This window comes from Copadichromis virginalis, linkage group LG16, assembly GCF_057382275.1.
Source record: "Copadichromis virginalis isolate Kocher_CV1m ecotype Utaka linkage group LG16, C_Virginalis_male_GT1.1, whole genome shotgun sequence".
In the NCBI taxonomy this organism is placed as follows: Eukaryota; Metazoa; Chordata; class Actinopteri; order Cichliformes; family Cichlidae; genus Copadichromis; species Copadichromis virginalis.
Window position 1 is genome coordinate 24,109,941 of NC_140633.1, and position 62,193 is coordinate 24,172,133.

The 62,193-nt window shown below is 39.4% G+C and overlaps 6 protein-coding genes across 9 annotated transcripts; all 6 read right to left on the reverse strand.

Moving 5' to 3' along the window:
- Positions 1 to 19,298: 19,298 nt before the first annotated feature.
- hoxd3a (homeobox D3a) lies at positions 19,299 to 38,735 on the reverse strand. Of its 4 annotated transcripts, none has more exons than XM_085433957.1 (4): positions 38,469 to 38,735; positions 23,260 to 23,319; positions 21,214 to 21,763; positions 19,299 to 21,022 (listed from the first exon to the last, which is right to left on the reverse strand). In XM_085433957.1, the coding sequence occupies exons 3-4, from the start codon at positions 21,659 to 21,661 to the stop codon at positions 20,271 to 20,273; spliced, it is 1,200 nt and encodes a 399-aa protein (XP_085290083.1). In that variant the 5' UTR covers positions 21,662 to 21,763; positions 23,260 to 23,319; positions 38,469 to 38,735; the 3' UTR covers positions 19,299 to 20,270. The 4 variants fall into 4 exon arrangements, with proteins under 4 accessions (XP_085290083.1, XP_085290080.1, XP_085290082.1 ...); XM_085433954.1 differs by lacking the exon at positions 38,469 to 38,735 and adding an exon at positions 27,167 to 27,521; XM_085433956.1 differs by lacking the exon at positions 38,469 to 38,735 and adding an exon at positions 25,177 to 25,905.
- hoxd4a (homeobox D4a) lies at positions 28,985 to 32,753 on the reverse strand. Its single transcript, XM_085433953.1, has 2 exons — positions 31,367 to 32,753; positions 28,985 to 30,960 (listed from the first exon to the last, which is right to left on the reverse strand). The coding sequence occupies exons 1-2, from the start codon at positions 31,773 to 31,775 to the stop codon at positions 30,662 to 30,664; spliced, it is 708 nt and encodes a 235-aa protein (XP_085290079.1). The 5' UTR covers positions 31,776 to 32,753; the 3' UTR covers positions 28,985 to 30,661.
- A 4,662-nt stretch (positions 38,736 to 43,397) lies between the features above and the next one.
- hoxd9a (homeobox D9a) lies at positions 43,398 to 45,250 on the reverse strand. Its single transcript, XM_085435160.1, has 2 exons — positions 44,620 to 45,250; positions 43,398 to 44,127 (listed from the first exon to the last, which is right to left on the reverse strand). Exons 1-2 carry the CDS (start codon positions 45,182 to 45,184, stop codon positions 43,883 to 43,885), a joined length of 810 nt encoding a protein of 269 aa, XP_085291286.1. The 5' UTR covers positions 45,185 to 45,250; the 3' UTR covers positions 43,398 to 43,882.
- Positions 45,251 to 46,826: 1,576 nt separating this feature from the next.
- On the reverse strand, positions 46,827 to 49,277 carry hoxd10a (homeobox D10a). The gene is made up of 2 exons (XM_085435161.1): positions 48,329 to 49,277; positions 46,827 to 47,564 (listed from the first exon to the last, which is right to left on the reverse strand). Exons 1-2 carry the CDS (start codon positions 49,074 to 49,076, stop codon positions 47,290 to 47,292), a joined length of 1,023 nt encoding a protein of 340 aa, XP_085291287.1. The 5' UTR covers positions 49,077 to 49,277; the 3' UTR covers positions 46,827 to 47,289.
- Positions 49,278 to 50,650: 1,373 nt separating this feature from the next.
- Positions 50,651 to 54,586, reverse strand: hoxd11a (homeobox D11a). Its single transcript, XM_085433958.1, has 2 exons — positions 53,971 to 54,586; positions 50,651 to 53,319 (listed from the first exon to the last, which is right to left on the reverse strand). Exons 1-2 carry the CDS (start codon positions 54,569 to 54,571, stop codon positions 53,084 to 53,086), a joined length of 837 nt encoding a protein of 278 aa, XP_085290084.1. The 5' UTR covers positions 54,572 to 54,586; the 3' UTR covers positions 50,651 to 53,083.
- Positions 54,587 to 58,055: 3,469 nt separating this feature from the next.
- hoxd12a (homeobox D12a) lies at positions 58,056 to 60,559 on the reverse strand. Its single transcript, XM_085435163.1, has 2 exons — positions 60,010 to 60,559; positions 58,056 to 59,541 (listed from the first exon to the last, which is right to left on the reverse strand). The coding sequence occupies exons 1-2, from the start codon at positions 60,557 to 60,559 to the stop codon at positions 59,303 to 59,305; spliced, it is 789 nt and encodes a 262-aa protein (XP_085291289.1). The 3' UTR covers positions 58,056 to 59,302.
- Between the last annotated feature and the right edge of the window lie 1,634 nt (positions 60,560 to 62,193).

Sequence of the window (62,193 nt, forward strand, 5' to 3'; positions counted from 1 at the left end):
GTATGAGCGTGCAGCGTTTAAAGCGTGGAAGTACTGACCTTACTTTGAGTTTGATTCCATAAAAAGTGACAAAAACATTAGTGTCCGCTGTGCGTGGGAAGAAAACTTCTTTTTACAGCGAAAAAAACCCCTAAACTTCCGAGCAAGCACCGAGTAGCTACGACGTAATGGGAAACTCACAGAGACACTCGCGCGGATTCTTCAACTGACCGCAGCACACCTGCACCAGGGTAACCCTCCGCCTACCCTGCTCCTGCTTTACAGGTGAAAATAGAGCAAAAGGACCGCTGAGTCTTTGACTTTATTTATTTTCTGCTGTGTTTTACTTGCATCTGTTTGAAAGAGTGAGTGAAAACACAAAAAATATTTTATTTTATGTGCTGGAATGTGCAGAAAATAGGTTTAAATGTTAAACTAATTTATTCAACTCAGAGAATGTTGCATATAATTAAATGTTTTGCTTGATGCATAAAGTTAAAAGATTAAAACTGATAAAACAAGTTAAAAAAGAGACTTTTCCATTTGATTACATTTTGTATGATGGATTATGTAGAAAAAGTAGAATTGGGCTGAAAGATCTATCGCTTTATCACCTCTTCAGGTTGTAAATCGTGTTTTTAAAAAGTAACTAAGTAACTAAGTAACTAAGTAATTAATTACTTTTGAAAATAAGTAATCAGTAAAGTAACGGGATTACTTTTTGGGGGGAGTAATCAGTAATTAGTTACTGATTACTTTTTTCAAGTAACTTGACCAACACTGGTCAATGACTACCTGAAAACTAGAAGTCGGGGACATCACTAAATGCAGCGTTTCCTCCCTTGAGACACTCTGTGTAGCCTTTTATTGCAGCCACCTGCAACTGCTGTGTGTTTGTGGGTTTTTCTGCATTCAGTTTTGTCTTCAGGTATTGAAATGCATAATATAATATGTTGAGATCAGGTGATTGACTTGATCACTGAGAAACCTCGGGAGCTCTTGACTTGGTCAGAGGGTGTGAGCTTGTTTTTCTTAACCGTGATAATAATTCTGCCCATCGTGCACTTTTTTTCCCCTCTGTGATCTTCCAGACCTTCTCTTACTGAGGTGGCCAGTTCATGCCTTCTTTTTAAAGATGACCCAGACTGTTGACTTGGTCACTCCCAAAGTTTTGGTTATCTGGTTTATTTGGGTTTTTCAGCCTAATGTCAGCCTTCTTTTTATGTATTGGCATCTCATTGGACCCTATATTTATACTGAGAGAATTAGTAAAAACCAAGTTTAACACACATCAGCTCCAGGGTTATCTCTTTAAATTTTCGTGGAATAAAGGTGTCGTGGCCACGTCTCATTTCTTTTGACCCTCTAAACATGCTAACTTTTTGGAAAACCTAGAACTTCTTGATTGTTTAATTTAAAAAAAAAAGTGCAGTGGTGCAAAGAGACAAAACTATAAAAACTCTACTGTTGTCCAAAACCTGATGAACCTTAATATAACTTATAATAATAAAACTGCACAAATCTTTAGAGCTAAGAGCTAAACTGCTGTACTAATATCGGCAGATTAACAAAGAAAAGACATGATGCATACGTAGGTGCAGCGAACCAGATACCAGCTAACGTGAACAGCAATTCACCGAAGGTCTGTCCCCTACAAATTAAAGGAAGAGCACAGAGATATTGAGGTCAGGGTAAGTTTAGCTAATTTATGTTAAAGGCTGCGAGGCGAGGACATTAAAAGGCTAGTTAGGAGAAAGGTAATAGCCCAATATTAGACAAAGGTGGGAATTAAACTCATTATATCACCCTTAATCATCTCTAATGACCCCCACCTGTAATTCGCACCTCATAAAAGTTCTTCCCTTTCTGAATTCATCATCTTGGGTTACAGTGAATTTAAACACAGTAAGTGCAGGTGAGAGTGAGAGTCTTAGTTCATAAACATTTGTAATTAGTTTTCGCGAAATAATTCAATATTGCATTAGAAAAAAATTTATTTTTAAATAAATAAAAAATATATAGTAGGTATGTTTTTATCACTCTGTGGTATCCATGATTGACATGTTTCTGCTCTTTATTTATAACATAACATATTTCAATGTAGATGGAAACAAGTTATGTTATCATGGTGACAATTAATGCCTCTTTTAATGGATCGTTTGTATACTCATTAAAACAAGGAATACACAGAGTTAGCTCTACGCTTCATGAAAAATCTACTATTCCTTATTGCCTTAATCATTAAGTGGTAAAACTCTGGGCTGGAGGGGGTCTTTGTTGCATGTTCTACCCTCTTTTTATACATGTGTTGTGTCTATATCTCTATGAATGGTGTCAAACTCAAATGAAAGCTAAATTATGCTAATCTTTAAAGAAATGATGACCTCTGCATGACCTTTCCAGCCAAGCACACCTTGTGCTTCTGTGCATTCTGAAAATCTTTTTTTTATTTCACCCTGATCTTGTGCTGTCAAATGCTCATCATAATATATTTTGAATGCAAAAACAAAAACAGGTTTTTGGATTCACTGTATATTTGTATAAAACAAAAATATTAAAGCATTCAGTTTAAGCATTCATACCCTTAACAGACCTTTGGCAGTCACAACCACATTAGCCCTTCTTGGGAATGATGTTACATGCACAGCCTGCCTCCAGAGAAGCTGTGTTGGATTCAGGTCCCGAAACTGGCTGGGCCAATAAAAGTCTTTGGCAGAGTTTTTCTGAAGCCACTGCTGTGTGTTCTTGGCCACATACTGTGGGTTGTTGTCTTGCTGAAATGTAAACTTTTGTGCCTGCCAGAGAATTTCAGCACCGCAGACACAGTTACTCAGGATTGCCCTATGTTTTTCAACATCTTTCCTTTGATTCAAACTAGTCTCAAAGTCCCTGTTGCAGAAAAAACACATCCCCACAGCTCTGTGTTTGACTGTAGGGATAGTATTAATGAGGTGATGCTCATTGCTTGGTTTCCTCCACACAAACCAGAGGATTTTGCTTCTTATGGTCTGCAAGTTGTTCAGGTGCCTTCTGGCAAACTCTCAGTGGGCTGTCATCTGCATTTTAGTGACGAATGGCTTCTGTCTGGCCACTCTACCATGAAGGCCTGATCGGGGGAGTGCTGCACCAGTGGTTGTTCTTCTCTAACAGCATGGTGACTATGAACGTCGGATCCCTATATATTTGGACAATGACACAAGTTCTGTAATTTTGTATTAATATGTGACTGAAGTGCTGACCTTTAACCTCAATTCAAAGGGTTTAACAACATGTTTTTATAACTTTGCAGTCAATGACTCTCTAAAGAGTAGAACTCAAACCAAATGCTGTGTTTTCTCACTTAAGATGCTCTTTTAGGCTTTTACCGCACTCATTCTTGGTTGTTGTTGTTTGTTCATTTCTCTGCCTTCAGTTTTATTCTTTTGGGCTGAGACCAGGTATCTGACTTGGCAGCGGAAGGAAATCCCATTTGTTTCCTTCTGGAAACTCTTGGGCTGCTTCAGGTCATTATGCGTTTGCGCCGTGAAGCACCGTCTGATCAGTTTTGCAGAGTGAAGCTCTTAAACTTCAAAATTCCTCCTGCTACCTCTATCAGCAGTCACATCATTAATAAATAAAAATAATTAATCATGGTTTCATTTGCTCCAAAGTTTTGTCTTTCAGAGGCTGTTTTAGATGTTTTCAGCCTGCACAGTCTAATCTCTCCCCCCCCCCCCCCCCCCCCCCCCCCCCCCCCCGTTCCTGAGTGTAACCACCTTGTTGTAAACCCTCTGTATTTACGAGAGCAATCTTTACTTGGTAAAATGTTTTTCTTAACAACAGAAATAATTGTGTTATCATGAACTCTCGTTGTTTGGTGTTGTTGGGCTGGCCAGAGTATTCCTCCTTTATAAGAATGCATCAGATTTTTGATTTGGCTACTTTTAAAGTTTTTGCTTTCATTCTGATTGCTTTATTTTGATTTTGTAGCTTTAAGCTCTCTCTGGACCTCATATTGAGAATCTACCAAATGCAAGTGTAACATTTGGACTTAACTCTACATCCTTTCTATAAAAAATAACAAGGGAAAAGGCCTCACCTGGCCATGAAAGAGCTTGTCGGTCAATAGTCCAATCACCTTTAACTCTCAATTCTTTTGTAAAACCTCTTCAAATAAAACTTGAGGTCCCCCTTCATTTACACCCCGATTGTCTGATTTAAAATCCACTGCAGTGGTGTATAGAGGCACAATTATAAAAATGTGGTCATTGTCCAAAAACTCATGGACCTAGCTCTAGTGTACAAGACAAAAATAAGTTTTTCTCCAACAGGACCTCCTACAAATCATTTCTAATTGTTAACACGTAGTTTAATGAGGCACTTATGTATGTATTCCAGTAAAAGAATCAAAGTGACAGTTGATAGAAGTGTTTTTTTTTTCCAGAGATAAACTGCAAGTCTCATACCGAAATGTCTGATTTTTTAGTACATACATAGGATGTTCTTTTATTTTTATACGAAAACAAAAAAACTCTAAGAAGCAGTTTTGCTTTGTCATAGTCTGTTCTGTGGAAATTAATGAGAAAAATGAACCCATCTTAAGGTGAGTCTGACATATAAGAAAAACTTGGAAGGATGTGAAATCTTTCTTTATGCAATATAAAGGCAAAGCATCAGTCAATAAGGTAAAAAAAAATGTATTTATTCGTTATTTAGTATCACCAGCATACACTGCTCGTGGTTGTGATTTGTCTCTGAAATGCTTCAAGTGTATCAACAAGATGCTTTTTCTGCCTAAAGCCATAAATCTACCACCTGTCAAGCAAGTTGCACACCGAAACTATAAAACTCATTTCAAACTGATCACTTAAGAAGAATATCAGTGTGAGTTTATTACAACCCAAGATGACTCGATTGTACCTTCTGCATACATTTTGATCTAACGCAGAGGCTTGCTTTGTGGAACACTGGACATTTTTCACACCTTTCTTCAATACATCATGCAGTTTGTCCGCATGATAATCTCCGCCACTACACTGCCACCGATTCTGGTTTTGTTTTTGCATCGGGACACATCGCTCAAAGAATCTTTAAACTGCCAGTATCCATAGCAACAGCATGACTTGCAACCTTTTCTGCTCTGGTTAAGATGACTCCCTGAGGTGTGTTTAGATAAACATGAAGCAAAATGAGTTGAGGCCTGCGGGAGTTAAAGAAGTCAGCATCACGAACAAAAAAGTAACGCTAATCCTGGAGGATAGATTGGAAGATGCAGAGGAACTTAAGAAATCATAAATGCAAAGTACAGTTGGTACACCAGTAGAGTGGGGCAACAGGCGGGATAACAGCTTGCATTTTACTCACCCTGTCTGCCCGTAAACGAAATGGGAGAGATTGATAATCTGCCTGAACGCATTCTTTTTTTACACACAGATGCACCAACAGAGCTGTTACTGCTGCTCGGCTAAAATGCTGCTCACACTGTGCACCTTCCGCGTTAACAGTTTCATGTGGGCTGTACACATTTTGGATGCCACAAAATATAACCATTGTTTATTAAAATCATAAAGTCAGTGTTCAACTTGTCTTTATATATCTTCAACTCTTACAAAGTCATACTATATTTCACACTGTGTGTCATTCTTTAGAAAGACAGATGAACACTGTTTTTAAAGGCATGGTAAGGCATGTGTGGCGCACATTCATGTCATCAAAAAGTAAACTCTTTCATGGTGAAGGCATATCTTTAGATAGCAAATATTGCCAGGGACCAAGACAGTGAGAAAATGCAGTGATGTACATTTAATTCATTTAATATTAATGTATTCTTTAATATTTTATTAAAGAGAAAGGAAAAAAGATGAATGAAAATAAAAGTGGTAAAAGATCACATTTGAATATGTCTGTAAGATGCCAGTCATTCAGGTCACTGAAGACTCAAGTACTTGATTTGAACTAGACTTCTTTTTATAGGCTCATGAAGATGTTTCACCTCTCATCTGAGAGGTTTCTTCAGTTCTCAAAGCTGATGAAGTCCATGAGGTATTTAAGACTTAGTGTGGCTGTCACTGTGAGGTGGTCCTGAGAGTCACTGTCCCACCTTGCCAGTTTTGCCAAGTTTAAAATTAAATTAAGAAAAAATAATAATGTACAGAATAAAATAACAAAAAAAGTTACAAATCTGAAATTGAAATTATTCAAGTTAAAGAGAGACGGCACAGAAGAGGATGGAGCACTTGCTAGCATGGCCTCTTCCTCAGTTGCATGCTACTTAAAACAAAAATAATAGCTTACACTTGGGCTGTGATATCAGCCAATAGGAGTGGCTGTTAGAAATGACATAATTCATTGCATGGGCTGTGTAGCTGTACTGAAAACAGGCATCTCTTGGCTTTGAAAGCCTAATTTATTCAGGCAGTGGCATTTCTAAAGATTAACCTGACAGAGGTTCATTTCTGAATGCAAATGTGCAACACAGCTTTAACCTTTCCGCTCTCTAGTGCAAAGTCTGTGTGATCGCAGGAATACGCAACTAGTGCAGCTAATTGTCACCGTTAGTGAGTGGGCGTCATGTGTGCTGCCTCCGGTTGCTTAAACCACACAGAGCATCTCATGTAAAGCGAATGTGTCTGCTGTGTGAGAAGACTGTGAAAAAAATGTCCCAACTGTATTCTCTGAAAATTGTTCACGAGTGAAAACAGCTATATACTATATTTGCTAGTATACCATTTGTTTCAGCAGGCCTAAATGAACACTGTAAAGGCAATGCTATAAAGTACAATGTTTCATTTATGAGCTGCAAGACACAATAGTAAAGAGAGCTGCATTTCATTAAATTTTAATTAAGACAAATGATCTGTGAGAGCATACCGTCTCTTAGGTGGCTGTCCTCATGTGACAACCAGCTGGTTGCAACTGCTGAGGAGAGAGAGGAGACGCAGAGAGAAGGAGGAAACATTGGCGACTAGATAATGAACAATAGACTTGTGAGTTTCTCGCTGAGTTACATACATAGAGTACTGAAACTAAAACAGCAAAAGCTGAGGAGGTTTGAAGAGTTGTGTGAAACAACGTCCTAGTGGCAGGTGATGTGATTTATAATGAGATGGCAGAAATCCGAAAAGGTTAGCAACATGTCATTAATGAAATTTCACAGTGTCACAGTAAAAAGGCATCAACGTGATTGGATAACATCTCATGCAAAACCATGTGGCCATTGATGGATGTTGATGCTGCACTCGTTTTTTGTTTTTTGTATATTCTAAGGGAGAAGGCTCTTTATATACCCCAAAAGCTTGCTGTCCTCACCAGCTAAGTATTTATTTGGTGTATCCTAAATTTGGTGCTAAGTATGTAGCACAGATTCATCAGAGCTTTTTAGCAAAAAACAGATGACTGCTGTCCTGAAGCTGGTTAGACCAGTAAGATAAATGGTAAATGGGCAGATTTACCATTTACTATTTTAACCTAGCACTCAAAGCATTTCTTTACTACATGCCGCATTCACTCAGTCACACACACATTCAAACAAGAGCTTTTTTTTTTAATATACTGAAATACCTTGTCTAAAATTCACACACACCCACACTCCGATGGATGCATCAAGGGCAACTCGGGGTTTGGTATCTTACCCAAGGATATAGTTGCCTGGGATTAAACTACTAAACTTCAGACTTGTAGACAGCTCACTCTACCTCCAGAGCCACAGCTGTGAAGCTAAAAAAAGAAGGGGAAAAGGGCAGCTGGGCTAAATCTAGACTCTCATCCCAGAGCCCACAATTTATTCTGAAGATTTGATCCATTGCTAATAGCGGTCCAAGATATTGCATGGTGGTCTGGTTATGTGTACAAACTCTTCACATTCAACAAGCCCTTGCCCAGAGAAATCTAATGTCAGCACCTCTGAAGAAGAAAATTGTGTAATTTATTTTCCTGTCAGTCAAACCAGACTTGAGAGCTGTCAGTCACCATAAGCAAAAGAGCCACAAACACGCTGCTCTTCTACATGTCATTAGGAGTGGCAGCAGTCACATTTTGAACATTTACAGCACCCGAGCTGTCAGCAAGACATTTTTCATCAGAGGGCTTTACTCAGGGGCTTTTGGACAAAATCCAACCCTTCAACACGCAGCTTCAGGACAAGAGGTCCGAGGATTTTACACCAAGACGGGTCCTAATGACTCGTCTAAGATGCTGCAGCTGTAACAATAAAGAGTCAGGACCGTTTGAACCAATAAAGAAATCTAATGTGTAACACAACTCCAGAAAAAATGTAGTGTTTAACATAATTTCTGCATTTTGTGTTAAAGAAAGAACCCACTTCATATCAGCAAATATTTTTCAAATGGTTATGGTATGTATGCAGGCATTGTGCAGAACAGAGGGAGATTGATGGACTTGTGTAGCCCTGTGCAGTCTCTGCTGCCTGGCCATACTAAGGCGAGCTTTCCCCTGGGCAACCAAGACTATTGGTCGAAGTTCAGATATAACTTCATTTTCTATGTGGATGAAATGCACCTTAAGGGCAGAAGCAGTGGGTGGAGGGGAGGGGAAGAAGGGGTTTAGGAGAAACTGTGTTTTCCATTCACACAGATGCTTGGTGAGAGTCAGAGGCTAAGGCATAAAAGAAATCCATTGTGGCTGTGGAGCCTGACTGCTGACAGAAATTAAATTGTGTCCACTGACTTTTCATATTGCAACCCAAGGTCTATGGCAATAGTGCCAGAGTCTCTGTAGCATTAGTGGTCAGAGATGCCTTTTTGCTTGAACTGGAGCATTTTAAAAATTATTTTATTATGAGAAGCTAATAAAGAAAAACAAATCACAACTGTAACTGTGAAACATCACTTATGGGTAAACTGTATTATATATTTTCTATTAATAATGACTGATAATACAGATTTTCATACCAGCAAAGTTTCTGAAAATATTCATTCGTATTCAAAATGAATGAGAACACAAAACCAGCACACATGTGATTCTAACCTAGTACATAATTTCGGACGATCTCTAGACTTTACTGTGTTTCAGTTTCCCCTTTTCTCATTGTCGGGTCGTTTTTAGTTTGTTTAACTTCCTTGTAGACTGATACATGACTTGTGTACAAGGCTTGTCCACAACAGTCAATACAGGCATCATTTCAAATGAAACTCAAGGACCGGCATTGATTTGCTATTTCCAAACAAATGAAACCTTAGCGAGTGTGTTTAATGAGTACAATGAATGGGCAATAGAAGAAAGGCTAAAAACAGATATGCTGCTGTACTGCACAACTACTCCTTAAGTTGCTGCTGGTATAGAAATTAATATCTCTAACACCTCCCTGTAAATGTTAATGGTAGTGTGAATAATTTAAACATAATGCCTTAAAGAAATATTTTTGAAAAATATCTGTCTGGCATTTTTTGACCAAAAGATTAAGCCTACTTTCAAACCTCTTTGAGAAATACAGGGTTACAGCCCATATTTTGTTATCATAGCTTAGCTGCTTGCCTAGCGCTATCTAAATCCACCTACTAACACTCCAGCATATTCCCAAGATATTCATTCATGTATTTGAAGCTACAAAAACAATAACTACAACATAATTTTAAATATCATATGGTCCTTATAAGGCAAATGAAAACAGTTATACTATAGTAATAGAGACTATAAAAGTAATACAATTATTGTTCTGTATCCATGCAAAAAACAAACAAACTAATTTACAGCTTTTATAAGCTGTAAAAAATATAGAATGCAAAAACTGCAAAAAACAAAATCTTACCTTGTTGCATCAAGATGCTCACAAAATTCCAAGCTCACACTTATTCTTTCAGAGATTGAATCCTCGGAGACAGATACAGCCCTCAAACAAATATCAGATTGACAGATTGATACATGAGGATGCCAGACGTGATGATAGTAGCAATCTGCATGAAACACAGGCCAGAGCAGCAAAGAGAAATAACTTCTTTTTTTTTTTTGATGCATGGATCCCGCTGTTGAGCCTAGTTCACAGAAAGTTCAGCTGAGCAGCAGGCCCTGTCATAGACCTTTTGAATGGATTCATTCTGCACTATCTCTCTGGCAGACTGCGTGTAATGGATGAGGTGCAAGGTTCCAACAAAAAGCACATCTGCATCCACCCGATAAAGTGCTTCACAAAGAAGAGGCATCTTTTTTGTTGCTTTGAGCAAGGACCTGCTTGGAGTTTCCCACACATGGTCCTCATAAACAGTCGAGGTCCACAGTATTACTCTTTTGATACAGCCTGCTGAAAATATCCTAATACAAATTCTCACTGTACTGCAAACAGACTCTCATGCAGACACAATCATTTTCACAGGTGACCAATGCGTTATTTGACAGAATGAAAATGAAAATCTTTTAACAAAAAAAAAAAATCTCTATCAATGGCATCAGTATAAACAATTGTGAGGCCTGTCTGCCGTTGGTCCATTACTGAGCACATATCGTTGCTCTGGGTAGGCAGTATTGTGTAATTGACTGGCTGGCCCTGAGGCGACTGTAGGCATCTCTATGGTCACACCTCAGTACCTCACAGTTGGCAAGGCTGGGCTTGCAACAAATCACACTCCACTGACAGCCGTGCTCGTCTTTCGCTTCTCACGTCCTGTGGAACTGCAGCAGCAGCAACAAAACGCTTGAAAGCCAAGGATAGCACATTTAAATATTTCTCAGCAAAAAAAAAAAAAAGCCCAAGTGTCTCTGCAAATGAGAAAAGACTAGTTCTGGTCAGAGAACTGTAAGCAAACAGTCAGGGCACTTATCCTGCCTGTAACCATAGAAATAGCTGGAAAAACCTCTGCTCGAGCAAATGGGAACGTCTGGCGGGGGGAAATGTATTGTCTGGCCACTCCAGAGAGAGAACAGATGGAGATGTGATCCTGTTGTTGGGCCAGCAGGACACTTGAACAGGCAGATTGCGCATTTACATTTACACCTCAGAACTGGAGTCATTACAAGCCAGTGCTTATTACAGTTGCGTTAATTGGTTCATAGTTCTATTCATACAGCTCCTGTATAGTCCAATGGTACTCATGGCAGACTGTACATGAATTTATAGGTGTACCATTTCAATGCGGGCAATAAACAGACTGAAATTGTAATAACTGAATAAGAAATGTGATGATATTAATCATTACGTACACAGTACACAATCTCCCCCCCCCCCCCCCCCCCCCACAAAAAAAAATAAAAATAAAAAATCAGACAGGGACAGACGAATACTGGGAATTCAGAAAGGTAACAATGGCACTATTTCTGGGGACACAAATGAATTCAGATTATGCCTGGTGGTCAGAGTGCATCCCAAAATCCTCTAGTTTGATTTTATCCCATCTATCATTATTCTCTTTGGCAAACACAATGCCATTGGTTCCCAGAAGAATTATAGGGCTGCACTGCAGAAGACAAACAATTTACTGGCACTTTGCCTCACTGAACAGCACTGTCAGCCTGCCAGGAACCATCCATTTTAAACAATACATGTTTTAGTCACGAGGCTGCACATTTCTTGGACACAATAACTCACACTATTCATAGAACCATTTAAGTTATGCCAACTACTTAAGATAATAGAAGCTATTCAAACACGGGAAGTGTGTAGCCTCATCACACATCTCTGATTTCATTTTATGTTTAACATTCTGATAGACAAATATCACACAGATGTGCAGGAAAAATACCACCGCCTTCCACCTATGCTTTGAACTAGCTCGCGCTTAAGAGGGAAAGAAGATAAGATTCAACTTGGCAGGCTTTTCTGCATTAACTCCCTCTCCTACCAGAGTGTAAATTAAGTGGGGAGCTAGTGCAGTGTGCTGAAGCAGGAATGTGGGCCTGAGGCAGAGCAGAGCATAGCAGCGGGATGCTCGAGGGGAGCCGGAGGCTACATTATGCTGCAGCGGGGCCAGAGAGCTCGGTGTGTGACAGCCCTGCACCCTCGGTGGACACACCAGGACCACTGCCACCGTATTCTCAGGACATTTACATTATTCAAAGATAAATGCATTGTCAATTTTGTGTCTCCCAGCACTAGATATGTGTGCCGCTTCACTCCTCCCGCAGCCAAAGGTGGGCTCACCTCCGCCCGCTGCAAGACACACTACAAATGAAATCAAATGTCTTTCTCGATGGTGCAGAATTACTTAACCCTGCAAGCTGCCTCTGCGCTCTTGGATTTTAGATTGTAATGCAGAGGCCTGTAGGTAAGGAGAACAACAGAAGTAGGAAATGTTCCTAAGACTGGTAATTTCAAAAGGGAGACACTGCAAACTGTCTATAAGATGGCAAGATCTGTAATTTTATTAAATGACTGTCATTTGTTTGTGTCTTGACAGTTTTGGTGTTTTGGCTTGTTTGCTGGGACAAAATCTCCCATCTCAAGGTTGAGGCTTTTATTTGCTTGAATTCTAAGTGAACAGTTAAAAAAATTACAAAAGTTATTGGCATGCATCCATCCTCTGGGTATCATGAAAGCCTGCAGCAGATTTTGGCCCTATCCATCAAGGATATGTTGAGATATTTCAACCACAGTAGTAGTAACATTAGCCAGCTGGTGACACTACAGGAAAAGTCAGGGATCGCTATGCTGAAACTGAGATTCATCCTCCGGGGGAGCATAAAAGTCAGAATCAAATGTGATAATAATTTTTTTTACCCCAAACTAAAAACATCACCTTGATGTGGCACTAAAGAAACAAGAGAACACTAAAGTCCCCCCCCCCAGAGGAATTATTGTCAGTACAAATTGCCAAAGTGATCCAATAGTTGTCTCGATATGTGAGTCTGCTAGATCAAAGTGACCAGCACTGCGATGACTGGAGCCATGGTGTCTGTCATCCTTTCACATGGATCCTCATTGGTTGTTATAGTTGGCTGTTAACTTAATTGTGAACTGTTGCTATAAGTAAACACACCCAGCACTAATCTTATTTTCAATCATTTTATCTTATTTTAAGATACCAAGTTTCCAGCAAAAGAAAGCTGATCTTCTTTAAATGTTTTATTTAAATGGGCTTAACATAAAAAAAATAATAATAATCTATAGTCGACTGTTACATAGTAGATTTTAACTTGAGGTCAGTGAGGTCAGATCAGATGTAGTCCAAACCAAAAGGTGATTTAAAAAAATCTAAAAATTTATGTGAGACTTGGGTTATACTGGTTAGACAAATAAATCTTAGGGCTTTGCCATATGTCTCCAAAGAAAACAGAAATATAAAATGAGACTTTAACGTTTTCCTTTAAATTTGCTGCTGTTATAACAGTGAAACAATTACATTTGACAAAATTAGAAATTTGAAGAAAGTAATCAGTAAGGTCAAATAAGCTTACCTAATGCGTGGCATAGACAGACACAGTGATAGTTTTTAAAGATAACAAAGATTCTTTCAATATTTGATGCCTGATTATGATTAGAAGTATTTGAAATGCACAATCTCTCAAATCAATTCAAGGCATGGTAACAAGACTGTGTTAAACTACACAAATGATCAACCTTATTTCATACTTTATCACAAGAAATAGTGCTGTAATTTTCAAAGGTAATGTGGAAGACATTATGGGATAAATAATTACTTAACTGACAGTTAAAGGTGGTGTTATTATCATTTTATTGCTGCACAGATCTCCAAAAATGACCAAAACCAACAATGAAGTGGTCCAACAAGCATGGATTACTTAAGCACAGGTAGTGGTGGTGTTATAGTTTATTCCTGTCTGTAATAAGAAATGTTAAGTGTTTCAATGCAATGGATGTAGGCACAGTGGTTGATGTGGAGTCTAACCCTTGTACAGTTTCCCCAGCACCAAGTACTGTATTTATTAAAGTGTGCCTGAAACACAAAGTCCTCAACAAATGCACCATTAATCTATGTTTTAAAATGAAACTATTTGTAGTGGTCTTTGGAAAATTACATCTTCGGAGGGAGCAAATTGGCCCGGGGCAGAATGAGTCAGACACAGCAGGAAAGTTGGACAGTTTTGAAAGACCTATTAGCACGCTGTTGGTTTTGGTCCTTTTTGTGGAATTTGTTAATGCGAAGGGAAACGCAAACCAGTGACAGCCTTATCCTTTAAATACACATTTCCATGATTTGAACAACATCACCCATCAGTGTAAATCTTTCAGGTGTCATTCTCCTCTCCTGTAAATATTTCAATCAGGTGTTTGCTTGTGTTCTGCTGTAGGCTTTCCAGCAAAGATGACACTGGCAAATATTCCCAAGAAAATGGCTTCCAGAGTAAAACAGGGCAGGCTGTAGGATTGACCGTTGAAACTTCCTTGGATGAATTGTTAACTTTAATACAGAAACTTATAAATATAGTTATTCATTCAACAATCCATCTCTCATATCTAAAAGTCACAGACTATTTTACTGAAATAATGTGTCTGGGATTACAAATGAAAACCACACAGGATCATTCTTTATCCAGGAGACAGATTAAATTCCAAACCCTGTTACTGTAATAGCCACACTTGTAGCTTGCCATGAATTAGAGCTCTAATTATATTAGGTACTATTTTAAACAAAATAACACATTTCTTATGATCCATAGGTGTAATTTATAGCATAAGCCAGGTTCATTTTCTTGGGCAATCAATTTCGTGGTGTAGCAGAAGACTAATATAATTATGTAAAGTGCTGAGAGCTGAGTATCACAGTCAGCACAGAAGGTTTTTTCGAAGATAAATGAAGATGCAATTTATTCACTCATAATTTCATACAGAAAATACCAAGAAGGAAATCCATAAGAGCATCAGAAAAGGGTACAGGCACTAATACTTTTTGATATAGACTATCAGAGCATTGCAGTCAAAGGCTTGTGTAATGTATGAATTACTTCAGGTTTCCTCACATCAGTGAGCTATCTTTCACACAAGGAAGGAGGAGGAGAGCCTTTTTGGCCAAGCCCTCTAAATCATACCCGGACGAGTGAGTCATTTATAACAGTTACAATTATATCAATATCACTAACACATAAGAGCTGCGATAAATCCACGCACATCAGTTTCTGTGACACAATGCATGATCCATGTGGGGAGGTTCCTCAGCTACTGTTATTCGTTTGGCTGCAGGTTTCTCACGGTTAATGTGTTTCATGACTCAACAGGACACAAGCTCAACACAAGAACCATGAATTAAAGTACCAGCTCTTCTCATTTTAGTATGACATCAATTTTCACTCTTTTTATGGTCAATTTTCATCTACTGCATGCTCTTATTGAAAGAAACACACCGTAGCCCTACTGTTATGCTATGCATAACTTCACTGGAAATCCTTTTCAGTGAGCTGTACAGGCATGTTTTAGGAGTAGGAGCTGCCAGCATGAAAAAACTATTGTCAGTACTTTAGTTGCATCAGATCTGGACTGTGCAAACCAAGAACAAATATCAGTCAGTGGTTTATTAACAGACAGTATCCAGTGCTGTGTTTAGCTCTTTGGTAATGTTTTCACATTTGTTGTTCCGCGGGCATAAACAACTGCAGAACAAAAGTAGTTAAATAAAGTAGTTGTGTAGTTCATTTCCTTTGAGGAGGAGAAGTGCAGACTTTACAGGTTGCAAAATAACACCTACTTACTGTATGACCTTCCTAAGGGGGAAAAAAGTGTCTGCCTGTTTTGCTCATCCAACCACACACAGTTTGGTAGATCCCTGATGACAGCAGAGGCCATAGAAGGAAGGACTTCTGGCAGTGGTGTCCTCTGACATTCACATCCTCTGTCACTGTTTACAGATGGTCAGGGTGTGTGTGAAAGATCATCTTTCCTGCTGCCTGATGCCAAAGGCTTAGCGAACGACTCTATGAGGAAAGAAATTAAATCCTGCCTGTCGGTTTTACAATAAAAATGAGATATGATATTGCATAAAACATGCTCTGGAACAACAGGGTGGTTCTGGAGAGGTGGGAATTTCTGCAGAGCTGTTCCTGTCCTGTATTTTGTGATTAGTTTAGATAAGAGAAGAAAGGAAGTGAATGAATATTAAAAAGAACACACCCGTTCAAGTCAAACTAATCCTTTTATTTGGAGGATCTGGATTTTGTTGACATGAATTAAATTATGCTATTAAACAGTCCATGGAGTAACTGAAAACACTAAGTGTTACATAATGGCACAATCAACCTGAAACTTATGCTTCATCATCTTACAGTAGGCATAACATTACACTGGTTTGTTCTTACACCAGGAAAAAAGCATAAAAAGAATGTGAATAGACAAACAAAAAACAACATTAACGTGAGCTTTTTTTTATTTCCTTTGCTGTGCTTTGTTCTTACTGATTTCAAATTTTGTAAAGCCACAAATCTACAGCAAGACATCCTAATACTTTACAGTTGATTCTCTAATATCAGAACTAGAGCACTTTAGTCACTTTCTTAATTTTAATTTGTGGATTTAATGATAAGACAAACAAAACAGACCTTGCCCCTCATCCCCCTTTTTTAATATCACGCTCGTCAGCCAAAAATCCGTTTCAAACTAAGTACCAGCCCTGCCTTTACGACACATTTTTTAAAGCTGAAACTCATCTCCCAGGTCACTCAGCTGCTTGCTGTGAAGTTCAGTCTTGATCCGATGCTCTGTAATCCACAATCAGGTGCAAACAGAGCAGCCAAGGAGTCCTTTAACAAAAGCATAAAGACATTGAAAGAAACTAGATGTCAGTACAGCTCTAATCTTAAAACAAGGGCTTCTTCTGCAGCTTTTTCCACGACTACAGCTTTCTTTTCTCTTGAACCAGCGCGGGTAACAAACAATGACCCCCCTCCCCATACACACACATCGGGATGGAGATGAACGCTGCTCACTTACACAAAGGAGACATCGCGATATGTTATGCCAATGCCGACGTAGTAACTTTCTTTGAGATCTGATTAAATAATTGTTTCGCGTCTTTCAGTACGAATGAATTTGGGACCCTGCCTGTATAAAGAAAGGGTACCTTTTCTAGTTTACCTCAGACAGTTTGAATGAACAGCTGGATTCCTCCCTTGTTGTACAGCTCCTGATCTTCAGCAGAGACAGCATACATGAACCCCTCACCAAAAAAAATGTTTTTTGCAGGATGTCCTGAATACAGATGAGTTTAAATGCTGTTAGAAGCTCTTGTTCTCATTAAAACAGTAACACTACTTCGCCATGTGTAAATATTACTCTCCACTGAGAAGGCGTGGCCTGTCGGCTTTGTGTCCAATCAGGAGCGCAAAATGCGCTGCACAGCCTGCTCCAACAAATGCTTTCTTGTTTAATTAAATGTACTACTTCTCTTTTTAAGCCATCATTTAAAAATGTATTTAATACACAGTCTATACAGGATAAAGTGCATGTGTAATTTCACCATAACCAGTTGCATGTGCTTAATTGACAATCACTGTAATGATATTTCTCCCCAACCTCACCTTTTCCTCAGTTTGCATGGACAAAATTCAAACCCAGGATTCTGTAAAACACCACCTCTCTGCACAGTTTTCTAACCATGTTTTTTTCTTCTTTGTAGGGTTAGAATGTCTTTTTTTATTTTTTATTTTTTTACTCGGCAGCCGCAGGCAACGGAACTGTGCCGCTGCTATTTCCAGCTGAGGTGTAACTTGCTTTTTTTTCTTTTTCTTTTTTTGTATGCCACAGTGCTGAATTTGATCTCAGCTACACCCGTGGTTAATTTGCAAAATCAGGGGCATTATGACGTGGATAAAATCTAAAACACAATTTGCTCCATTTGTTGCCTCGTAAATTAGATTTTAACTTGCATTATTTCCAAGCTGGAGGATGCAGATTTCCACTTAGCCTCACAAGTTAGCCAAAACAGTGGGGAAACGGTCCTCTACTTATTCAGCTGTGTTTTTGTTTTTAATTTAAATATTTATTTATATGATCATTATTTCACTTACTTGCATGTAAATAATAAAATTGTATTTTCATTGGAACTTAAAATTGCCCGAAAATCCCAGGAAAACAATTAATATTATCTTCCTCGGTGCTAAAGTTGTTGTTTTTATGAGAACTATTTTAAGCTTCATAAATTACATGTGAGGTGCAGAAAGAGGGAGGTGGCGGTGGTGGGGGGAACCCACCCAGGGTTAAAATGGCCGCCATCCACGGAATACTGATGATTTGTGTTGCAGTAGCTCAGAGACAAAATGCAAGATGGATTTGTTTGTGGCACAGCACGGACTGAACGTACAAACGCCGCCGTTAATATAACCGTGAATCACGCTCAGTTCAGCGGCTGATGTTTGTGAAACTTCTGGGGTGGGGGCTCACTCTGAATTAGAGCCACAGTGAATTAAAGCCACTGATGATTTCTGTGACAAGAGTTTCATTTTCCTTCATGCGCTCTTAAATCCAGGGATATATCATCTTGGAAAATGTGAACACAGATTCCAACTGCCACAGCCCCCCCCCCCCCCCTTCCTTTTTTCTTCTTCTCCCCAGCTCCCCCACCACCACCACCACCATTAAAGATTGGCCTGTTCGGTTAGAAATGTGTTACTTGGATTTGGAATGCAAATGCTTTGTTCACGAGGAGGAGGGATCAGCGAGGAGTCTGAAAGCGACGAGTTTTTGATTAATGAGCTTTGAAATGGCTCTCCAGGAGCAATAAAGGATGAACTGCTCTCTCTCTTTCTCCCTCTCTCTCTTAGTCACACACCCCTCTGCATCTTGTCCTGTGTCAAGGAATCGCCGTGTATTTTTCTGTTTTGTCACCAGTCTGCTTTGTCTTACACCGACCATGAAAACAAATGGTCGTGTATGTATATATATATATATATATATATATATATATATATTAAGCGAGACTATATATGCTCAGTCTCGCTGTGCACCAATCAATTAGACAGTAGTCAGTGATTAGGCTTTGGTCTTTGCTGGAAAATTGAGCTTATTTTCTTGTCTCAGCAAGCAGGAGGCTAATCATGTGGCCGTCTCTAAAAAAAAAAAAAAAGAAGAAGATAAGTGACATGTGGAAGATGCAATAAGCCCGTAGACTCACTTCCCTCATACCAATAAAACATCAATAACCTCCAGAGCCTTTTATTCCGCTGAAATGCACTTTGCATTGGAAGCATAGAGCCGTCTGATGAGTTTTAGATATCCTGGTGTCTAATTATTGATTGTCTCTCCCCGTTTAGGCTGTACAGTAAAGCTGTGGGTCAATACGCCTCCTCGGCACAGTTACCTGACAGATTCACTGGCAGCAACAGCAGCAGCTGAATGAGAAATTAAAAATAATGAGAAGCTGCAGGGTAACCAGAGTTCCTGCTGCAGGGTTTGTTGAAAAAGAAAGAAGGGGGGAAAGAAAAGGAAATCAACAAAATGCAATAAAAAACGAAGTTTAAGCACTTTATTTACAAAATGTTGAACACAATAAAATATAACATTTCAATATCATTAGGGTTTCATAAATTTATGGATATCCAACTGAATGGAATAACAATGGAAGACAAATAAAAAATAGCAATGGACTACACAAAATGACATGCTGGTGTGTATAATATTTGATACTTCGATAGTCTACGTTTTGCTTAAGATTTGACACAAGAATAACCATGGACATATAGTGATGTTTATACACTATAAAATGTCCCATTTGTCCCAGATTTACAATTAGAAATGCTCTTTTTTATATACCAACAACACATTGCGAGTCATAGCATTTTCCAAACCCTGTTTTGCCCACACTTCCAAGTGCACTGATCTGTCCAATCTTACAACAAACTCCACACGTATAAATACTCGCATATAAACGATAAATAATGTGCAATACAAAAGTAATTAAATAATAAATAGGCTATATGCTAGTACAAAAGATTATGCAAATCAAAAGAAAAATACAAAACAATAAATAAATTGGGGTGTGCGCGGGGGGAAATGAGAGCCTAACAAACAGACGAAAAACTTCCCTAAAAATCCTTCTCGCTAAGGATGCGCTTCTATTTTTGTGATCTACAAGACTTACCTTCAAGTAATGGCATGAAATACTCAGTCAAAAAGAAAAAAAAAACAATTGCGCATTGCACTTGAGAAAAAACAAGAACAAAAAAAGAACTACTGACAACCGGGCTATCTGCTTCTCCGCATCCCCAAATATTCAAGAGAAATGGACAAAGCTGTATTATTTAGAAAATAATTACACAATAGCATTAATAGTAATATCAATAATACTGTAATAATACACACGACTCGCTTGGAGTGTAGTTATTAGACTAGTGAGGTAATAAAAAAAGAGCGCAACATAATCTTGGCACACACACACGCAAACATACACGCGCACGCACACGCACACACGCGAAACCACATATTACAAATGCGTCAGTTTAGGCGCTTCCTGAATCCTTCCCTGAGACGCTTGGTGAGAGGTGAGGTCTGTGTATGTGGGATGGGGATCACAGGGTCCATGGTGGTGGTTTCCTGGGATCTGTGCGGCACAGCTGTAGTCCACACTGGTGGATGAGGGGTGGGGAAGATGGCCGAGGTTGAACATGGGGCCCGAGGCTGGCATGGAATCAACAAAATTCCCACCCACGTAAACGGGGCTGCTTTGCAAATTGGCGTTGGCAAAGCTGCCGTTGCTCTGCATGCCGTGGTGTTCGTACTCGGAGCCCGGGTATCTCTTCTGTTGTGGGATGCAGCCACCCAAGGGTGCCGTGTACGCGGCCAAGCCGTACATATTTTGCTGGGGTTTGGCAAAGGACGGGGGTGAGGGTGCGTCATAGCTGAGGCTGTTCACATTTTGGAGCTGGCCAGAGTATCCAATGTGATTTGGGCCACTCAGCGGCGGGCTTCTATCCGGGGAATGTCCCAGGGGGGAGTGCGCCAGCCCTTTAGACTTCTGGTCCTTTTTGTATTTCATCCTCCTGTTTTGAAACCAGATCTTTATTTGGCGCTCGGTGAGATTCAACAGATTTGCCATTTCCACCCTCCGAGGACGACAAAGATAGCGGTTAAAGTGAAACTCCTTCTCCAGCTCCACAAGTTGCGCGCTGGTGTAAGCAGTTCTGACCCGTTTGGACGCTGGTCCCGGTGGGCTTTTCTCATCACTCACTTCACCACCTGTGAAGGAATCACAGAATCATCTTAGGGTCTTTTGAACAATGTGAGGAATAATTTATAAATTCCATGCACATCAAGACCCCCCCCCCCCCCCACCCTGATCCCTCCCTACCCAAACACACCTCTACACGCTCACACAACATACACAGTACACAGACACTACACATACACGTCACCATCATGATCACTACCTGCGGTGGCACAGTTGTTTGAGTTCTTCTGCTTTGAGTTCTGTCGGGTCTCCTTCATCCAGGGGAATATCTGCTTGGTGAGGGCTGGTGTGGCACTGCTGGAAGCACTGCTGGATGGGGATTTCTTCTTCTGAGATGCAGAGCTGTTGGAGCTAGGGGAAGATGCAGACAGTGGAGGAGCCTGCTGCTCTGAAATACTAGTCGCTTGGTTGTTGTTGTTATTTTGACTGCTGCTTTGTCGCATGCAGTCTCCGTTCAGGTCACTGTCTTTTAGGGCTGGTGGCCGGACTGCAGCTGTCTGAATGGGACAAACTGAGCCCTGGTAGTCGCTGTCTATATTTGAAGTAGGATAGGACTGGTGTGCGGGCCCATAGTTGTAAGAGTCTGGTTTGGGGTAGGTGTAGCCTCCAAAAAGTCCAGAGTTGTCGTAGTATGTTGCTTTCTGCATTTTGTGGATTCAAAGCCAGTAAGCCAGTGAAGCTTTATCCAGTTGCATGAGTGTTGTTTATTTACGTGATTGGTGTTTCCCACCGCTGCTCCACTCTGTGACCTATAAAAAGAAACATCTCTCACTGTAACGCCACAGAATGTGTGAGATGCAGCGTTTGAAATCCACATTAAACCAAAAGGCACAGCTTGCTTGGCCCAGACTGAAGCTACTGTATAGAGCATTTGGTGCTTTCTAATTAAACAACTAGAGCAATTAAATTAGAAAAGCACCAAATGTCTTCAAACTGTCTATGACAATGCTTCATCTCCAGCTCGTTCGACTCGTTTCTTGGCACAAAACAGTTAAAGTTTAACTTGGACTAAAAGGACCCTCTGGGAGGCTCTGGGAGTCCCTTGCAAATAAGCTGAATCAGCATTTGACACACACGTACACACAATACCCTTTTCAGTAATCACAAGGCCTGACAAAGCCCCTAATGCATTCATTGTTCACGCGCGCACAGGCATTAGGATCGCATGTTGAAGAGCGCAAGAAGCACAACACTGAACTCCCGCACTGTTCATATAAAAATGTAGCCGTGTGAGAGGGTTAGAAAGAGAGAGCGAGAGCGAGAGACAGAGAGAGAGACAGAGAGAGAGGGAGAGAGAGAAAGGGAGGGATAGAGTGAGAGTGAGAGAGAGAGAAAGATGGGTTGGGTTGGGCTGGGTTAAATATGACATTTCACCAGCCTTTACGCACATCTCAAACATTATAATTTGGCTGCTTGGTCGGTTTTCTTCTTAAAGATTTATGTCTAATTATCTTGAATTATCTTTTTTAAACTTTTGGAGGATATTTTTGAAAACCAAAAAATTATTATTAATATTCTCATTATTTTACCAATATGATAAAAAGCATGACAACATTTAAAGTAAGCCGAAACAAAAATATCAAAGGGGCCCTCCTGTACTGTATGTTGGTGGCTTTACGAGGTGCAGCCTGCGCCGTGCATAACAATTGCACCTGTCAGTTTGGACCGCGGCAAAATTTATGACCGCAAATGTTATGGTTGTAAACGGCCTGAGAGAGGGGAATGAAAAGCAAAACACTCCTCAAGACTCACAGCCCCTCAGAAGTGTAAAACTAAGCGTAGGAGGAAGGCAAGGGAAAGAATTTCATAGTCGGCGACTTCTCCCATGAAGAGGCTCGGTTTATAAATGATGCCTCCATTCTGGCTTAGTGCGAGTCTCCAGCTAAACACAGAGGTGGAAAGCACGGAGCTGTTTTGCTGCTTTGAATAAGGCACGGGGATACTGGCGAGGTCTTGAAAAACTCTACTTTTTTTTTTCTTTTTAATTTTCTTATTGTGTGTGCTCTCACTGTTTAATTCCGGCAACGCTGCTAAAAAAGGAAATGGGACTTACTGAAATTGGACTCTGGCCTGCGTAAATAATTACACGTACAGGTTAAGACCATCCTTCATGTCTGTTTTCTTGATTTAAGCCTCCTGTGAAACACTGTGAGCGTAAATATGTAGCCTAATAACAAATCACCATTTCACCTTGTTAGCAGTTGGCTGTGTTGTCCTCTCCCTTCATTAAAAAAACGTTACTCACCGAAATCTGCGCAGATCTGTTTTATACCCCTCAAGCATTCACCACTGCTTCCATCTCGACCTAAAAGACAAAAATAATAACACAAATAAATGTATTGTTATTAGTCTGAGCCCTGCGTTATTTTCGATGCATGTTGTGTTAAAAATGAGTGATACATTTTTAGTTGTAGTATTTTTTTTTAAATTTATATTTATGTGTAAACTCAAGCTAAACTAAACAGTTCTAGATAATTAATTGAAAAATATAGTAGCTTAATAGAACTGAGGCTTTAGTTCCATATTTTCCAGCGTTTTTATTGTATGTCTATTTTTATTTCACTTTTTTTTTTTTTTTTACTTTTTTCTTCTTCTTTTGCTTTCATTTTCTTGAGACTGAAAAGTCTGACATGTGCACTTTTAGTACAAAAGAGTCAGGCCAAATATCTAGCACTCATAAGCGTTTTAGGTGACCTTAGGGTCATTCAGCAGTAAGTCATAGTTTAATGAACAACGAACAGTTTGCCTTAAAGAAGAGCCAAGTCTCGACTAAATTCACAGCAGCTTTTCAGCGCTAAGAGAAACAGGACAAGATGCTCGACCGACGGCAAGGAAACCAGAACTTCAAACCCAGAAATCTTCCAGATAATTATATTTGCAGTGAGTGTAAAAAAAAGAAACAAACAGCTCCTGTTTCATTGCATCTATCCGAGGACTTTAGCTTCATAGTATCACGATTCAACTGTAGGATTTTTTCATGAGGATTTTCTAAAAAGCCGGTCGATAGTCTGCACCTCGAGTGCTTTTGAGCACACTGAGCTACTAGTAGCAGACATGGTTCCCTTTTCACGCGGCTGTGTTTTTCGCCTACGCGTTGTTACGGTAAGTTTGGTCCACACAATGGGTCGGACTCAATCTGGAGTGTTATTATCTCACTTAGTCGTTTCTTCAGCTTAACCTTTGAAAATCTATTAATAAGAGGGAAGTTTGTATAACTGGAAATATATATATATTATTTTTTAAGCTAAGTTTATAATTTTACACAATGTATTCGCTGCTGTTTTGAAACAACGAAAACGAAAACAAAACACAAATTGCGTTTTGTTTGTTTTTTTGCAGAAAATTGTATAGTGCTTACAAATTCCCATTTTGTAGCAAAATGTCTGTATTTTTAGTTTTAGTTTTTTTTTTTTTTTTTAAATCCAGGAGACTGCGCGTAATTATGAGCAGCTCAGGCCTATAATACAAAAGCTGCAGTGCACAAACATTAAATCTTTATCCAAAGTAAAACAGTAAACTGAACGAAAATGGGTGGAAATTATCTCAAATTTGAGTTTATTGCCTTGTGTTCTTAGACCTGCTGCTCATCAGTCCAAAGAGAGAGAAAATATATTTGCATGGAACAAATTAGCCATTAAGGTATCCAAACATTAAAAAAAAACCGCATTTGCATTGTCCTTGTTCACTATTCAGACCTCCTATCCCTTAAAGCATCCACTATAAATTCACCTATAATATAACGTTGCAGGTTAACAAAGCCATACTACTGAACCCACATAAATCAACGGCAAACGCCAGCGAGTGAGGATAAGACAACAAATTAATGTGATTTACGATCCAAGAGTCAAAAAGAAAAGTTCCTCTCCCACTTTTTCCTCCGAGCAGGTTTTCATAAACGTGAAATCAGCTGAAAAGCGCAGGGTAGCTTTGGCTCGATCTGTCGATAATATTTGAACGCAATTTCTCGAGGAAAAAAAACTATAATAATGGTAATAATATGAATCTGCTTTTGAAGAGATAGCTTTGGGCTCCATACCCGCGCGTTTGCCGGTGAGAGCGACGTTAACGAGCATCGCCTCCATGAATGGAATGAATCATATATATTTCCTTGGATTATATTAACCCGTGGTTAAAGGTTGCTTTCTGCCATGCAATTTCTTACCTGTGAATCAATTCATCATAAAGCAGTTCCCTCTCAGTCTCAGTTCCTTTCCACGTTGTCTCAAGAATAAATCCTTCACCCTTTGTCTGTAGACAATGCTGTCCTAAACCTGATCTTGCTGTTTTTCAGACATTTCCATATACCAGTGGAGACAGTATTCCCGAAAGAATGGAAGGACTCGCATTCAACTACCAATAAAAAGCGAACAAGGTATCCTTATTCCTGAAAAAAATCACTGGCAATCAATCACCCAGTGAAATATACAGGAATTCAAAAACGGAGAGGCCTGTAAAGATTTGCAGCTAACATTGGGATTTTGGGGTGTTTCGGAAGCTTTATGATGACAAATAAAGGCGCTGCCTTAAGGTACAAGCATATTTGTTCACGTGATTGTTCCCTTCTTCAAGTAAGCCTTACCTCACCAATCCATTTTGATAAAGGGTGGCGTTTATTTCCTCATCTGAACTGTGTGAATGTGAAAATGTTCCTCTGCCTATTTCTTTTTATCTCCCCATGAGCTGCGAGCTTTGCAGCTCGCCTGCACTTCAGCGTTTAAACCCAAGCAGATATGCTTTTGTTTGGGTGCTCAACGTGCAAATCTAGACATCTTTAACCTCCCCCCCACAAAGGCACTGAAGTGCAATGCATGTGTGCAAAAAATGATCTGTGCATTTTATGTCACAGAAGATTTGAAATTTCCAACATTTATGAAGATTTCTTTTTCTTTGCCTCACTCCCCCTAAAGATAGAAACTAGCGGGGATTTCGCAATAAAACGAATAAAGAGGGCCTCACTCACCACATTTTGCATAATATTGAAACGTTTTAAAACGCGGTTCTGTGTAATTTACAAACAACTGCGCAATGATGTGGGAGTGCATTTTAAAAAATGATTTATGAAATAAATGACGTGTGTGTATTTTCTTGCAACTGGGAAAGGATTGTATTCAAATAAACCACATTATCATCTCGTGTTTGTTGTGTCTGTCTTCCCACACAGCTGAAGCACAAAGAGGCACGGAGCCAGTGTCTTCTTGCATTGTTTTCGGTACTAACCCCACACTATGCCAAATAATGGCACGCTTTAATGCCAGAGAAAATATACCGAAAGGCCAGACTCTAAGATTTCGAACCACAGAGACGGTTCTCGGACCTGGTTGGTTCAGCGGTGGGTAATCTTTGCTAGAGAAGAAGAAGAAGAAGGGATGCCGGACTGGTAGCGTCTCAGCATATGTTCAGAGGGTAATAAAAGTGAAAGATTTACAGTTTTCGCCCGGCCCCCAACAGCCTCGCACCCTTTCAGGGATAACTGAGAATGATTTACAAGGAGGCAGAACTGTCAGCCTGGCCGAACTTCTAGGACTTCTAAGAAATCAAAATTAGATCATCCCCCACTAACAATAAAAACAATAGAAAATTATTGTGCTCTAAAGCGAAAGGGAGAGATAAATAACTAGGAATTTGTCTTATGGTTAAAAATACAACACCAAAAATCGCGATTTCTGCTTCGCAAACAAGACAAGTTAATTTTAATGCTTTCTTTAAACATATTCAATTTACTTCAGATTAAAAGAAACAAAAACAACTTCACATTAAATTAGCAAAAATCCGAATTAGACTCTGAATAAGGAGTCTATGGGCCCAAAAGAGGGAGCAGACTAAGCTGCATGTGTCCGAAAGAGCAGTTATTCAAAGCGAGCATCCATAAATCCTACTTGTCACTGCCATTTACTTTTTTCACATTAGTCCCATCAGTCCATTTCAAGACATTTGCAAACCGCAAAACTGAAAAATTATGCTACTGCTAATATATTTAATTTATTTATTTATTTTAAAAAAAGAAGAAGGCATGCGTACAGCGACTAGCCACAGCCTATACAATTGCGCTCAGAGCGCACACATCAAAGGGAGCAATTTATCAAATATCACGACATTTGATATCGTCATTTACCAGCTGGGGCAACATGAAAAATGTTGAAATATTTACCTACCCAAGCATCCATCGGTTCAGATGTGTTGCTAAAGTGCGGGACTACAGTTGCGCCGGGAATCGGATATTATTTTCTTGGGGGATCTCTTCAGTTTTCAAGTCTGATAGAGTCCTTGCGATTAATGACGACGCCGTGTTTCTAGGGGGACGTGCTGCATTAATTATTTAGACAATCACGTGGTCGAGAATAGAGAGCGGAGTGGTATAGTCTCTGGATTATATCTCTGAATGCAGACAGCGCACTTTAATATATCTTAGGGGGGTTGTCTGGCTCGGAGAGGCTTCTTGCGAAAACAGCTGGAAATCAAATATGGCCGGATGGAGAGCAACGACGTTGTATTCCTGCACTGGGTGCAGTGTCATTGAAAATGGCACTGCCTTTGGCTCCCATTTATTGCTGTTCAGACATGTAGGTCAGTGTGGCTACACACTGCACGTTGTAGTAGGCTGCTCTGACCTGATAACTGCCAAGGAAACTATGATATTGGCATTAGTTCAATTCATGCATTATATATCAGACGCTCAAAACACCCAGGTTTTATATTAAGTAGCTAAAAATAATAATAATAAAAAAGCAACCTTTGGTTAAGTTAGAGCTTGTAATGTATTTTAGGTAGGTTCTCCCCCCTCACCCCCCTTCTAGTCGCTTCTCCCCAGTCCCCCCCCACCCAGCCCCCCTCGCTCTCTCTCCCTCTCTCTCTCTCATCTTCTCCTCAGCATCTATATGGAGATCATTTTTGGCAGGATGGTGGATTGGTAGCATCACTTTGTCTCTGCTTCTCTTCACATCCGTGTGACAAACTTACATTTTATGTATACACAAACGTTTATGCGCGGTGCACGCACGTGCTCAGTGGGCATCAGCCCGTGGTCACTGGGGATGAAAAGTGTTTGGATGCAGGTTGTCTTTACAAATGCATACATATGGTCACTTTGTTTGTATCCGAGCTGATCCTGTAACGTGAAGGGGTCGAAGGTCGGTATTGCTGCGTCTCATCCTCAATAAAGTCTCAGCTTGTGGATCATGGGGGGTTGGGGGTTAATATTAACCATAAGCAGAATATAGGTATGCTTTAATAGCCTAAAGTTCTATACTGTGCTATTGGGTGTTTGTTCCTTCGTTCTAATACAGCTCTAACAAATGTGGCGTGAATTAGTCTTGGAGAAGGACCAACTCCTCTTAACAAGTTTTCCCTGTCAATTTGAGTCTTATGAGGGCACTAGAGATAATTTGTGCTTCCACTGCACCGTAAAGAACCGTCTAAATAACTTTTACGCATTGAATGTGGTTTTTATGGCACAAAAATAATAATAAATAAATTAAATAATCCCCACTAAGAGTTTTTTTTTTCCTAAGGGGAGGTTTTTGCGCAGTGCTTGCTCTCGCTTTGTTACGAACTCATGAGTAAAATGAAACGGCAAAGTAAAAAAAAAAAAACCTCTTCTATTTTATTTTATTTTCTAAATAATAAAAATACACTTGTGTGCTTAAATTTAGGACCTGCCAAGACAACAGGCTGCATTTGTGTATCCACTGGCCATTTGGTCCATTTGTAGATGTTTTGTAAAAGCGGCCTTTAGTTCCATATGGTTCCACACGCTTGTAACTCTTAGGTGAAAAAACACTTGGAGCAAAGCTGTCCTTTGCGTCTAGCGTAAACCAAATGGCACCAAATAACGCAAACAAAAAAAAGTTACTCTAAAATTTCAAGCTATCGGGGAAATAATAAATAACCCCGGGGTCGAAAAAATATATGTATTTCTTCTAAATCAAAATCTATCTTGAGTGCAGGAAATAAACATCCCAGAACACACACAGTCTCCCAAATACTTAAATGCATAATCAGTAGAAATCTTTATTTTTTTTTATTCAATATACTTCTCACATCTCAATGCACCGTACAAGGTAAAAAGCATGTACAAAAATAAAAACGAAAAGATTGCATATAGACATGAGGAGACAAACGCACAAATCAGAACCTTTTCGGGGGCTTCGCCTGGTATAAATACTGTTTAAACACGTGTAAAACGAGGAATTCAGTGGCTCTTACTTTGAATCAGCTTTAGCCTTTTTTCTTTTTCTTTTTTTTTTTGAGGGTGGAACAGTCCTCCAAAGCAAAGCGAACAGCGCCTGGGAGAGAAATGCTGCCTGTCCGGCGGGTCAGGGGTGCTGGGGTCAGTCCTTGCGGCTGAAATGTGTCCCCTGGATGAACCTGCCACTGCTGCTTTGTCGACCTTCGGTTGAAATACCTTTTCAACTCTCTCGTCAAGAAGACTTCAGAAAGGAGACCTCCACATACTGGGAGAGCTTCTTGGCTTTTTGTCCGAGGACAAAGACGGTATAAAACGAGAAATATCTGTCTTGAAACATGACCTGAAAGAGCCCCATGGATAGCTTGGTTGTGAATGAAAAAAAAAAAAAAAATAGAAGATTCCCATGTTAACTAAGACTAAAACTTTGCATAAGGCCATGCTAATAACGCACAAGAGTTCAAACATATTTCGGAATAATAAAGGTTTAACGAATACTTTTAATTTAATTGTGTGCTATACGAAAAAATGTACACGTTTTTAAACAAATAAATAATGACGCAGAAATCGTCTGAAAAATAAAAAATAAAATACTGCTAAATCTCCAGGATTTGATTATTTCCGATTGGAAACATCTAGTATCAATTTGATGCCATGCAAGAACAAATGATCTTTCATAGGAGAGTTTTAAATGGCACAAGAGAGCCTCTGAAAATGTACACTGTTTACAAAGATGTCAGGAAAGATTTATAAGGGCACTCTGAATAGTATGCACACAGGAATGTCTTGTGTTTGGGAAATAACAATTTTAAAATTTCAAAGCTTTTTTTGTACAAAATAAGTTAAAACATACAAGTCACAAAAGATTCAGCGGGGATTTCTGAAAAAGGTTGAGGAGTGTTTGGCGTGCTCTATATGCAAATAATATTTCCTTCAAGTATACATTTATATATATATATATTGTGCGTTTAATGTGAATTTTTCAGTTGGCTAAAATAATTTCTGTGCTGAAAGCTGTAATAACTTTTGTGTATGTGCGTGTAATTTGAAATGATCTCACTGTTTTGTTTTTAAGCAAAGATATTTCATTGTTTAAATCAGCTGAATCCACGTGAGAAGAGCAGAGACACTTTGTTTAAATCCACTGAATCGGCCGAGGCTGTTTGATAAATGTCTCCTCAGAAGGGGCAACGTCGGAAAAAGAGGGAAGGAAAAGTTTATTTCGACGTTTTTTCTGTCTCTTTGAGGAAATTTGAACACAGAAGAGGCTCAGCTTGCAAACCTCTCGGTTTTAAAGACCGATTGATTTTCTCACTCAGACTCGAGGCAACAATGCTGGAGGGTCATGTTTGTTAAATTAAAAACAAAATGGCTAGAAACGACATCAGTCCATGCAAAAGTCAGATGTAACTTTTGTCTTTTTTTATATACAGTTAATCTCTAAGGACAGGACCACTTTCCTTTCTTATAATGCTGTGATATCAGTCAGGTTATCCTTCTGAATGCTCTGCAGATGGTTGGAGACTGGTGCAGATCTCCCCTTGGTGTTGGGTAGTTTGTGATCTTTCTTCCATTTCATCCGTCTGTTTTGAAACCAGATTTTAATCTGCCTTTCGGAGAGACAAAGAGTGTGGGCAATCTCAATCCGCCGCCGCCTGGTCAGATACCTGTTAAAATGAAACTCCTTTTCTAGCTCCAGAACCTGCTGCCGGGTGTAAGCTGTTCTGGACCGCTTGGGTTCAGATCCCGTGTAATCCGGGTTCACTGGGAGAAAGAACACAAAAGAAAAACAAAACGAAACAAACAAAAGTCACTAAATGTGGTCGATGCAGCATGCAGGTAGAACATGTGCAGGACAAGAAAATTAGTTTCTCTGTCAAAGTTCATACTTTAAGGAAATTTAAACGGAACTGTCATCAGGAAACAGTGGATTATTTTAGCTAAATTTAACCAGATTTGCTCTAGATTTCATCCCAATTTCCACCGGCTAGTCTGCGTGTTTGAGGAGCTTTTAGGAGCTCACCTAGCGGCCTATTTCCTGAGCTATAAAAATTTATGACTTGTGTAATTGGCGAGGCCTTTCAAAGACTCCTATAAATAGTATACTGACTGATTTCTGGATTATAGCCCTCAGTAGAGGAAGAAGAGGAAGAAGAAGAGGAAATCTTACCAGTAGTTACGTGAACTTTCTTCATCCAGGGGTAAACTACTGCTGGCTGCTTGGCTTGTATCCCATTTTGGCTCTTTGTGTTTTGCTGCTGTCCACAAGTCCGGGGTCCGGCCACTTGGACCGGAGTCCCCTGCTCAGTCTGTTCGCTAAAATGGCTCGGGTGGCTGGCTCTCTCGTGCCCATGACCCCGTGGTTGCACTGTGGAGTCCTGCACAGTGTTGCAGCTGAAGGGTTGCTCCGTGTAGTTTGACCGTGGGTAGATCCCTGGATGCTGAAAGTCTGTGTCCTGCGATGGACTGTAGTAGTCGGAGCCCTGCTCAGGTATATAGTTATTCTGTGAATATTCCTCGCAGGGAGGAAATTTGGGATCCACATACTTAGAGTTCACCATATACGAACTCATGGCCATTAATTTCTGAAGGTAGAAAATACTAATTTTTCTCGAGTTGTCTTTTTTCCTCCCTCCATAAAGCCCTCCTACTTGGTGTCAACTGAATAAAGTTAGCGAACCATGTGACCAGATCGGCCAATAGAGGTGATGCGGGTCCAAACACTGGTAAACATACAACTAAATGCATTTTTATCTGAGTTAAGATACACAGAAATTAGAACCTGATGGAAAAAACGCAAATATTATCTTGAAACATCGGCGTACGTGTTTGGAAGACAGAAAATGAGGATTTCAAAATAAATAAATAGAAAAATTGGGGGGAAATATGCACAATATTGAACTTACGAAACGTATTAAAAAGAAAACAGAATATTAAAAATGGGGATTGTCTTCTGTGCATGGTGATGTTTCATCAAAGCTGATTCCTGGTTTCTAAAGTCTAACTTAAAAGCATGGTGTTCAACAGAGAAACCAACAAAAGATACAAAAAGCCCCTTGGCATAAAGACAGCGAATAATGAGTGAGGACAATTGATGGACACTGTCTTTGTCAAGAAGGGGTCATCCAAAAGTTACACGAATCTCATCACTTCATCTGCTCCCATCCCTTTGAAAAAAAATCTGTCTCAGGAGCCTATTGGACAGCAGCAGCAGTCTCTGGGAATCAATAATGTAGAGACAGAAACTGCCCACAAGAGAAAAAAGAGCTACAGCTGGAGTGTCTGTGGCTTGGTTTCATTTAGTAAATTCATTTGGTATTTCATGCAAAGCACAGCGAGCCAAACAGGAATAGAGACACCTTCCAATGTTTATTTCCACGTGCAACATTTCATATTAGATTTCCTTTAAGCCTACAGAGTTACAGCACGACCTCTTATGAGGAATGTGGTGTTGTCAGATTTACTCTCACTCATAAACCAACACTGTTAATGTAACAACTGGAAGCACATTAGGCTTCAAATGCCTGATAACGATGGCAGTAAAGTCAATAAATCGAAGTTTTTTCATCGACCATATACTCCCCTAGAATCGAATCTGTGAATCTGGTTTCATCACACAAATTCGGTTCTACAGGGTATATATAGACGACGGGAAGCGATGCTGCCTAATTTTACCCCCTAAACCACATCACGTTTTCTTTGTGCAGCACTCTAGACTAATAAAATTAACAGAGTGGCTCACAATCAGAATAAACCAAAACCATCAAAGAAGCTGAGGTTACATAAGAAAATAAGAGGCAAGTATTAAAAACCCAGGGATAAACACATACTTTTATAAGCTATAATCACTCCGGAGTGCCCTATTTTCTTTGTTTTAGCCACGGCATTTCCTTTTTAATTTATTCCCCTTTTCTACAGTATAAAGTAGGCTTTTTTCGTGGTCTTTTTTGTTGCTTATTTGAAGGAAATCTCGTCAATAGGACACACGAAACCCTCGAAGCCTTGTCAGTTGCTGGTTGACAAGGCTTCCAAAAAAGCAGAAGAAGAAAGACATAAAGAAAAGGAAAAGCAAAAATATTAGGCTACAGGCTACCTCTGCCCTGGGTGCTCCTATCAATCGTAAGAAAATGACAAGCGTAAAGTAAATGAAAAAACAGCTACCAACTGAGGTCAGCCCAGCTTTCAACGCAGAAGATCTTCTTCTCTTCATCAGGCTACAGCCCAAGTTCACAGCAAGACAATACACTTCTTCAAACACCATAAATCCATAAATGACCTTAAACTTTTTAAAACTGTCAGCTCAGATTTAAAGTTAAGCCTCCGTCAAGCAATCGAGCAACGGTATAAACCCCTGAGCACTTGCCAGGTTATACAGGGGTTTCCTACCTCCGCTGTCCAAAAGATGCTACGGGCTGGAGGCCATCGAGGTCAACTCAAATCATTTACAAACTTATCAAAAAGTTCAATTATTTTTACTGCTGCTGACAGCTCAAAGGGTGCAAAAGTTTACCAAGTCGTCAGACCTTAACTAACTGCCATGGAGACCACCTCAAGCCCTACACCGAGCTTCCTCTACAAATTAAATTAGTTAAAGCTGGGCGTGATCAAGACAGATTGGCCAAAACTGAGAGAAACTGAGAGGGTCTAGCAAAAATAATACACTTTTTTTTTTCAAGGACGCTAAATCACCATGCGAGTGAGCTAATTTCATATCAGTGCGTCTATATGGAGAAAAATAACGCTGATGGCGAGAAAATATAGCAAACTCTAAAAATTTTGAGTCAGTATTTAAGCAACGAGACAGTAATTTGAATTTATGACATGTTTCCTTCTTGTCCAAAATGTGACACAATAATTGCATCTCAGCTCTGAAAGGGCTTAAAAAGCAACTGTGCCTCACACACAGAACACGTTTTCTTCTTTAATAAGAAAAATTAAACGGATAAAGAAACAAATTCGTGGCTAATTATTTGACAGGTGATGTAAACGGTTTAGTGTAATATAATAGGGAATATTATTGGCTTGCACCAACCTTGTAAAAGAGGCCTTTAATAAATAAGAATCAAACATAAAACAGTAAAATGTAAAATCAGTGTGACGCTTTGTGCTGGAGCTCCTTTAACGAATATGTAGGCCTGCGTGTAGTATGCATGTGCACATATATATGCTGTGATCTGAGCTGGAAAACTTCCGCTAAAATACGAACAAAAACTCAAAATATTCGTTATGGCCTCAATTAAATGATGAGTGCATTATTTATTTATTTACTCATTTATTATAAATCGTCCTTGCACTTCACGTTTCAGTATTTATTAGACAGCCTGACCTGCCTTTCACCTGACCCTGCCGGTCCTTGTGACGGGTCAAAGCCGAGTTCCCCAACAAAAGAATGATAAAGTCAGCGTTTCCTGGCAGCTCGTGTTAAACCAATGGCCAACTAGTCTCCAGCTCGACTATTTCTTCATTACATTCACAGATATTTGTTTTCGATTTTGTAAACCATCAGCTGTGGATTTGAAAGCTGCAGAAAACACCAGGCCTGCTTATTTTTCACACAACTTAATAAAGGGATTTTTTTTTGGTCTGATAGTAATACAAAATAAACGCTAAATTCCATTTGAAGCTTGGATCAAACATGCAACCATTGCAAGACTAGATTTCTAACAAAGGGTGACAAAATTAATAATTTAAAGGCCTGCAGTTAGAAACGCGCCAGGCCTGGGGTGAATTAAGAAAAAAGAAAATCCACACCATGTAAAGACTTACAACTGATTTTCTTGCGAAATCAGTGCTGTTTAAAAAAAAAAAACATTTCTGTGTGATTGAAACCCAAAGAGAAGATGACGTTATCTAGCAAACGAATTGTGGGTGAAGAAATGTGCAGCTTAACAGTTGGACACAGCAGGAAATTAATGCAATTTAAAATAAAATTCCTTTGATTAAAATCTCAAGTTAACTGCACAAGATCACCATACAGCTTTAAAAAGACCAAACAAAGAAGCAGAACCAAAAGAGGAATAAGAAGAATATGGTGTGGAGCAAATCAGACCAATAACACTTTTAAAAAAAGAGTGAAGGTTAGATCCATAAAAGCTTTTCAAAACAAATCAAACAAGTACTAAACTTGAACACAACTTCATCAGAAGAGCACACTGTCTAAAAGTTACCGAGCATGCACTGCAGCTTTACAGGCAGGAAACAGTTTAGCCTGAGCATTACGCATGTGACATCACACGCCCATACCACGAGCATAATGATAAAACGCAGCTTACCGCGGAAACCGCAACAGATGACACGCAGTCCAACAAACGCATCCATGCTGAAGGGGAAAAGTCAGTCCGGTAGAGTTCCATGTCAATTGAGGCTCTATTCCATCTGGACTGTCTTACTAATACACAATGAGAATTATATTTTGGCTTGTCAAGTCCCAGGCCATAAAACAAAGTTTAATGGCATCACGTGTTTCCTCACAGCCATTCACAACAGGGCGCAGGCCCATAAATAACCCCGAAAGTTGCTCTTACTCAATAATAGCGATTGCACTGATGTGCACTGAGGAAAAGTCGTGGAAATGAGGAAGCAGGGAAGCGGAAGGGATTTTGTAACAGTCACAACAGAAAGTGGTACAAGAGCGAGCCGTGACAGAATAGCATGTTTTATTCCCACCGTGAAAACTGGGGAGAAAAATATGTGCGAGCTTTAAACTTCCATGAACAAACACCAAAGTATCCTGGTCATCTTAAATATTCATTTTAATCATTTTAATATTGAGGTGTGATGGAATCAAAACTACTGAAATCGAGAATTTCAATATTTAAATCTCCTGAAATCTGACGCCTTTTGACCTCTAAAGTGTTAACAAATGAACCACTACGCGTCACTGATTGGTGCCCGAATACATTTTTTTTCTGTCCAGTGAACCTGTCACAATAGGACTGATGTCATTCATTCTTCCGGGCCAATCCCAGAGTGCAATGCCTTTTGGTCCTCCTCCTCCCCCTGCTCTGACCTAACCGGAGAGAGCAGACCATGTTGAGGTTTGGGTGGCTGCCACAGTGCGGCAGGTATAATAAATGTGAGGGCAGCAGATCAGAGGCTTTGAATTTTCTTACATGTATGTCTTCATAAAAGCTTTTCCTTCCTTGCAGATTCAAATTCTTCCTACACATAACCCCTGCTTCTAGTTTTCATGTTTCCTCGAACTGTTTTGAACTTGTAAATAAAGTCGTTTTAATTGAATCATCCTGTTTATCACGAGGACACAGTTTACGATTATTGAATGACTGTTTGCTGGGGAAAGATGACAGACATGAATATTTGGAGGATTTCCAAACCAGCACAAAATGCACCATTGTATAATCTTAATGGCTGATCTCATTTGATAGCAGCCTTTAACGTATCTAGTGCCCATGCGCGCCACATGGGTGACTTTTCTGGCACCAAAACAACTTTTAGAAAGAAAACGAACTGGATCACGTGATTCCCGCCAGCACCAAAGAGCATGCTAGTAAAAGGATTGCTAAATGGGACCAGAGAATCTGACTGTTGGGCAACAGCGCCTTCTGCTGGCATGATAAAGGCCTCTCCACAGTTCCACTGTAATAAATACAAAAAATAAATAAATATATAAAACATACACAAACCAGTTATTTCACCCAATCCTGTGTTGCATCAAACTGTTGATGAAGTTTTGAATGAGGGGAGAGGAGATTTACTGTTGGTATGCAGACCACTGATTTCAAAATTTGCTCAATTACTCCTCTAAATGATTCCCTCCAAAGCAAGTAGCCTAATGCAAGCTAATTCAAAACTAGGTTTAGTCAAGCTCTTTAAACACATTATATGAATTCAGAATAATTACCATAGCATATTTATATCTAAATATTTTCCTCTATTTGTAGAGTGAACATTTAAAAAAGACTATAATGGGAATATCTGTAGTAATAAACTGCAAAGTAGATGTTGAAATTGAAAATGCTGATGTTGTGGTGATGATTCATACTTAACATTGTTAATGAAAGCATCATTTATCTAAGTGGAAACAAAAAAACAATTAAAACTATTAAATAGAAGGCAAATGACAGCACATTTAGGTTCACATGGCTTGGCTTGAGCAAAAAAAATATTTAAAAAAGAAATCTCACAAAATATATTATATGATTATATAAGTCTGTTGCTAAAGGGTCTAGACAGTCTGGATGTCTGAGAGGAGCTGAGTAGGAGTGAAGGGAGGAAATCCATTTATGGAAACTAATAAAAATATTAGTGCAGGGCCTGCGGTCACACATATACTAAATAATTACGTGCATTACAAAAAACGCTTAAAACGTGTGATCTTTTTTTTTTTTTGCACTGTCAAAATGTAAAAGATCATGACTGAGTCCTATGTAATTCTCTCAGGCTTCTGCTTGTGCCTGCATGTCTTTCAGGGTCCATTTTGCCGCATTGCAGTAAGGCTGTAAATACTTTCGCAGCTGCCTGTCAGGCAACAGTGAAATACTGTCTTTGTTCAGTTGGCCTCATCTCCAGGCAGCTGAAAACAAGTAGGAAAACTGAACTTTTGCTGCCAGGCTTTGTATACGTTCCATAAAGCAAATTAACTGAACTTTGTCTCGAGTATAATCCCTCATTTATTAGCATATAAAGCGAAACAGTGTGATGGAATATGGTGGCCTGAATACGCCAATACAGATTTTCTAGCAGGTTGAGAGATGAGGGATAATATAGCTACAATTATTCGTAGAGGCTGATGGAATTGGGATCTGTCTACAACCAATAACTTAACGCTGAAAGCAAAATAAGGAATGACCGGTTAAAGACAAAGCTCTCTTGCAGTGCACAGTGGAAAAAAAAAACTTCTCTGCATCAAAAACACAGCTCACACATCACCATCTGTGACCTCAGAAACAACTTCTATTTGTGCATCTAAGGCTTTAAAAAGGCATCAATAAACACGATGAAACGACTTGAAATCCATATGATATCTTCTTAAATATTTCTCTGTGGTTGTTGCATTATAAAAGGCAACTTGCCGGCTAAACGGACGTTTGTTAATCATTATAATATAATGGCCAGACTTCTGTTACTGAACATGTCTAAAAACAAAAACAATTAATCCCAACACACCCAGCAACATGTGACTTCACCAAATTACCTGAGTGCCATTACCTTGCAGCTCATTTACATGACCAATGAAACAGGAAGCTGTCAAACTTTACATGCTCTCACACATGCCCAACTAATAAACGCCATTATCGCACAAGAAATCTTACCTATGGTGGTGAGGTACTCCATGCTTGCTCTTTGACGTTTGCTCAGGCAGTGCATTTTGCGTGAAAGAGCCAGCACAGCTCTGTGAATGAAGAAGGTGGGATGTGGATAAAGTTGAAACGCTTCTCTTGTCATCCAGTAAAAGAAAAAATAATTAATTAAACAAACGACGCAGCGCCGGGAAAATATGCGCTGATCAGACAATTATGAAACGAATGGCAGGCGATTTTTAAGAGAGCAGACCGTAGTGTATCGGTTTAACACCATAGACAACGTGATACAGAATGCAGTGGGGGGAAATCGCCAGGGAAATCAGGAAAAGGGCCATGAAGACGTTTGCCTCTCGCACATGACCAGTGGCATCCAATGACAGGCGATGGAGGCACATAAAAAGGTCTATTACCAAGTTGTAAATTGTCCCCTCACAAAAAGGAATTTGGACTGCAGCAATTCTCTCCATCTTGGCGCATAATAGCAGAAGCCCCACCAGGTCCCCCAAGCAAGAGCTTTTCCCCTGTTGTTTTTTTTCTGTCGTCGTTTGCATCACTCAAAAATCTAAAACTTCATGCAAAGTGTACAGAACAACTAAGAAACGAGTCTGATTAAGTATATGAGATTAATCTTTTTTATTATTATTAAATATTTGGCAAAATCAAACTGATCCGAGGTTTGGATATTACAGTGTTAAAATGCATAATCTGCCATAGATCACGTTGATGTTTAACGTTTTGCAGAAACTGGAGATTTTACGAAACAAAATCTTTTGAGAAACCAAATATTTCTTGTATAAAATACAGAACAACTTTGTGCCTTTATTTTATTTTATTTCTCATCTGTGAGTTCACGGCCTGTGCAGCAGATGCTAGGAAAACGCCACACAATAAAACCAGCAAGTATAATTTACACCTTTTTTCCCTCATTAAAAGTCTAATGCTTTGTCGCCGGCCTTTTCCCGTGGATGTTCAGTCATTGTCCTAGAGGACAGATTTTCAACGGATGCGGGACTTTTGTGTTTCCAAATGATATTGCATATCAACGGCTTTTTCCCACCCTCTTACAGGCCAGCTGTTGTTTATTATTAGAGACAGAGATACACTATGGTGTGAAAGTTTTTTCGTGTAATTGAAACTCGACACTTAAAGACCTAAATACTGCAACTGCATGCAGTCTCTGCACATGTGTCTACGACTGCACCAAAGAGGAATTTCATGTATTTCACTCTCGTTCATCTGGTGGCACGCCAGAGAAAGCATCGTGCGATTTATAGTTAGGCTAGCCCGAGCAATGGCTCTGGTTTCCTGTCTTATAGCTCCCTTTCCTTTCTCTCTCCCCGCGTGTGTCCCTGTGAAAGAGGGAGAAAGATGCAAGACCTCAGGATTTGTTAAATCACATTGCATTGCGACTATGACGTTACTGTAATGTAGACTATACTTGAAGGCCTTTCTTTTGGAGGGAAATAGACTGATGCATTTTTACTGTACTTTTAACCTATCTATCTATCTATCTATCTATCTATCTATCTATCTATCTATCTATCTATCTATCTATCTATCTATCTATCTATCTATCTATGCAGGCACACACACACACACACACACACACACACACACACACACAGACAGACACACATACACACACACATATGGGGCATATCAATGTCATTTTTTCACTGTATGTCGGCGCCTCTTTGTTTGCGCCCAACATATATCTTGTTGCACGACTTTAAGCGTTTCGGCATGCCACATAATATACATTTATATAAATGAATCAATCACATATCAGTTATTCTGCAAACGACAATTAGGGCTTTGCAAAGTTTAAAAATCGTTTTCTTCTTCTTCTTTTTCTCCTTCTTTTGCCAAGTGGCTTTCACTGACAGGTTTAGTGCTGCATGCTTATTGATAGGCCGACACTGATTTTCTCAGAGACATAAATTCAGATCCTGGAATCATGTCAAAGTCTGCCTTCAAGAAACTAAATATTAAAAAGGGTGGTGAACTAAGTTAATGCTTACAGGCACATTTGTGTCATTATTTGCCAAGCACACTGACTCTATCTGTCTTTGTGACCCATTCTGAGCTACAAATTCCTCGTCACATTACTCCTGACCAGCCAGAGGCTGCCTACCCACACTTTTATCAAACCGCAGTGTTTCATTCGCTTTTGGAGAAGTGTCATTTAGTGTTCCTCCGCATTGTCATTCTATATTCATCCGCAGCTCTATTCTCATAGAAACACCGTGTAACGTCCAGGATCTGTTGAATAGGATCTAGAATATATAGTCATATTCTATGCTTGTTTCGTTGCAGTCGCTATGAAAACAAAAGCGGTTAAATTCATAAGCATATTTATAACAATACATCATTAAAAAAAACATATTAAAAATCTAAAATTATATTGTGACGAGTGGGGGAGAGGAGACATTAAAATTCATTCCTGACAAGCGAACTTTAAAACTCATACATCACATTTGTTTTCTTTTCGTCTTCTTCTTTTCTTCGTTTTTTTTAATGCGCACACAGTTCTCCCAACAATAAAATAAAATAAAATAAAAAGGTGTATTATGTGTCTTACGTCGTTTTTTCTAATAAAGTTATCACTTTACGTTTTACTCTTTTTTATGTTAAATTGCCCTGATTATCTTGGCCTACACGCATAACATTAATACGGGAAAAGTCTGCATGCAGTGCTCACTAAAAAAACTGTCCCTGTTCACAGTATGTACACACACAGAACACACATATATATATATATATATATTCTGTTGTTTTTGTCCTGCTGTAGTGACTGTACACAATAACGTCAGACGGACAGACGTACTAAAATGTTACTCCCATGCTCCTTCTAGGTCTATTATTCTCCTTTGAACCAGTAATTGAACCAGTACGGTCTCTAACTATTCGCATTATTTAAAGGGTAAGCAGCTTCCTTTGCAGAGACAGAATTCGATCCATTCCTCGTGTGTGTAAACAGTGTAGTCTCAAAAAAAGAAAAAACAACAACCAAGTTGAACGTGTGTTCAGCCGTTTCAATAGTGATTACTAAAGTGATGCTCACAGCAGTATGTGCTGCAACATCTCTTTATGGCTCCATAACTGCGCTAAAACGCACAAACAGCAGAAGAAGGATAAGCTGCATTTTATTTCACGAAATGAGTGTAAGGTGTAAAAATAAAGCAAAACAACTTGGATTTATATATAAAAAGAAAGCTAAATCTGAGTGTACTTGGTGTGTTTTATTGTCAGTGAATTGACGCCATTTTTAAACTGTAATTACTTATTTTAATGTGAGCTTTGTGAAACAGAAAGCACTACAGTTTACATTTTAAGTAGTAGTAATATTATTAATAGTATCACAACAAATAGACAAAACAAATTTCCCACGTGTGGGACTAATAAAGGTTATCTTATCTTATCTTATCTTACAACAAGCAGGACACTGTGGGACAGTCTAAAAACGACAGGCTACTTCGCTGGTTATTTAACAATAACAATAGCAGGCTAATAATAATAAAACGACGAGGCTCAGAGACATGCCCTTTAAAGGAAAAAACCATCTGTGAAAGATCAGTGTCTCTGTTGTTATTTTCTCTGCATTTACACGGTGGGCTGGGTCTGCTTCTGCCTTCAGAAAGCCTTCCCTCTAACGATTAAATTTGGCTTCTCCTTTGTGCAAATGTGTGACATATTGCTGAAATATGGGGCCTGGGAGCTGTCAGGAGATTTCAAAATCAGTATAAGGGTGCTGCAATAACCGATTAGAAAAATGGGGCTTTCAGGTTTTGGAACTATTAAAAGTAGAGCGCTCTTCTTCACACACGTTCATCAGGGCATAAGACGTTTATGATATAAATCAGTAAAAACATGGACAATGGTATGGACCTTGCCTTGTCTACGTGTTCCAGCTGTGAATAGGCTGCTTTAGCTGAGACTTAAAGGACAACATCGCCCTCTAGCGCTCCCGGTATTCTTTCCAGGGGCCCTGAAGCTCCAGTAAAGGTAAACAGATTGCTTTTAGATCTGCAACTTTCTGGATTCCTGTTTTAATCAACAAGTTCCACTGAAGGTGGTTTAAGAACAAAGAAAAACAAAGCGTGTTAGCTCCTGCCCGTAAAGTACAATTAAGACACGTGCTCTTCTTGACCATTTCAGTACACAGTCCCATCAGAAGATAAGACTGCACCACACAGCAGTCAAAGTTAAGTTTTTTTTCCCATCGGTGGGAAGTGCAATTGATGAATACACGTGACCATTAAGGTGGGGGGTGATTTCCTCTAAAACAATTCATCGACCAGACACCCCATGGAAAAGTGTCTACACTCTGTTTGTCAGCAACAGACGCAAACACCCAGGAAAAAGGGTTTTTCAAAGGAGAGCGTAATTACTGGCCAGGCCCATAAAATAATTTAGGCCAGACGTCTAGCCATTTCTATAGCTTTATTGGACCGCGGTTCTTCCTGCTTTAAAGTAATTGTTCGTACAAGTTGGACCATAAATTGGAAATTCGCCGCAACACCTCTCCCAATAGCAAACATTTTATGACTTGGAGCACTACTTTTCAAAAAAACACTAAAATCTTCCGTTTTTTAAAGTTATTTTTAAAGATGTTTTAAATAATATTTAGTGGGGGGTTAATATAATTTTAATATGTGGGCTGCTAATAAGAACATCCAGCCATTACATATTTAATATTATGTTAAATAGTGCTGTTCTCTATTAGGTTACATGGCCTCGATAAACCGCATTTGGATAAGTAAGGCCTTAGGGGATATGCTTTGGTCTAATACAAATAAATTAAAGAGCAAGGTGCTTACGTCAACATGTCAAAAATACGAATAAAGGATAAAATCTTTATGCATTTATTTTTGATTTAGACTAAAGGGAGATTTTTCCTTTCCTAAACATGGCACCATGTCATGAACTTTATGAAAGCTTAAAAAATAATTTAGGAGGTTTTAAAAACAAAGATTTTAAGCAAAATGTCGTTAAAACTGGGTAAATTCTGGCTTTACTAAAACTGCGTCCCGTGTGTGTAGTGACATAGACAGCAGTCGAAGTAGTTGCTCTGAATTCTTTTTATACACACAACTCCAAATAACAGCAATACACATACATGTTTCCTGCTGCGTAAACATCCCACTTTGTTGCGTAAAACTTTCAGTTGGCTTGAAACATTGTTCGACAAATCCTCTGTGGGTCTCATCAAGGCAAATTTTTTGCACGTGTGATGCATATTTGGCCAAATAACCCCAGAACGCTGACACTTAATAAATGTTAAAAATAATAATAATAATAATAATAATAAGATTTAAAATAATAAAATGGCTAAGGAGGCTCCTATCAAAAATCATTATAATTGTTCACATGGCTTCCTTGGTACAAACGTCAGAATGTGTGAAACGGCACCAGCACCGGACTTATAGCTGCTCCTTGCCGTTCCTCTCTCTGTTCATCTTCTTCATTTTCATCCTCCTGTTCTGGAACCAGATCTTCACTTGTCTCTCCGTTAAACTGAGTATGCGAGCGACTTCATAGCGCCGGTCTCTTGTCAAATACATGTTGTAGAGGAACTCCTTCTCTAGCTCTAAAGTCTGATATTTTGTGTAGGGACATCGCTTCTTTCTCGTCGAGCGTGCGTGAATCCAATTTGCTGCAGGGTTACCTAAAGACACATAAAGTAAATACACATGTGATTAGTTGTTTGGTTTTTCCCCTTTTTATTGTAACCTTTAATAAACCATAGCCATTGTTTTTACTTAATGGGGCTCAGAGACTTGCGGTCGGTTTCATTGAAGCAAAAGAAAATGAGAACTGTTGCCTGTTATGTCCAAAGAGGACTATTTCGATTACATGATTTCCTGTTTGTACCGATTGCCCCCGTGCACCAACAGAGGGGAATAGATCTGTACTTAGGTATAAAGTCTCTTTAGATGCAGTCTTATCGAAATATTAAGTTGTGTATCTATTTCGGGTGTCCCGTGACATGAAAAACATTAGGATCCCTGCAATAACCCTTGTAGGGCGGGTTCTCCCCTTTCGGAGCAACAGTATAGTACGAGACACTTTTATAGGTTAGTAAAACCTCCAGTTTTACACACCCGGCTCATACAGTTCTTAAGGTTGTAAATCAGCACCGGCTATTTCGTTTACTTACTTGGGTCAAGTTTTTGTTTTTCCTCTTTGGGTTCGCTGTGGCTCGAAAGCTCACTTCCACTGTGTTCTTTGGTTGTTTTTTCTGGACACTCCGATACTCCACACGTGAATTCGCCAGCAAGCGGCCGAGCCTCCGCTTCCAACGTGTCACAATCTGAAGATTTAGCTGGCAAGACCTCTGGCTTTGTCCCGTACGACCGACTGCTGGAGGGGAATCCGGCGAACGAAACGTGGTTCGAAATGGGGTCCATCCACGGTCGGACGCTAACGTATCTCCCGTCCGACGCAGGCAGATGGGACTGGTGGTGGTGGTGCACATATGGATGATAAATCCCCTGAGGATGAACTGAGGACCAGGACGGCGAGAAAACAGCGGATTTCGGTGCAAAATTACACGAGGAAAAGTCTGCGTTGTCCCCAGCACCTGACGGCCTCGGGGTCATCGCGTGTGGAGCCTGAATAAAGCGAGCACCGTACACATCCTCCGGCTCCTGCCCCATTATAGCGTCCACATAGCAGTTACTGAGAGTGCCACTGGAAGACATTTTTGATGGCTTCCTACTCATATAATAAGGGTTGCACTGTTACGGGAAGCTTCCCTTTATGAACAATCATAGTATTTTTGCTGGCCCGCATCTACAGGGATTGGTTACATAGATCACGTGGTCATATTTACCAATACAGCGAGTAAATCAATCCTGCCCTTGCTCACCCCCCCCCCCCCCCCTTTTTTTTCGTCAGGTTTAATTTAGCTTTTCATTTCTCAAATAATAAAAAGCCCATTCTGATGTGACTAGTGGGAGAAAACTAACGCTCAAATAAAATGCCCCTTTTTTAATGAAGATGTGAGGATGTTTCAACAAAACCTACAGTCTGTTGTTCTGTTTTTTAAAGGAGTAAGAAACATTTCCACCAAAAAGCACACACGGCGTCCAAAAACACGGATTCCTTCTGTCTTAATCCTTCAAGGGGGAAAAAGCTCTTCTAATATCGTCCTGTCCCGATACCCTCAATCCCAGTAAAATGGTTTATGGACTTACAGAGTCCTCGTAAAATAGATGTAATAACATGTTGTAAAATAAAAAAGACGCCATTTCAGCTCACAGTGCGGTGTATCCATTGTTAATATTTTGGCAAGGAAACGTATTTTCTGAGTTGGTTTAATTTTTTTAAGTTGAGGCGGAAACAGCAGCAGTCGTGAAATTATTATATTCATTGAAAGGAGAGTAATAATGTATCAATAAATGTTTTACGAGGTGCGTGTGATTATACACGCCGTCAATAAAAAAAAGTCTTGGAGGAGTCCATGTGTGTATTGCTCTCTGAAAGGTGTAATTTAGCACTAATAGCCTGCACATCTTGCCATGTTTCTTCTTCTACTTTTTTACCTACTTTTTTCACTATGTCATTTTCTCGCACTGTGTAAGGCAGAATGTCTCGACCTTCAGTGAACACTTGGAGATAAGAACTAGGTCAAATCTGAGGAGGGGATCAGAAATTGTGTTACGTTATCAGACGTTTGAAAAAGATTTGTGGCAAGCTAAGAAGGCCACACGAAGTTATTTTGTAGATGAAAATGAAGGCTGATTTCGCCACGAAGAAAGGGAGAGCCGAAAGTAATTTACTCCGTCCTCTATTCCTTATAGGCAGTGAGTTTAATTATAAACAGGCCTGCACGCAAAAGCTAAACCAACTTTATTCCATTACACAATCAGCCATCTTCGCATGATTTTGCTGAGCTTTTTCTTTTGCATCCAAATAGACTTTAAAGGAATTCTATCTTGTTATTCATACTAATTTTACTTAGATTTTATTTTTAAGTCGTTTTTAGCCAGAATTTGCCTTCCTCGAGTAGCCTACGCGTAAATGAGCGTGAGAATATATTTTCTGAATTTAAGAAGATTACTGTTTCGGCTCGTCTTCAGATGAAGTTGCGGCATAATTACAAACCTTTGGCGAAACTGGAAACACAAATGAGGGACGCGTTCACACTGTTTTGCCTGCTGTTTTGTGCAACAAGCTTGGAGGAAATTGTTCTTTTTCTTGCCTTTTCCTGCTCGGAATGGGACTGTTTTTTGAAGGAAAACAATGCTTGCGTCAGTGCAAATTAATTTCGGATACTCACAGTGCTGCTAAAACTGAGGCAGGCTATTTGCCGAGCAGAGACCGTGTAGCACGGACAAATCTAAAACAAGATCCTTTGACAATATATTTATTGCAAGATACATGCCACAAACATGCAATAAATTCACAGATTGACATTGTTTTGTTCTGTATTTTTTCCATCACTTTAAAGCCCATAGAAACATTTCACTATCGAGCACACGGCTTGCACTTACTCTTAAACAAATGTTGCACTAGACGACAATAAATGTGCTTTCATGACTGAAATAGAGTAACCTTTTCCACAGCTCGGCCGGATACCCATGTCTTTTTAGTAGAAGAGAAGCACCCTCCAATAATTTAAGACCACAAAGTGTTACCCTGTGATGAAACAAAACAAATACAGGACGCCACGCAAAATAATAATAATAATAATAATACAAATAAAAAAATACTAAGATTGGCAATACAGTCACAGTTTTGTTGATTTTGAGATAAATGTCCAATGCCAGCGAAGCATCAATATGTGAAGGACGAGGAGGAGGAAAGACAGCTAACACATGCAGCCTCACGAAAAGGTGAGATTTGAGGTCAGTTCACGGATGCGGTTTTCCCTGTTCATTTTCTTCAGCTTCATCCTGCGGTTCTGAAACCAGATCTTGACCTGCCTGTCGGTCAGGTTAACGCTCCTGCTGATCTCTAGGCGGCGCTCTCGGGTCAGGTACATATTGAAGAGAAACTCTTTCTCCAGCTCCAGGGTTTGGTGCTTTGTGTACGGGCACCTTTTCTTTCTCCCACTTTTTGCTGTCAGCCAGTTGTTTGTGAGAGTGTCACTCTTGCAGTCTGCAGGGATTCAAATCAGAGAGATCAGAGTTTTATTTTTTATTTATTTATTTTTTATTCTTTTAGCGACGCACTGAGCGTCCTCTCGAACAAAAAGCTCATCAGTTGCTTTGGATTTCACCTCTGGGAAATAACGCACAACATTTCCCTGAATAAATAAAATGCATGGGTTGTTATTAGTCACTCACATGCCATCACTAATAAAACAAAAATGAAATGAAACCCCAAATGATCAACCCGCACACGAGGAATACGTGTGTATATGGTCTGATTTTTTTCTGTAAATCCTGATTTAAATGGTGAATTAATATGAATCGTGTAAGATTTCATAAGGAATTTGACATATTTTACTAATTTTGCAAATTGTCAAAACTGGATTGGGATTAGGGTGAGATTTCTCCTCATCATTTTTCATCTTTTTCCAAAACTTAAAAGTTCACACATTTGCCAAACAGATGTTAGAATTAATCAGTGGAGCTTGATTTAACGCTTCAATTTATGAAAGCTGTGCAATATGCTCACATAAGACAAGATTATGCATAAAAAAAACTATGCATATACTTTAAATATCCAAAGAACAGGAGGACATAGGCTTCATGCTGCATGGTAAAACCATTCTCTGTTGCCTATCAGTGCAACCTGAGAAAGACTCTCATTAAACATTACGACTTTAGGGTTGTTTGTGTTTTATACTTGGTTTTATGATGCTGGAGCCTTCTCAGCACCGCGCCACGAGATAAAAGCTTTCATTACAGCCAACCCACCTTTCCCTTCCTTCTGTAGCAGCTCAGGACTGGACACAGGCGCTTCCACTGAGCAGTTTTTCTCCTCCGAGCCCGACTTGGGATCCGGGCTTTCTACGGGGACCGGCGTTCTTGCGGTTTCCGGGTTTTGCGAAGCGTCCTCAATTTTTTTATCCACCTCTGAGAAATTAGAAGATGCCGACGAGGGCTGCGGTTTCGGGGTGACCCGGCTGAGCTGCATCAGTGTCGCGTTTGGACTCGGTGCTTCATGGCAGTAGTTTTCCTGATGCTTCCCGTTCGCATAAGTTTGGCTCAGTCTGAAATAGCCGGGAACCGGGATCTCGGGACCATCGACCGGACACGATTCAGGAATAACGTTAGAATATGCGGGGACTTCTGAAGAGTTGACTTTTTGTACTCTCTTATCGGAGTACATGCAGCAATTACTCTCTTCCTTTATGCTCTGTGAAAATGTACAGTTTGACATCTGATTGGGAGGCTCTATTCTGCAGGGTCTGCTCGGATCAGTCCAGTTATCTATCTGAGGTATGTACGAGTGGACGTTCATGCCCATATTTTGGTGGTTGACCTCCCCTCTTTTGCCGAAAGACGGCAGGAGTCCACAGGTTTGCATTCCGTAAGTTCCCATTTCTGAGCCAGACGGCATGTACATGTTGCTGTTGGAGTAAAAGCTGTCCGTCCTGCAAGCACCAATTAAAGAGTCCACTAAAAATGTATTTGCCACAGGAGAGCTACTGGAGAAGGACATTTTTTGAATTTAAGTTCTTAGGAGGAGAGAGGTGTCCTTTGTAAGCTGACATATCTAGGAAAAACAATCTGTAAGTCAGGATGCCTCCCAACCACATGACAAGCCCACCAATGAGATTTGAAAATGGCCTTGAGACGCAGCCTCCTCTCTCTGCACACACTCGCACTGCGGATGCAGACGTGGTCAACAGCGACACCTACAACACGGACTTGAAATTGGTTTTTGCAGAGAGTCGCGCACGTTACCAATGGGCATCGCGGGACTTGGAGACTTATTCGCGAAATTGAAAGAAATGCGTCGAAAGGACCATTTGAATCCCAACAAAAACTGCTCGCCTTCAATCTAGTCTCAGATTTATAACGACAGACGCGCTCTGAAGTGTTTAAGTGTTTATCAGTGCACCAACTTGAAGAATATGCGTGTCTCTTTGTGTGGAAGACATTCTCGAGAGAGTGAGAGAGAGAGAGTGTGTGTGTGTGTGTGTGTAGGTGTGCGTGTGTGTAGGTGTATGGGGAGGGGGGTGGGGGTGCCTGCATGGCGCATAGGCGACAACTGCAGACTATTTGGAAAAAATTTAGCAGCTCTGCTGATTATATTTTTATTTAACCTTTCACACTTCACCCGCTGTAATTATTAAGAGTGCTTTCCCTGCATATATGCAGCATATGTCTCGATTGTATTTGTATTAAATATGTAACAAAAGAATAAACTAAATATAAATGTAACGCTTTCTCCTTTCATCTATTTAAATTTTGGTCTTTTTTCATTATGATTTGACAATTTATGAAAGGCTTATTGTTGTTGATGTTTTTCAATTAAGGTGCACAGAATCTCTCTATTAAAGAGGAAACGATTTCCTGGAAGATATCAGCTTTTAAAATACCCAGAAGATCCATAAGATGATGTGAAAGGTGGACACATACCTTTAACAAATTGAACTCACAGACTGGTAAAAACGTGAAGGTCAACGTTATAGCTTTCGCAGTCGTTATTACACACTTCACACTTAATCCATGAAGCTATTTCTCCAGGATTATCATATCTGTGCTTTCGTTTAACGTATTTGACGCTCAGAAGCAGAGTTCGAAATGACTTGCTTGACCGTGGCTGTGCTCACAGTCACAGTATTCTCTAAATACCTCAGTGTTTTCGCTCGTAAGGAAGGCAAACGTGTACTGCCTGTTAAACTAGAGAGGAAAAAAAACACTGTCCACGAAATTATTCATGATCACAAATCAGAGGTCATGCCAGTAATTGCCACTGACTCTAACGGCCTTTACAAAAAAGTGTAACACTGGGAATCCTTATGTGTTTGATAGTAATGGCACAAGCTTGAAATAATTATACAGTGTGTAAGAGAAGATGTGTAACGTCCGTTTGGCTCTCTTTAAGGCTCTTCGATATTTATAGTTGGCTGTAAACAAACACGTGTGCTATGCAAACGGGATTGTCAAAAAAGAAAAACCTAGAATACCATATGCAGCAGTTATAGCTATTTAAATAAAGCTTTACAACAGTTAAATGAGGCAAATGATAATGGATATATATTTTTTCTCTTTTTTAATTATCATGTTTCCAATAATGTTGCAAAGATAACATTTTAACATACAATAAAAAAAAAACTCATTTGGAAGCCAGTATGTTCTTCAGGCAAAATCAACAATTTATACATCACATTGATCCAAAATATATTTTTAAGTCAAATGGTCCGAAGGATACGTACACTCGTTGACATCATTGCTGTCATTATTAGTCTTGTGAACAGTGGAAATATTACCAGTGATAATTTAAAGAAAATAACAAGAGATTCACTTGTATTTAAAACATTGGAGTAGAGCGCGTAAATTTAAAAAACGAAGAAAAAATCTAAAAACAAGAAAAAAAATACTGGCTGATTTTAGTTACAAGCAAAACAAGAAAGCTTAAAAACTGCGACAATACTCGGTCTTTATTCGGAGTACCTGTACCTTTTTTCAAAGTAAATAGCTAGACTCAAATAGACGAGAATTTGACAATGAAAATAAAAGAAACAAACGTTACATATATATGTTACATATACATATATATATTTGAACAGAAATACATATATAGCAAATGTGGGTCAATATTCACTGCTCCTTTTAGCATAAACATGAGATATTACTGGGCTTCAGGCCCATGCGGCCCTCAGGTAAAGGTCTAAGCCTTTATGATGCGGATCACAAACAAAGAAACAGAACAGAATTAAATTCCTGGTGTCATTTCCATACGCATGACAATTATTTGAAATTGTGTTTGCTGTTTTCATGAAACTCATGAGGAATTTCATCCCTTCAGAGAAGCATTTAGCAAAATGTAATGCGCTCTCTGATTAACAGTGTTCTTATTTTCTTTAAGGAAACTCAAGGCTCTCGTTTTGTCGGTGTTTTTTTATCAGTTCATTAAAAAAGAGGATTAAATACTTTGAAGGGAATGAGTCTTTAAATTAAAAAAACAGCAACATGCAAACCATGCTGAATTTAGTGGACTGGAAGAAGTAATAATTAAAATAGAAATGTAAACAAACAGCTTGCTGAACTGATTATTCCCTCACTGACAGGCTTTCATGTGGGGTTGATGCTAAATTGACTGCATGGCTGTAAAAACTGAGAGTGCCCTCTTGTGGCTACATTGAGAATTGAAGTGAAACGCCCCTCACAGTTGGTAATGCAATTGCACTGCAGGACAAGCTGAGCACCCTTCTAAATGCTTAATGAAACCTCAGTTTTCTAATATCCTTTTGGGGAGGAAAACGGTAAATGTAACCCAGGTGGTACTAAATTAGCAAAAATCAATCTATAGAGGTTTTCTTTTTCTGACACTAAAAAAATGGGAGTAATTTTTGTTGCATAAATGAGCGATCGCCTATCTTTTAACAAATGAATTATCAATAAAGCGGCTGTTTTGTCCGAAATTGGTGCATTTATTTAGTTCGTCCCCCCTACTGGTTACAAAAAAAAGGGAAAGAAGGATATACAGCACCTTATATTTTTATGGAATTAAAAAAATTTTCACTTTTTGCAGAGGCAGCTTGATGGTTCGTGTATGGTGAAGCTACACAAAGATGGAATCGCCTTACCTACACAAGGAAGATCGTACAAATTTCGTGCTATAAGCTCACTTTGCGTTTCTTTCTTCTTCGCAGATTCAGAGCCATCAAAGAAACATATATCCAATTTATAATACTGCAAAAGGAGAGAAACATGAAAAAGAAATACTTATCCTTCTAGAAGACCGGCCTGGTTACAATATTTTCCATTGTCTTCCATTTCTTTAGTTGCAAGTGCCCCAATATGCCAGCATGAGCTAAATATGGAAACGATGCGCAGAAATTCTCAAAGCATTTCTAGCCTGGAGTTAAAGTACTTTAAGACAGGAAGGAGAATCAGTCCTCATGTGGTCTGGGGGTTGGGACACCAAAGTCCAATAGCCCCCTATTTAGACATTTACAGCTACTTTTATTATAGTGTCTAGACGGTTCAAGGTTTAGTAAACAATCAAGTGTTTCAAAGCAAAGGAAATAACGGGACATTACAGTACTGCAAGCGCCTAAATTATTCCGAAATCTTTCCTGATGTAAAGTTTTTTTTAGTTTAGTTTAGTTTTTTGTAAAACTTCCTTGTGATCGGTTTCGTGACAGCATATTTATTTTCGTACTTTTATTCACACCACAATTTGCATTGCATGCGCCTTACAAATATACATTCAGAGAAGAAAGAAGCCTACATATATTTAATATAAATTATTTCGAAGCACGGCTCGCAATTTGCGGAAATTTCTGCTACCGATAACGCAAAAATATGAGAATACAAATAAACGCAAGAGTTGGTGCAAAAATTCGAATGATACAAAATATTGGCAAATTAATTTTTTAAAGCCAGATTTTTGTGAAATCAACTGTTAATCACAGCTGACCATGAAGCCACTTGGAAAAGTGTTTGCGATTTTTCCTCCGTGTGTGAGTGTGTCTGTGTGTGACATGCCAGGTATCAGAACAAAGGATTCCCAGTGAAATACTGTAGACGGTCGCGGTTTAGCTTTTTCTCTTTCATTCTTCTGTTCTGAAACCAAATCTTCACTTGCCGATCTGTCAGGTTTAACATCCTGGACAGCTGGAGTCGCTTCTCTTTGTTAATGTACACATTGAAGAAAAACTCTCGTTCAAGTTCTCGGATTTGGTATTTGGTGTAGGGACACCTCTTCTTCCTGGACTTGGTTGATGAACCTGTGGAAGACAAAAAAAAAGTTTTCCCAGATTTTACATCAAATGCCAAAATTCCCAAATGTGAAATATAGCAAAGAGAGCAGATTAATAGATTTACTTCTTTATTTCCGAAAAAAAACTTCCTCACACACACACACACACACACACACACACACACACACACACACACACACACACACACACACACACACACACGAGCGTAGACTGAAATAACCAACACAGGTATTCCCGTGAAAATTAGTCAATATTGCGCAAATGATCATCTACATGTTGGTGTTTGGTTACTTTCCACTACATCCCAGTCTGCATTTCCTCACTGTATTTCTATATCTGCACAGCACTAAAATATAAAATATAGAGTCACAAAAAATTCCTCTAATGTCCTATCAAAACAAATCAAACCTGGCAACAAGGTATTATTATTGGACACAAGGAGGCCTTTAAGTATGGTTACTTAACGGTCTCCCATTGTAAATACCTTTACAACCGTAAAGTAAATCTTATTGGGATATAAAAGCTTTTGCATGCTTATAAAGAAGCATATAACCCTGCACGGTCACGGCGGTGGAAATGGCGCAGTCCAGACCCTCAAAAGTCTGGACTGTTCATCTTATGTCTAACACACATAGGAGTATATCCTTACTGACTTACTTTGCTGGTTGATCTTGTCGCTGCAGTTGGAGGACGAGTCCTCGTCGACGTTCCCGGTTTGATCAGCTTTGTGTTGTTCTACTTTGGTCACAGCCTGATTGTTATTCGCAGCATCACCCGGAACGTTATAGTCTGTCTTTTGTTTGGGGAGCTCCGCGTTAGGCTTGTCCGAGTTAGGAGTGTCAAAAAACTGGTCGAAGCCCTGGGGAAGAACCCCATTTCGACCCACGCTGGTAAAGAAATTGCAAGGCGAGCCTGTCCCTCCGTGGTGGCCATACAAGGACTCGTTTTTGAATATCACATCCGCCCTGCTGCTGGAGGACTGGATTAAGTCCCGGTGCATTATCTCGTCCGTTGAGTAGTAAGACGTGTAATTGCCCCTGTAGTGCCATTTGGGATGGTCCAGTCCGTAATCCCTGAAAGCGACTTCTCGAACAGGTTGGACTTGAGCTATGTTGGAAGAATAGGGGAAATTAATCTGACACGAAGTCGTCTGGGGTAGAAAGGAGGAGACTGATGTAAAATCGGGCGACGAAACGTAATAAGTGCAGCTCGGTAAAAACATATTTGACGCACAGCTGCGATCATCATATTCCGTCATATCTCCTCTTCAGTTTTCCTCTCTGCAACAGAGGAAAGAATTGGCAGCTTTGCTGTGTTAAACTTTGTCCATCTATAGCACCACAGGCGTGTGGAAAGACCCCGCCAGGGAGAAAAAATCGGAAACGTAGGCAGACCTGCAATACATCTTGATCGATTCTTGAGGTAATTGTGTCATGTGATCCAGCTAAGAAATTACCATACATCAATATCAGTCATTAAAAACTGTCCGGAAAAACTCATGTGAGCGCATGCAAGAGACTCCATTGGCTCTCTGGCTGCAGAGGCAACTCCTCTCCAGCCTTCTTGCCCTATAGCTCACGAAAAAAAAAAAGAAGAAATGTGTGAACCATCGCTGGAATATTTAATTAAAAGCTTTGCTGCAACATCATCCTCATCTTGTAATGATGTGTAATGACGGTCATACGCAGTGATGGTGTCAGTAAATTTTGGCTTTATATGTTTGTGGCAACAGTTAGCGGAAATATTAACGTTAACCTCAATGCAAAGCTTAAATGGCATGGCAACAAGGCTACCGTACCTACTCGCGCTGAAAAAAAGAAAAAGAAGAAGAAGCAGCCTGTGGAATATGTGATTCACCAAGTCAGATTTTATGCAAATACATTTAAGGCTCATTGCGCATAATCACTGTGCACCATGGTGGTTTGAGTAGAGTTAAATACATACAGAAACGCCAGAAGGAAATAGTTTGAATTCAGTTTCACTGACAAGCTTCTTGGCCTTCACCATGGTGACAAAAAGCTGAGGCTTCACAAAGAAATAAAAGACCACGACAAGACTGGGCTGCAATAGATTATTGTATATATTACACCCCAGTTACATTGCAGAGTCCATTTTTAAAACTCGTTTAGAAATATCTGCCCATTAAATGGTCCTGTTGATTAAAACAAAAAACAAAAAAAAAATCCCCAATTTTAAGTACAGATGGATGCACTTGAAAACAGACAAGTAAACAACCCCATGGAATGTTACTGCAAACACAGAAATGTTGATTTTTGGTTTCCACAGAAACATAAATCAAGCGCAAGCACAAATCGGTAAGCACATCCAGCATTGCCAAGTCCAAAACAACTGACTTTGACCGTCTGTGGTGTAGCTGATGTCCACCAAGCCTTTTTCACCAACAAGCCTCTGCAGCCAAATCATTTTACTGCCCCTGGGCAGCCATGCTTGCAGTGTTTTCCTCCTTCTTGGTGGAGAAAACGAACTTATACCACTGATGAACGGATCTCTCATATAAATGAAATTTCCTCCAATAATTTTTTTGTCTATGTAAGTATTAATAACTTTATTGTTTCATCTCTTTCTGTATTTTTAACTTATTACCTGGCGATTTTTATTTTATTTTATATGACTCCACTTAATGTAGTTTTTTTTTATTGTAGTTGTGATACTGCAGTTGTGAAATATATATATATATATATATATATATATATATATATATATATATATATATATATATATATATATATATATATATATATGCAGGAAAATATGCAGGAAAAATGTAGTTCATACTTCTCTGTGGGCTTATATTGTTTTTAAAGGTTAATCGATTGTCGGGCTTCAAACATAATGTGGTGTTCGCTTAAAGACAGCTTTAATATTATCTGGGGCTAAAGTCGAGCTCGTTGGTCCTGTTCTGTATCCAATCTAACTACATTTCATAATAATCCCTTTTTAGCCAGTTAGAAGATATTTTCCAAAATTAGGGCAAAATGTTCCAAAGTAAACTACTTCCATCTATATTCCACAGCGTTAGGAGGTCAAAACATCTGTATCTATGTAACTATCACATGAATAAATAACTTAATTATTTAATTAATTTAAATAATTGCAGTGAAAAGTTGATAGCGGTATGAGACTAATGGCTTACTTTAAGTTAAGACGAGTTGTTACTATAATTTGGTGTTTTGTGTGCTTTAGGTTGTCTTTTTTGGCCGTCTTCTATTACATGGAAAGGTTGCAATGTGTAAGACTGTATTAAGCTTAAAATTTCAGATATCAAATCAGGCTGCAGACGAGATGCTTTAAAGTTCCAAGCATTTACAAAAAGGTTAAACGTCGTGTTGTCCAGCTTGTTTAATTAAGGCGTGTGACATTAAGCAAAACATTAAAAGGTTCCACTTGAAACACAATTGCTGAAATAGACACACGAAAGCTAACTTCCATAAGACTTTTTTTCTGATATTGTGAGAAATAGAAACCCAGTCTACTAACTTGACCTTAACTTTGTTTTTGGCACCCCAACTATCTAGAGGAAGCCTTAGCTATGTGACGCAGCCAGGCAGTAAACCAATAAAGCAGCAAACAATGTCTGAGACGCACAGAAAACCCACTGCAGGCGTCTGAAATACTCTGTGGAAGGAGAACTGGCTGTTAAGCTTCTAAGCACCACACAACAGGCCCGCAAAACAGTGAGGGCAAAAAGAATGAATTGCAGTGGTTTGAAAGTATGCCAAAGTCCCAGAAACTCTGTAAGGAGAGGGGAAAAATCTTTATGTTTCATTACAAATTACTATAGCTCTAAAATGTTATTCAGACTTCCTTGAACTTATGACTGCAGTTTAACAGAAACATAATAGTTGCAGTGATGCGGTGATGATGACGTGATAATGATGTAACGAGGGGAACCATTTATAGATTCACTCTCCCGTAATGTCGCGTGTGCTGCTCTGCTGATGGCTGGTCGTTCCTGCAGAGTCGCGGTCTCTCTTCGTTTAAAATTACCCTGACCACTTGTGACCTGCAGGTCCGCCGTGGAAACACCAGCGAAGAGTTTTGGTAATGAAAACAGTGACAGAGCTAGATTTGGCCATATCACATGCACCACTAATGAGCACGGATGGACTTGTCTGGTGCAGAAAGTTCACTTGATGTCGCTGAGATATTGATTTACATCCATTTCATTTAGTTACAGCCGCAATAACCTCCAACTGGCATGCAGAGATTTTCTTGTGGGTGAGAAATGCTGCTGGGTTATCCACTGTGCAGAGGAATTACGCATATAAAATGCCAAAGCCAAATGCAGAATGGAGGGGTTTCAATTTAAAGTGAGTGCTGGAGAGCAGAGAGATAATAGCCTGTTAAAGGTGCAGATATAAAAGAAAAACATTCCTCCATGCTACAGACATTTTATAGAGATACAATTTATTTCTAGAGAAAGATTACGCTCGCATAAGGCAGCCCTCTCATGGTTCTTTTACATCTGCAGGCTTTGAGATTTCCTAAACAAACGACGCTGACTTTAGTTTTAAAATCTATGTGACGCAGCGTGGAAGAGGTGCAGATCAGTGCTCGGTTATACGCTAAATATCAGCTCTGGAGCGAAGCTATATGAATAACGGTGAACGGCACAAGCGTGAAGTCTTTAGTTACATTTTCTTTCCAATATCATTCCTAATAAATATGAAATATCTATCATGATGCAAAATAACTTGGTCACGATTCTTTTTTAAAGGATCTTTATTTACAAATGCATTCATCTCCAGGTGCATCCACAGTACAAAACCAATTTACCTTGATTTAAAAAAAAAAAAAAAAAAAAACTTGTATAACTTCATATTATACTTACCAACACCATGCATTCTGAAATTGCTATTAAATAAGTCAAATCCAGTTTGGAATAAACTATAACTGCGTATTTATTTTCAAAAAATGTAAATCTTCCGCTTTAGAATGACTTTGATGCGACCTTGAGATCACACATATGTGCGTTTTTTGTGACAATACAGAGGTCTAGCAACAACAACAAAAAAAGATAAACATTTAATTTACAACAGATATTATGCGTTTTGACACCATCAGACTGTTTCACATCCACAAACCTTTTTTCTTTTCTTTTTCTTTTTTTGCGGGCTTCAAACACTTCCTAGCGCCAAATACGCTGCGAAAAGTAGTTTCGCATTACTTCTTTAAACAGATTTACACAAAAAAAGGTGGATAATTCAGACATTTGATTAAATAACATCAATTAGGGGATGGGCATGCAATCATGAGATATATTTTGCAGTGCTGACTATTGCTAATGTTTTACACATCGTAAACGTGAACTTGACTGTTGCCTTCTACAATAATGCTGCACTACATGCAAAGGCCGTCATACAAAAGACACAAAAACAAATGGTTCCACATTTCCGTTTAAGCTGGTCTCATATTTGCGCTGGATGAGAAACAAGTGGGCTTATAGACTGATTATCATCCGCCGGCTAAGACCAGTTTGGAAGCTGTGGCCTACGGCGCATTTGGAGAATCTTAAAGCCAAAAGTGACCCAGCATGCGTAAAAATCTACTCAGTCTCAGTCACCAATGCAAATTTATTTTTTGCATTTGTTAGGCTATACTACAAATATGCTGGAACTTTTTGATGAAGGTATAATATATAACGTAACAGAAGCTGCGCATTTAAATTAAACTAAAACAAATGTATTTCCATGACCTTCACCAAAGTGCTTTAGTCGCCCAGACCTAACGACAGACACGACTGTAGACACGAAACCCGGCCCACCAATTCCGTCCACCCACCTTTCCCACCTGTGCAGCTGATAAATGTTGAGATTCATTCATTCGAGAAAAGAAAAAAAAGAACATAGGAAATTATTCCAGTCAGTGACTCCTCCAACACAACTGGAGGAATCAATTTAGCAACATGGAGTGCGGACGCAGAACATTACATTATTGATGCGATGCTCAGGATCAAGGCCAAAGGTCATCAGTATGCAGAGAAAGCTTGCTCGCGCATCATCAGTCGTTTCTTCTTCATCCTCCGATTCTGAAACCAGATTTTCACCTGCTGGTCGCTAAGGTCAAGTCTGTCTGACAGCTCCTTGCGTTTCTGTCTGTTAATGAACTCGTTCATCATAAATTCATTCTCAAGTTCAGCTAGCTGCAGCTTCGAGTAGGGCTTTCTCTTTTTTCTTGTTTTCACTTGCGACGAGCACCACGGGGCACCTGAAGAGAGTAGAGGTGCAAACAAGATTTAAACTTTAACAGCACCTCCAGCCACAGTTAAATAAGGCGAAGGAAAATAAGTGGTCCCAAATGCGCTGCTTATAGCGTGGCTAACGTCTTACATATTTTATTAAGATCATAAGAAAAAGGAACCACATCTGCTGCGCTTATGGAAAAAAAGACCTGACATTAGAATGACTCACACATGCAAAGGACTCTACAAGGTTATTATGGGACATTTTAAATAGTATACATGGACCAAAAAAATAAATAAAATCATAGCCACATGTATGCATTCCTGTTGTAATAACCTTATAGGAGATTAGTTATAGCCACAGAACCACACAGTGGCCACACAGAAGCATAGATCATGCCCATATTGTTGCAAATGTGTGGTTTTATAGTAAAATAGCTAGCACTGCTGATAAAATAAGGAATCTGGCCTGAAGAATTATGTAACTACTTAACCTTGAGCAAAAGTCGTCCTGGAGCATGGGTTACTGGATAACGTGTGAATGGGATTCTCCTCCTGTTTGGGGCCGTTCACGTTCAGTGGACCTGCTGTATCCGGATCAAGCTGTGCCGCAGAACCGTGAGACCGGTTGTCCAGAGCTGAGTAACGGACCCCGTGATCCCCGGCGTAAACTTCATCTTGACTGCCAGACTCCTCTGTCTTTTGGCTTGTGTCCTGAAAGCATCGAGGAGACTCCTCCAAATGCGTCTTGACGTGGCCGCTCGAGGAGTTTGTGTTTAAAGACACTGAATTGGACAAAAACGGCGGACAGTAGCCTCCGAAGGCGCGGCTCTGTGGTGGTGCCGCTGGCCCAGACGCGCACGAACTTGAGGAAGTCCACGGGAGCGTGCACACCTCCCTCCTATTGTAAGGGAGCTGATGCAGCCCGGGTATATGGGCTCCATTACCGCGCAAGTTGGAGAAATACAACGACTCAGGGGGAGCAAAATTTAACAGAGAACCAACATAGCCGGGATTTAAAGGATTCCGCTCACACATTTCCATGGAGCTTTCCTCAAACGCTTCTTGCAAGCGTTTTAGCAACTCCTGAAGAATAAAGGGAAGGTAATTGTTGATTTGTTAATACAGTGTCACGTGATATGTAAACTATGTTGTTCCGCCCCCACCCTTGCTTCCAATACAGCAAAGCAAAATACTCCTTGAGGAAATGTTTTGGTATTGGGCGGGTGGGCAATGAAATGGTTCCAACCAACCATTTAATCTTTGCAATTACTCGGAAAAAAAAAACTTAGAAATATGATTTTAGACGATGATTTCAGTGCCACGAGCGGCTGCTGAACAGAACATGAGCACTTGGGATGCCACCGTGAAGCACATATCAAGGATAACAAGTTGATTGTGTGGGCTGACTCATGCAGTAGCATGTGCGCATGGAAGCACTGAAATGCTAGATAGATAGATAGATAGATAGATAGATAGATAGATAGATAGATAGATAGATAGATAGATAGATAGATAGATAGATAGATAGATAGATAGATAGATAGATAGATAGATAGATAGATAGATAGATAGATAGATAGATAGATAGATAGATAGATAGATAGATAGATAACTTTGCGCATAACTTTGCGTTTTGCCTTTCATGTGACACAATGAAAGGCCCAGTAACCCTGACCATAATTCTAACTACCTTTTCACTGAAATTGCACGCAAAAACCTTAAATTGTGCAGACAAGAAGTACGAATTCGTCCTGCCTGGCGTGCTGTATTTATACACAATGCCACTATATCAGGATAAACGGACATAAAGGGGCACATACCTTTAGTGCACGCAGGGCATTGTATTTGATATTTGATTGTAGCCCTGGTTTCCTCGTAATGCCTGCAAAATACCCTTTATTTGCGCTGGTAAAGAGCCAAGGTCTAAGCACAGAAATAAAGTTACGCATGATTGAAAATTCCCACTGACTTTTAGAGAAGTATTTTTTGTCTATTATTTTTATTATTTGTATTTATCTGTCTATCTATCTATTTATTTATTTGACAAAACTTGCTCAAGAAACTTGAGGTAGGTAGATCTGAACACACCAGTTAAAGATCACCATAAAGTCACATATGAAATTCACTATAGAATATTGGTGCCTTCATCTCTGTGTAAAATTATGCTACGCTGTAACCCAACTGTGCCAAAATAACACTGAGATTCTTGAAAAATGTTAGTACCTTTACATAAAATGGAAAATACTTCCGTCTGCTATCATTTTGTAGCACATTTGTTCTGGTAATATCAAGTGCTTGGCTAAATTTAGAACAACCTCGGTTTTGTTTGTAGTTTTCCGTATTTATTTATGATCGTACTGTTGGGATATGTGGGAATGTACTGTTGTGGGATACTTCAGCTACACGGTGTAATTGTGCGTTATACCAGCTTTCCTAATACACCCATAATATCTCCATACCATATTATTTTCGAAAGGACGCCTGTAATTCATGGGGAGTATATTGCACTATTTTCTTTGGTATTACTGCATGTTTTATATAAATTATTTGTTTATTTTTTTTCTTGGATACAGTATTCCCCTGTGACGTGAAATTGATTTTTTTTTTTAAATGACACTGACGACAGGGAGGATTTTGTGGTTATGAATAAATAAACAAAACATCCCTAAAATGTA

Excerpts from the sequence above, each read along its gene's own strand:
- hoxd3a (XM_085433957.1), bottom strand. The coding sequence starts at position 21,661 with ATGCAGAAAGCAACATACTACGACAACTCTGGACTTTTTGGAGGCTAC. Across the intron at positions 21,023-21,213 it reads AAACAACTGTGCCACCGCAG|GTGGTGAAGTGAGTGATGAG; the intron begins GTAGTGATCATG and ends ATTCCTTCACAG.
- hoxd4a (XM_085433953.1), bottom strand. The coding sequence starts at position 31,775 with ATGGCCATGAGTTCGTATATGGTGAACTCTAAGTATGTGGATCCCAAA. Across the intron at positions 30,961-31,366 it reads GAAAGTTCACGTAACTACTG|TGAACCCGGATTACACGGGA; the intron begins GTAAGATTTCCT and ends TCTTTCTCCCAG.
- hoxd9a (XM_085435160.1), bottom strand. The coding sequence starts at position 45,184 with ATGAGTAGGAAGCCATCAAAAATGTCTTCCAGTGGCACTCTCAGTAAC. Across the intron at positions 44,128-44,619 it reads AAAACAAAAACTTGACCCAA|GTAACCCTGCAGCAAATTGG; the intron begins GTAAGTAAACGA and ends ATGTGTCTTTAG.
- hoxd10a (XM_085435161.1), bottom strand. The coding sequence starts at position 49,076 with ATGTCCTTCTCCAGTAGCTCTCCTGTGGCAAATACATTTTTAGTGGAC. Across the intron at positions 47,565-48,328 it reads GCTACAGAAGGAAGGGAAAG|ACTGCAAGAGTGACACTCTC; the intron begins GTGGGTTGGCTG and ends GAATCCCTGCAG.
- hoxd11a (XM_085433958.1), bottom strand. The coding sequence starts at position 54,571 with ATGACGGAATATGATGATCGCAGCTGTGCGTCAAATATGTTTTTACCG. Across the intron at positions 53,320-53,970 it reads CGACAAGATCAACCAGCAAA|GTTCATCAACCAAGTCCAGG; the intron begins GTAAGTCAGTAA and ends TGTCTTCCACAG.
- hoxd12a (XM_085435163.1), bottom strand. The coding sequence starts at position 60,559 with ATGGAAATGTGTGAGCGGAATCCTTTAAATCCCGGCTATGTTGGTTCT. Across the intron at positions 59,542-60,009 it reads CAGGACGACTTTTGCTCAAG|GTGCCCCGTGGTGCTCGTCG; the intron begins GTTAAGTAGTTA and ends TACTCTCTTCAG.